The 72,089-nt window shown below is 40.8% G+C and overlaps 2 protein-coding genes across 3 annotated transcripts; both read right to left on the reverse strand.

Moving 5' to 3' along the window:
• Positions 1-12,054: 12,054 nt before the first annotated feature.
• Positions 12,055-28,647, reverse strand: cenpf (centromere protein F). 2 transcript variants are annotated; one of them, XM_076299663.1, is made up of 20 exons: positions 28,614-28,647; positions 27,717-27,915; positions 27,054-27,250; positions 26,703-26,815; positions 26,489-26,580; positions 26,153-26,387; positions 24,939-25,141; positions 24,600-24,725; positions 24,356-24,484; positions 24,140-24,262; positions 23,838-23,973; positions 19,449-22,819; positions 17,131-19,233; positions 16,878-17,021; positions 16,586-16,717; positions 16,131-16,292; positions 15,635-15,809; positions 14,963-15,409; positions 14,561-14,715; positions 12,055-12,659 (listed from the first exon to the last, which is right to left on the reverse strand). In XM_076299663.1, exons 2-20 carry the CDS (start codon positions 27,876-27,878, stop codon positions 12,465-12,467), a joined length of 8,400 nt encoding a protein of 2,799 aa, XP_076155778.1. In that variant the 5' UTR covers positions 27,879-27,915; positions 28,614-28,647; the 3' UTR covers positions 12,055-12,464. The 2 variants fall into 2 exon arrangements, with proteins under 2 accessions (XP_076155778.1, XP_076155777.1); XM_076299662.1 differs by having other exon boundaries at positions 12,056-12,659; positions 14,963-15,412.
• A 1,010-nt stretch (positions 28,648-29,657) lies between these two features.
• On the reverse strand, positions 29,658-50,092 carry smyd2a (SET and MYND domain containing 2a). The gene is made up of 12 exons (XM_076299664.1): positions 49,626-50,092; positions 48,561-48,624; positions 47,015-47,125; positions 37,577-37,637; positions 36,903-37,027; positions 35,870-35,937; positions 33,290-33,392; positions 32,238-32,348; positions 31,751-31,874; positions 31,297-31,471; positions 31,010-31,118; positions 29,658-30,604 (listed from the first exon to the last, which is right to left on the reverse strand). The coding sequence occupies exons 1-12, from the start codon at positions 49,796-49,798 to the stop codon at positions 30,527-30,529; spliced, it is 1,302 nt and encodes a 433-aa protein (XP_076155779.1). The 5' UTR covers positions 49,799-50,092; the 3' UTR covers positions 29,658-30,526.
• Positions 50,093-72,089: the final 21,997 nt, after the last annotated feature.

Raw genomic sequence — 72,089 nt, forward strand, 5'->3', positions numbered from 1 at the left:
AGGGGGACCCGAGGTGAACACGGTTCTGCTGTTCTCTAAGCCAGCCAAACGAAAAGCACAGACAGAGAGGCACACACAGATCTGAACTGGAGTCTGCCGATCCGGTCGGATACGGTACACTGAAGGGGACAAACAAAACAAGCTGACAGACAGTCCTTTCCAAAATGCTCTCAAGCACACACAGGAGGAAAGAGATCAATCGTAACCCATCCTCCTCTGTTGCTTTAAAGAAACAGCCACAGTTTTGAAGGAGACCAGGCACATGCCGGTGACATCTGTCACGTGTGGCGCAGGTGACCTCTGTCTGGTCACGCTAGTCACACTCACACACACACACACACTCACACACACAGGTGAAGTTCGGCACTCTTACCCTGACATTTTGACAACCTTGCCTCGCTATCTGTCCGAGTCCATGCCCTCTTAAACCCCCCCCCCCCCCCCCCCCTTGCAGTGCCCCATCGTAATCTCTGCCATCTCTCCCATGTTTGACCGGGACACTGTTCTTTTTCTCGCGGACATGGCTAGGGAGTTATCAGCCTTCCTCAGCTGTGCAGTGGCCAGACCCAGCTTTATCTCATGGGCACACAGTCCTGACGGCCACAGAGGGTTCCGCCATGCTGTCAGGACAAGAGCTGACCGCCGAGGCAGACCATCACATGTCCGAACTGACGGGCAGTGGGGTGGGCACATGCTGGCTGTCATGCGACTCGGCCGGAGCCTATCCCGGTCGAACTGCAGGGGTGATCCCAGGGGCGGACTGGGACCAAAAATCGGCCCTGGCATATTTGGCCCAAGCGGCCCTCAAATCGGTCGGGCACACCTAATTAAATACAAAATCTTTGCATTACCCTTAAATATGCATATATTTTCAACTGCACTGAAAGTGATGTAGGCCTCATTGGCTATCACTCTGACTGATCAGAGGTAGCCATGGAGCACATGATCTCCATATTCAAGTAGGCTATACAAGCAATTATTAAAAAGTTTCTGCTTGAATTCACATCATTTCAAATTATTCAATAGGCTAAATTTAAACTATACAATGCTCAACTGACAGCAGCACCAAACAGTTACTGAAGCCTATGTGTAAGGAGATAAATTTCCTAGATTGTCGTAGACATTAATCACTGTAGGACAACTGAAATAAACAGGGCTGTTGCTGGAAATATTTTATTCCTTTAGGCTATATACCTACCTACATTGCTGGTACATTTTGGAACAGTATTTCTACATTAACTAATTATCTTTAATGTCTTCCAGTAGCCTATCGTATAGGTCACTGTATATATAGCTTAGTTGGCTTGTGCATGAATATGACTTGATGTTTTGTAGCCTACATTTCCGTCAGTCTACAGTCTTTTAGCCCATCTTTATCATGATAGTCTAGTCGTGATCCCCATAGGCCCAATAGTAAACCCAGAAATGTTGAGTACCCTAAAGTTTTATTGCATCATCTATAGGCCTAGTGGGTGGAATTGAACTTGGTTGCCTAAAGTTGCACTTTGGGCAATTTGCATAATTAGCATAAATAGGCAATTAAGGCGAGGCAGTACAGGTGAATAGGGTAAGTGAGTAGGGTACCAGATTTACAGTCGCAGCAAAAAGCCTCCTAAGCTTAAAAAGCTTCCTCCAACAAATGACAACCTGATGCTGCACATACTGCATGCTCATCTTCAGGTCATGTTGTGGAAGGCTGCAGGTCAGAGAGAGCCTCCTGCAGAGGCCAGAGACATCACACAGTTTGGGTGGGAGGTTGCTAGTGAAGGGGCTGTCATGCCCGCTCTTGCCATTCAGGCAGTGGCTCCAGTAAATTTGCTTGATGTCACCAGCTGTAGCTGCAGGACATTGAAAGCCTGCAGCAAAGGAAACTGCAGCTGCCATGCTGCAAGTCTCAGTTGCACTGACTATTGCAAGTGTGAAGGGGGTGAGGTCCACTGCTTTAACCCATTCACAATACATTCAGATAAAGATCAAGAAGATGATGAGACTGAAGGGAATGAGGAAAGAAATGATGAAGATGGTGAAGGCTATTGAGTGGGATTGTGTGGTTGTTGTTAAATATGTGTGTGTGAGTGTGTGTGTGCATACTGTATATAGTTATATAGTTTACAGTGTGTGTGTGTGTGTGTGTGTGCGTGCATGCGCGTTGCATGTTGTATATAGTTCTTGTATATAGTTCTTGTGCATTTGTGTACGTGTGCATGCTGGATATAGTTATTTTGCATATTGTATAGTTCTTGTGGGTTTGTGTGTGTGCATGCTGTTATATAGTTATTACCTCCGCTAAGGAGGTTATGTTTTCATCAGGGTTTGTTTGTCTGTTTGTTTCTTTGTTTGTCTGTGTGTCTGTTCATCTGTTTGTTCGCAAGATAACTCAAAAAGTTTGGGAGTGATCCGGATCACCGTCTGGATCCAGGAGGCGGTTATGTTTTCGCTTGGCAGAGGTCTGCACTCTCGGAGTGCTTTTCTAGTTTTGCATGGCACACTTAATTTCTTAATCTGTCTGTCCATAGGTCAACACTGCCTCCTTACCAAGTTTCTTAAAGGTTTTCACCAACTCACCCAACCAAGTACTCGTGTTTACCTTGGAAAAACAATTTTGAGCCTGGCTTTATCACACTATCTGCTTTTGTGTGTATGCAAATTAGAGCATTTTTAATGAGATAGGGCCTCATTTGCATATGTAAACATTAAATTATAAAAAACCTGCAATACATTTTTTTCTCATCTTAACATAAGTAATCAACTCAGAAAGTTTCATGGTGATATCTATTATTTAAAAATGTTTACCCTATTCACCTGTACTGCCTCGCCTTAATTGCCTAATTATGCTAATTATGCAAATTGCCCAAAGTGCAACTTTAGGCAACCAAGTTGAATTCCACCCACTAGGCCTATAGATGACATTTCTGCAATAAAACTTTAAGGTACTCAACATTTCTGGGTTCATGAAATCACGACTAGACTATGATAACCCTTTCAAGATAGAACCCTTTCGATGCTCTACTTTGAGAGACCAACCATGCCATCGATGTTGAATTTTGGGCGTCTGACGGAAACTGATCAATCTGACCAACAATTAATATTGATTTGACACTCTTTTGCTGTCCGGGTTTGCAAATCGTTCATTTAGAACATTTAAGTTGCGCTATTTGTTATTATAATCACAGCACGGCCTTACTATGTTATCATTACCATTACATTATCGCAATTAATAAGTCATCATAATCATCATCGTCAGCATGGCATGTCACACTTAGCCTACCTGCTCCAACACTGAGTTCTTATCATGTAGCCTCAACTAGGCTCCACCACTTGCTCACTGTCCCTCTGCTCTGTATGCTTGCTTACATCCTCGTTCAAACTCAACGAACTTCAACATGTTGCTGACATATGCTAGCCTACTTGCAATATTGAATTTTTGAATTTCTACATTGGTGTTACTTTTTCACTATTGTCACAAGGCTCCCGCCACAATTTCGTGTAGGCAACTTCGATTAACTTTTGATGGCTCACAGAATCCTGGCTCTGAGCCAAAATGCGAGGGGTGGGGCCTGACGTGAGCTGTTATTGGATCAGTCGAGTGTCAATATGGAAATGTAACCAATGCGGCCCGCTGATTGTCCTTCCTTTGGGCCGGTCGTTGGCCAAAATTATTTAAATATATAGGCCTATAGCCTATTCTATCGGCCCAAAAGGTGCGTCGGCCCACCGGGAAAATGCCCGGTATGCCAGATGGCCAGTCCGCCAATGGGTGATCCTCACAAGGCTGTCAGTCAGCTAAAGGATGACCGGATGAAGGACCCAGGAGCCAGAACACAAGTGGTCCAACACACGTGGCGAGTCTTCATAAACAAATCAAATACTGGATTATTCAACTCATACAGTTGGTTAATCTTACCATTCATCGGGTGTAAACACTATTTGGGTTTAACGATGAAGTGGTGCATGTAGAGCATGATGATGATGATGATGATGATAATGATGATGATGATGATGGTGGTGATGATGATGGTGGTGGTGATAAAGAAGATAAGATAAGTGAAAACCGGTGGTTTAGTGAACCGTTTAGAAAACCGGTGGCCTAGTGGTTTCATTCCCATCGGAGAGCAGTTTATGTGTCAAATCCAGACAGAGTTTTCAAAAAAAAAAATGAAACCATATCAGTAAACTTATCAACAACATCAGACAACCCTATTCATTGCGTTGGGAACAAAACCATTAGGGCGTGATGAGATTACTTTCCCTCCCTATGTAGCAAGGATGATGATGAAGATGGTGATGAAGATGACAGTGATAATGTTGAGAATGATGAAGATGACCAAGATTTTTTAAAAAATTGTAAAGCGACCTTAGGTGTCTTGAAAGGTGCTTTATAAATAAAATGCATCATCACTAATGTATTATCACAATCACTAAAGGAAAATGTTGCTGATCAAGGGGAGAATCTAAAAGACACACACACACACACACGAAAACACACACGCACACGCACGAAAACACACACACACACGCACACGCACACGCACACACACACACACACACACATTATACACACACACACACACACACACGGCTCATCTTAAATACACAACCTACTTTTCTCCCACTTACTGTATGCACACACTGTGCCATTATTCAGTGCTGTCTTGGGAGCTGCTGCTGGTTCAGTTGGCAGCCGTCCCAGCCAGGCAAGGTAAGATGTTGCCCAGTGTTTAAATTAATTGAATATTTCACAGCTTCATTACTATGGTGAGGTGACTTCTATTTTTAGACTGGATTGATGCCTTGGCTCAGCATCACTCACATCTCTGCAGATCCTGCTGACTCTCAGCGCAGCGCAGGGAAGGCATAATAAGGAGTCCTGAAATAAAATATCAATGAGGAGACCCACAGAAAACAGAGAGAGAGAGTGAGGGAGGGAGAGAGAGAGTGAAAGAGAGCTAAGCAGGAGAAAGGTGCAGCTGTGGCTGTCGCCGCTGTTCCCTTTCTGTGAATGGAATGTAAATAGGCTGTTTAAGGAATATACCTACTCAGCCAAACCCACACTCTCAGGCACACACGTTCACAACACACACACATCCTTGAGCTCAGCTCTTCCATATGCCCCAGGGCACGTGAGGAAGGGGATGCTTCAGAAGCCAGTAAGCTAAGAGGCAGCAGACTTCAACCGAATGCCTGAGACACCAAAGGAATGAAAATAAACCGTGAAGACAGAAAAGAAAAGAGAAAAAACATGTTAGTGTAGACAGAGTGAGGTTGAGTGTTAGAAAGCCAGTTCAACATTGTTGATAAATTACACTTAAAAGACTTCTTAAGATGATGAGTGGAATAGACCTTGTGTTGACACCCCAATCCAAACAAGCTTTTGTTATCACGTCTAGCTTTGAGGCCAGAGGTCAACCAAACATCATCCCTAAGTTTTTTCGCTGTGCTGAGTGAAGTATGGCGTCCAACTGCTCTCGTTTTGTGATTAAAAATACACGTCGATGCACCCAGGTAACATGGAAGTGGAAAGCTTTTTAGAAAACTCACCAGGCGCCGATTCAACCAACGATGAGAACATTAATTTCTCCTGACATCTCCAGCTCATACGGACATTTCAAAAGTGACAGCCATGTCAGCCAGCTTCCTGCCTTCCCCCATGCCCCCAACGTGCTCTTTTCAGCCTCTCATATCAGAGTCAACAGGAAGCCTTCATTAAATCACTCCTAAATGAAACCCTCGCTAACATGGAAGTGCATGAGTGAGGATGCTGGAACGGTAAACCGGAGTCATGGCTGAGTGGAGATGGGTGTGTGAGATAAGCAGTTTGAGCTACTGTGCTGGTTCTCCAAAAACGCTACTCTGTGAGCCACTTCAAAAAGGTCATTTTGAAGTGGTCCGTCCTGGTGAAACCACTATGCATAGATGTGTGTGGATATCAAACCTAGCTGAACATAACGATTTATATGTTCTTTCTGTCTTGACAGTCGAATTAAAGACATTCAAACATACTTATTAGCTTCTTCTTTCTGTATTCTGTTTTTTCTTCCTCTAACAATCCAGTGAGACACTATAATCACTGTGCAAATACTGATTTTCTATGTGCATCTATTTTGAACAAACCTATATTGAAGAGATAGTTTATTTGATTTGTGAGGCTTGCAGTTACAGTGAGATGTGGTTTTGATGCTTACAGCTTTATGAGTTCCAGCTGGCCTGAGGTATCTTATCGTAGGCCAAGCAGACTGGTCTGACAATGTCTGCTCACCACAGACAAACAACAAACAGAAAGAACAAGCCACCATAAAAAGCAAATAAATATTTAACTGTTCTTTAAAACTTTTGTTTGGCTGGATTCTCGTAAGTGATGTCTAGACCAGCACCTTAAAGGTATCAGCTCTGTTTGATATCCACACAATTGTGTTAATCAAGGGATGCCCAACACCTTTATTGCTTTTAGTATTAGGCCTACTAGTGGAATAATACAGAAGTCTAGCCTGACGTAGCCATACTTCGTATTTTATTCAGAATTTGAGTCTGGAACTGAAGCATTGGGGCGTAATTATGGGTTGTGTGTTTCAACCATTACAGGGGGTAAAATGCCTCTGCACACAATTGGACAGACCTAACCAATCAGAGCAACAAAATAGCTTACCTGTGAATCCTGCAGAACACTGTCAGAACATCCTTCTTCTCGACAAATGCCTTGTCTCTGTTTTCTGTTCATTTTTTAAAGTTATGGTGCCAGCAATATCTTGTACAACAGACACGTTAGCGATATAAACATGTAGCTTCTCTAAGGACAAGCTTTTTGCTGTAAACAAATTTGTCACACCGTACAACCCCTCTTCTCTCCCTCCCTCTCTCTCTCTCAACTCTCCCTCCTACCTCTTCTCTGTCTTGACGTTCAGCTCCCTCTTCTTTCCCTTTTTCTCTCAACTCTCCCTCTCTTGCCTTTTCTCTCTAGTATAACACTATAGTACCATTGATATACTTATTAATACTAACCATCATGACAATAATACTAACCAACTCTAACGTTACAGTATATCTCTCTTTCTTCCCCCTTACCTCACTTGTGAGGTAAACCATTACCAGTCATCAGCCATCCTTGTGTTTGGCCCTCATCGCACCTGAAGTCCCATCCCTATGACTGCCCTACCATCGCCTGTTGCTGTCCCCTTGCCCGGACTCCTGGCCCGCGCAGTCTAGTAACCCACTACTTGCCCTACGACAACTCCTAATCCCTATGAGCAATTAATTCCCTACACTGGACTATTTGAACTTTCTGACACTAAATAGGATTCATGCATTATCATACTGGATATGTAACCATCATTCCTCTTTGTAACATACCTCAGTTGGCTTTAAACACCATGTTCTATTCTCTACACCTATAACTAAACTTTCATTTATCATGTATACAGACCTTACTGCCCTGTAACTGACCCTAGGCAGATGGGTCAGGCCCTTGAGTCGTGGATCTGCTTGAGGTTTCTTCCTATACTGTATGTATCTCCAGTTTTTCCTCACCCCTGTTACTTATGGGCTCTCTCTGAATGTTTTAACACTGTAAAGCGCCTTGTAAGACATGTAATGATTTGGCGCTCTATAAGTGAAATAAAATAAAATTCAAATGAAATTCAAATTCAATCAATAGGCACATTGCTCATCTGTCCATCATTGTATAAAGCCCGCCCGGACAATTCTATTGGTCTCCACAGTTCTCAAGCTTTCATAGAGGCTTGTCAATGGAACAAGTCCAGACTGAACTTCCCAACCTCAAATGTTGTGAGCGGGGCTAAGTTCGGGCTGGCTTTCCAGGCCAACAAAAGTCATGAAAAGAAGCACAACATTGGGAAGGTTTATTCAAAGTCAGGGAAACTTAGTGTTATAGACTGACTGTTAGTTAGACTGAAGTGGGGTGAGCAGGGAGAGATGGAGGACATGCAGAGCAAAGGTGACCCAGCGGTAGGTATGAGAACCCCTTACTTAATGTTAATGTGAAGGCACAGACTTGTGTTGTATTGGACTGGTGTTAACATGCCTGTTTGAGAGGCTTTTTGTAACAAACACCAGAGGTGGTCCTTTCGATGGTGCTTTGAGAAGGTGGCGTCAAGGAGTTCTCCTCTGTTCATGCCCGGTCATCAAAGTGAATAAGTTGTGTGCGGTATTGATTCCCCCAGCCCTGGCATGTCATACGCTGGCACAGACACAGGGCGCATGAACCAGCTCTGCACTCCAGTGTAAGTGATCGTCTCTCTCCCGGGACGCTTTGGGTGGGCTTCAAGGAGACGTCCCACTGAGTTTTTCTGTCTTAATTTAGCTCATCCTCTCCCTATCCCCCAATCTGAACAGCGGGGCCCACATCTCTGCATGATAAAAATAGCAGGCAAAAGGAAAGTCAGGACAAGGAAAAAGTTCCAGCTTCTAAGCAAAACAAAGAAGTGTGGTTGTTTGTGGGCTTTGTTATGATGGGAACTGTGACCGCTTGTACCCAAATAAACCAGAACAGCATGAATACAGGAGTTGTTGTCATGCTGAAGTAAACAAGTGCTACATCTGTGCTTTTTTGCCTCTTGATTACTCAACCTGGTTGCCTTGGGGAACAGAGATTTCTCTTACCAGCTCTATAGCCAGATCCTAGCTGCACCAATTCAATTACAATACAATTCAATAAAGTGGTAGTGCAAGGGAAAAAAAAACAAAGAAAGCGTGAGCTCCCATGGGATATGGAAACTACTGTTTACATTGGGACTGTCGTTTTGCAGCAAGCACTACTAAGCGAGGTGCCCTGGCAACCATATTACCAAGGATGGAAAGCTGGTCTTATCTAATGTGGTCGTGCCAATAACAGCAGGCTGGATTTGATATAGTGCCGTGATTGCATTTCGTAACGTCCCTGTGTGAAGTCAAAGTGGAGGACCCTCTTATTTTTTGAAACAATTGACAGCCAATTGTGCAGCTGCTGCGGAGCAGAAAGGCCATTCATCAAAGCCATGCTTCATCCACTGCCCAACAAACCTCAGTTTGGGTCTGTGGTTGTAAGACAGGATTATGAAGTATGTGTTCTTGATTGTTATTCTGAACCATCTCAGCTGTATTTACAGTGCAGTATACAGTATACAGTACACTCTGGGTACATTGCCCCCTCAGCAGAAACAAAATGGCAGTTTTGAGAGGTATATTTCTAATCCCCATTTAATTTCCTGAATGTAAGAATGCAAAATGCTTTTTTTGCACAAGAGTTGGCATTTTTTAAAGCATTAGACAACATTGTGAAATGCATTGCAAAGTCATCAACATTTAATGGAAGTCTAGACACTCAGTGTGCTTCGCTCGATGGTGTTTAACCCCACCGTCGACTTCAAGGCAAGCGCTGCGACCATCGACTTCAAGGCACCAAACTCTAACCTTTGCCTATCCCTAGTGCCTTCCATGCAGCGCTGCCTGGAAGATGACATTGGGGGCTTAAAACACCATCGTGTGAGTGGCTCCAGGTTTACACATGACTCAGCAGTCTTGTCACTTTATTGCAGAGTGCTGGGTTAGATTTCAAAAAATTTAGTATGCTACAAAAAAAATAGAGTAGGTCAAGTGCATATCTCAATTGGACAGTAATGTTTGGCACACAAGAAACAACCCCTGACTCAAATGTTGACACAAATCTACTCATAATGTGGTAAGGGTACTGTATTTCTAATTAACAAAACATCCATCATCTTACATAATGGAAAAATATGTAATTACCAATCTAAGAGATTTAAGTGAAATATGACAAGAAAATGGCATCTGCTGGTTTTGGCACTTCCCATCTTGTGTGCAAACGTTTAGGTTAATTTATTATTTAAGATCTAAAATTTCACCTTAGCTCTTTAAAACAACACTTTGACTTAGACTGACTACAAGAATAGCAGCTTAACTGCCTTTTGTGTGATGGTTCTAACAGCACTGGTTTGTAATATAAAATAAAATGAAATAAGCACCGCTGCACTCAGACAACAGGGACATGGAGTTGAGTTGCCCTCTCAGCCTGAGGTCTTGTTACAGTCCCTCAGACTCATAGTTTAAAGCCCAGGATCCTCTGAAGAAGAGGATGGTTGTTAGGCTCTTCATGGAAAAACTAGAGGACATGTCACAATGGCACAATACCATATTGGTAATGCGATACATTGTTATGTTGCCGTTTTCTTCATCTTTGCCTTAACCCCTATTGCTATTTCTGTAGACTTTCTTTTCATAAGACTTCTGGTCTTATGAAAAGAATGCATAGTCCCCCACCCAGCAAAATGCACAGGAAAACCTTCCTAACTGATTTCACCTTAATAAACATTATACACAATACATAAAGTATGCTTCAATACCATACACTTTCTGTACAAATTGACAAATACTATTAAGAGCTCATACTGGATCCAGTGGCCCTGTAGCAAATGCCTTATGTGTGTGTCTGGCTGCCTGAACTCTAAACAGGAGATATGGATGAATTCATGAGTCTCCTACAAGCTGTAATTAAGTACAGATATGATCGCTTCCTCCTTTCAAGAGTTTACTTGAAAGCTGAAGTTTACTCAGTAAAGTGAATCTGTAATTATACAAGCTGAGATATAAAACTCCTCGTTAAAGTTGATATTCAATTTAGAATCGGGTTATGAACAAACCTAAGAAAATACTGTCCATAGAAGTTTACCAATGACAGTCCATTCATTCAGCAATGACTAAACTTTGTTTGTAATGACTATAATGAATCCCTTAGAGAACGTGTATGTGTTTTGGGAGGTCACTCAGTCACATAGCGGATCACATAGACTTCCTTGTCACCTTGTCAGCCCAATCACATAAGCCCCAGTGCGTTCTGACCGGTCATATTTTATTTCTCGGTGGGTCCGAATGAAAGCCCACCAAGTCGACATGAAGGATTGCCCACCAGGAGGACAGAAAATTGGATTTCGGCGTGGCCTACACAGGGGAGCAGTGAGAAAGCCAGCTGCTCGCATGTTCTGCAGAGTGCAGTGTGTGTGTGTGTGTGTGTGAAATTATGGCTACCTTGGTCGGCAGGGTACTTGGGGACATGAGTCCTCCCATCACAGATCTAGAGGTGAAAAAGATTGACTTTGTAAATGGGTAGGCGGACGCTCACACCATTTCGGCACTCCTCACAACACGCCCGCTTTCGGTTCTCACTTTGGAGTGAATGTAATCCAGAAAGTTCTCCCAGAATGTGGTGGACACACAAGGTCTGTAAATGCCCACCAAAAAAAATCCAAATACTAGTAATATGACCATTCAAGTTACCAAGAATAATGAAATACACTGAACTGCATTAACATAAAAAAATGAGAGCATTTTGCTACAGGGGAATAAAGACACAACATCTGCCTCATAATGATAAAAAAGAGAGCAGAGGGAATTACTTTGCTCTTCTCCAAAACCAACATGGAGGCAACAAGATTACAGCTGGGAGGAGGCCAACATTGGAGCCGGGCAGCAGGGATATTGATTCCCAAAATCTGCGGGATAGAATCGTAAGTAGGACCCAGAGTGAAGTTGACGCTGGCAAATAAAAATCTATCAGAACTGTGAACAAGACGAGAGAGAGCAGGCGTGCGTGTGTGTGAATGAGAGAGAGAATAGGGGAGATGGGACACTCATGTATGTTAAAGGGACACCAGGCAACGTTTTCGTGTTAATTACTCATCTTCGTAAGTCAGTATATGGTTAAATGACTCATTACAGGGCGAATGAAGACTCTCTCGCCCGCCCCTACTGCCTGTAGGAAGAATATCCCGCTTGCAAGTTCAGTGTATCGTACCCGTTGACCGAAGCAGGATCAGTTTACATCCTGCATCCACAGCACAGAGCCAGGCTAACGAAACGCTAGCGATTGTTGCAAACGTGTGTATAATGGCAGAGCCGGCGAAGAAGCAGTGAAAACCCTTGACGGAAAACGCAAAGAAAAGGAAAACAGCTTCAGACCAAGCGAGGGGGATTTTCGTAGAGAAAAAGCATCAGGCTTGCCTGGTGTCCCTTTAAGGGAGATAGACCAGCTCATGAGATACCACTATGAGAGGGCAGGGTTGGAACGGACTAGTGCTTTATGCACTATAAGTGCCTGTGACATTAACCATTAAAACCCTAAAGACAACAGGAAACTATTTTGATGAAAATCATTAACATGTTTACTTAAAAAAAGATGTACAAAATTGAACAAATCTACAAAATTTAATTAGAGCATCATCTATCTGTACAAAGCAGTGTCTAATAATTATGTTCATCTAGTCAATGTTTGTAACATCAACAGGTTTAGAAAGTACGGACAAACACATACATTTTTACTGAAAGGTGAAAGATCAACAAGGGTGAGTAATTATAAACCTTATCATGGAGTGTAAAAACTTGAGTGAATGAGATGAGTTAAAGTATGATATGAATGTGACCAACACACACCCATGTACAAAAGATCAGCGATCAGCACATTACTGCACGTGGCAGTTCTCATCCTGCCTGGCAGGGGTGGCTGGTGGTCGGTGTTCGCCGTGCTGGCTGGAGGCTCTGCGGGAGCTGCTGGAGCGTCTGGTCTTCCTCTGGTCTGCGCTGACCACAGGGCTCTCCGGTCCCCTGGGCCTGGGACTGTTGGTCACTGAGGACAGGATGCTGGAGACGCCTCCAGTCTGAAGAGATGAAGAAAAAATTGTGAAGTTACCCTGTAAACCCATTTTTTTCCATTTAGCAGACATTTTATCCAAAGCCACTTACAGAATGAAGAAAAACATTCAAACTAGTGTGGTAGTAGGAAAAAGTGGTAGAAAGGAGGTAGAGGAGGGAAGTGTGTGTTAGCGATGTTTACATTGTGGCGATTCACCATTTTTCAAGTAGGAAAACGTAAAGTGTATGTACACTCTCTTGTAGTCTTGAGTCAATGTGCACAATCAGATACAATAATATTTCAATAACACATATTTTTTGCTCACTTCTTTATAACTTATATGTGTGTCAACTTTCCAGAAGCTATATTGAAACCATAACCATTCTGTAACCATCACCAATGACTCAGACTCGAATGAGCCAGATGAAGCAGGAAGTCATTTTATGAATGGAGTGCCACTCAGCGATGGGAAATTCACTTAGAGAAGAATGGGACTGGAGCTTAGCAACGCTTGAATGATTCCTGGAATTGGCACGTTCCGGGGTCGTCAGCAGAGAAGTCTGAAATTGGTTCTGACCCAAACAGCCAGGAGCCTCATCTGCCTGAATGAACCTGACCCACTGTGCCCTCACCGAACCTGATGGATAAGCCTGAACTTGGGCCGACACAGCACCCCTGGCTAACACACGGCCCTGGTGGACCCCGGTCAATTAAGGGGTGGGGATGGAGTGGGGGAGCAGAAAGGGTGAGAGCCAGAGACCCCATCTAATCTAAGCAGCCTCGTTGAGCAATGCTTTCCCAGAAAGCCATAAACCCCAAAGAGATTAAGTTATTCTCTGTGTCAACACGTGTGAAAGGGGGGAACTCGTACTGGTTTACTTTTCGATTTCCACCACACTGAAGCTCTACAATGGATGTTCCCTTGTACTCGGTCCCTTAAAATAAAAAAAAGAAAAGAAAAACAAAAACAAAACCACCAAAATGTTTGAGAAAAACAGCTTGGGTCAAGTGGGGAAGGTGTGAAAGAGACCTACAGAAAAGGGAGGGACAGAAATAACTTTCTCTCCAGAGTTAACCCCATCATGTTCCAAATTGCAGGTATTTCAAAAAGGCGTGTATGGTGTATGAGTATGAGTGTGTGTGAGAGTGTGTGTGAGTGAGTGAGTGAGAGAGAGAGAGAGAGAACAATACATTCTATTCAGACCTGAAGCCTCCCATCTAAGACACAACGTTTTCCCACATAATGAAAAAAAGAAAGAGCCTAATTTTCTTTCCATCCATCTCCTCTGATTCGGAAAAAAAGAAGAGAGATTTATAGGAGCGTGACTTCAATGAAAAACTCACACGTATAAAGAAATAAACCTAGGTCAGCCTGATACTGGCAAGCTTCTTATGAATGGACTTCAGCCTCCCTTAAGTCCATCTCCATCATGAGTCCCTGAGTCGGAGGGATAGCTAAAGGTAGAGTGACCCAGGTTAAGATGACCTAACGAGAGCCACGAAGGAGAAGCTAAGACTCACCCCCCTTTGGTCTCCCAAAGCAACACAGAAAATGCTCTCCTTAGCAATGACATCGTGCTAATGCCACCCCACGACTATCTAACACATCAAGAGGTGCTGCTCCTGGCACTGACAGGAATGCGAGTGTACGTGCGTGAGGATAGCTCAAATCGACAAATTATGCGCATCAAATGGATCTCATTGATCTGTAAATAAAAAGACACGCTCTTCTTACGGGAGTTAACAGTGTAGAATTAGAGGCTTTCACACAATTGTAAACGTGCTATGACTGCGATGCTGAGGCTTTAAAAGCCAGAGCAAAATGCAAAGCCGCGGTGGTCAGGCTCTTGTTGAGAGAGAGAGAGAGAGAGAGAGAGAGAGAGAGAGACTCTGTGTGTGTGTGCACGAGACACATGCAAGACTCACTTCTTGCGAACTGCTGTCCTCTGCTGGCGGTTTTGGGCCACATGTGGAGGGGTCGGCCGGAGACCTCCGGGCAGCCAGCCGCGGGCTGGACCTCTGCACTGCTGTCCGGCGCATGATGAAGGGACTCATCTCACCCCTGGGGATGTCAGCAAAGCCTGAGTAGTCACAACAGACAGTGAGCGAGAGGAACAGGAACAACAACAACAATATATATTTAAGACACACAACTGTTCAAAGAGCAACTTTTTTTCCCTGAATAAACAGCAGGATTCTTAAGTACTGATGCAATCTTTCATCCTTCACAATATCACAATAAAAGGAAGGTATTTTTGAGCCGCATTTCAAAAGAATGTGACCTGATGCCACAACAGTGTTGCTCCAGATCAGTTTAAATTCCAGCACCTTTCATTACACGGTCGGGCAGTCCCTCAGGGCTAAATGGCTCCTCCTCCAGGCGAGGCTGGGGTGTCGCTCCTGCCCTCAGTCTCTTGGCGAGATTCTCCAGTGCCTCCTGGGCCTTGATCGGGGTTTCGGCCAGCGCCCTGGGCCTCTTGGCCGAGGCTTGTCCATCCGGGTCCTTTCTGCCAGTGGGCATAGTGTTCTCTGTGTCGTTACTCTTACTGGCTTCTGATTGGGTGGCACTGGCTGATGTAGACTTCCTGGCCTTGCTGGTGAGCTGCTTGAGCTTGTTCTGGAGGCACTCATTGGCCTCCTCCAGCTTGTGCACTTTGACCATCAGGCTGCAGTAGCGGTCCATGCTCTCGTCTGCCTCCTTGGTCTTCTCCTCCAGAGCCTCCTTCAGCTCGTCCAGCTCAGCCTTCAGGTCTTCATCACTGCCGTCACTGTCAACTGCTAAAATAATCAGAAACAGATTGCAAACTGAAGCTTTCATTTAATTTACCATAATTTCCCAATTATAAATAACACTTTATACATACATTTTGCAAAATGTCTGCAGCCCTGAAGTTAATACTGGGGGTCAGTATATTTACAGGAATACATTTCTTCATTCATCTTTCTGATAAAAGCACGACCCATCTACTATAGCTGTCTTGATATTTCATTGGGCTCTACCTTGTTTCGGTGAGCCCTTCAGGCCTGTGATGACCTCTCCCTGTCTCTGGTTCTCCTCCACCAGGGCTTGCTTCTCGCTCTCAAGCTGCTTGCACGACTTCATCCACAGGTTCATCTTGCTGAGGATGCCGTCCCTCTCATTGGACAGCTTAGCTATTTTTGAGTTCAGCTCATCCTATCAAAAAGTAGCATAAATGCACTATGTGAACTTAATGACTGGCAGAAGGACAGGATAAATGCAAAACAATCTAACCACCCACACACTTTTATAAAAGCATCACTTGATTATTCTCTTCTATTCACATATAGAATGCAGTATTTGAAGATATGGAGATGTTTAATTGAATAATTACAATTCATAGTTGTACTCTGCTAATCAAATCAGCTAAAAGTGCAACTTAAGGATAGCCACACACACACACACACACACACACACACACACACACACACACTATAGGTCACCAGGCTTTCTCTGGTATGAGGTGGCTGGGCTCACCTGGGTGGGTTTGCACAGGTCATGTTGACTCTGCAGCGCTGCTAGGGCAGATGTCAGCTCCTGCTCCCTGGCCCGCAGGCTGCTGGTGTCAGATAAGAGCTCTGTGGCCTTGCTCTCGGCCGCCGCCATCTCCTCCCTCGCGGCCCTCAGCTCCTCCACGTGCTGCACGAGACAGTTCAAGTTCAGATCAAATGGCATTGATCGAAACAGGAGTTTAGTCTTGTACATGGTAACAATTAATGGCAAATACATTTGACAATGGAAATGCAAAACACAGGCTAAACACATGAGGATGAAAAGTGAATCATACAGAATAAATATATTGCACATATTACATATATTGTACATGTATGTAGATTTTTTGTTGAAAAAAAAAAAAATGGAGGGAATTGCATGCCTAAAAACTGATGTGTAAAATGCAAAAAAACAAAAAGCAACAACACTTGGTCACTTGCCTGTTGCTGAGCCTGTTTCAGGGCATCTTCCTGTCTGATTTGCCTCTCCTTCATTTCAACAAGAGTTTCCTGTATTCCCACCAGGTTTTTTGCCAGTTCCTCCTTCTCCCCTGCCAATGTTTCTAAGGATAGCTGAACAAAGGCAAAACAAGTTCTATATAAATGGAGCAAGACAAACACTGCAGTAACACACAAATTACTTCTGAAAGGCAAATCAATTGGGAAAACCAACAACACAGAATAGATGTAAACACACAGCAAGACCCTAAAAAGAAAGCATTTAAATTCTTACTTTATAGTTCAGTGCTTCCTTCTGACTCTCTTGAAGTTGAATGTTGAGTGAGTTTAGGTTTTGCTGAAAAACATCTTTCGCTGCACTGCCTGCATTCTCAAGTTGGTTCTGAAGATTCAAGTTGCTTTCTTGTAATGCATTCATCTAAAAAGCAACATACAAATAAGCACTTTAAAAATTATGAAGCATATGAAAACTTATGACAAGTAAAGTGAATTTTGAGAAGTACTTGTACATTTTCTGTCATACACACCTTTTCAGTGAGCTCTGTATTCATCACCTTTGCAGCTTCTAGTTGGGTTTCCAGTTGCTCAACATTGCTTTGGAGGGAAGTAGCATTGATCCGCAGCGTTTCGTTTTTAACGGACTCCGCCTGTACCTTCTCCTCCCACTCTACGGCGACAGCCTTCAGATGCTCCCTTGCTTCTTCCCACTGTAGCCGCTCATCCACCAGCCCCCGCAACTCTGCAAGTTGAGAGCTCAGCTTTTCTTTCTCCTCTTCCCTCTCGCTAATCTCCTGTTGTCTGAATGCCAAGTCATTCTGGAGAGATTGGTTCACTGACTGTAGGCTGGCCTGTAGCTCTTCAGCATTCTGAAGTCTCTGCTCAAGTTCCTTGTTTGCTGTTTGTAAAGACAAAAGTTGACGGGTTGCATCTTGTTCTTTGAGCTGTGTGGTTTCAAGCTCATTTCTGCAGGTCTGAAGTTCGCCCTCAGTGGCACCAAGTCTGGACTGGAGCTCACCAACAACAGTCTCCTGGTTGACCTCTGCATCTTTATTGGCTTGTTCAGCACTAACAAGCTTCTGGGACACTTCCTGCATGGAAGCCTTCATTTCTTCAATTCTTTGGAGGAGCTCCTTTTCAAGTCTGTCCTTCTCTTCTTGAAGGTTGCTCAGTTCCTTGGCCATTTCATCGATTTTCGCAGAAAGAGCTGCCTTCTCAGCTTCAAGCTCTTCAAGTTCTGCTTTAGCAGTTTCTGCCTGCAGGACTGCTTCCTCAAGGTTCTGTTCAGAAATCTCACTTTCTCTCTCAAGCTTTTCAATGTTGTCCTGCAGTGTGTCAGCCTTCCTCTGGGCAGCTTTCAGGAGCTGACTCATGTGGTTCTTCTTCCGTTCATCCGACTCGATGCGAACCTTCAGTTTCTCAATTCCAGTTCTCATTTGGGCCACCTCTTCTTGAGTGGAGTTCAATCGTGAGGCAATCTCCCCTTTCTCCAGGAGGGAAGACTCGAGTGACTGAGAAAGTTTGGCGTTCTCTTCCTGCAAGGAATCAATTTTTGATACCATGCTCTCAGTTTCTCTAAGAACAGTGTTCTCTCCATCTTTTAGCTGCCTAAATTCTGTAACCATTTCAGTTTTCTCTTCTTTGAGGGTTGCAATATTTTGCTCTATTAACTGCACTTCTTCTAACAATTGTTCTTTTTCTTTGACAAGGATATCAATTTTGTTGGAAGCCTCCTCTAACTGTTTCTTTCCTGTATGAATGTCCTCTTCAAGTATTTTTATCAATTCTCTTGCATCAAGATTGTTCTTTTCCAAAATGTCAGCCTTTTCCTTCAACTTCATGAGGGACTGACTTTCACTCTCCCTCTCCTCTGAACATGAAAAGAGCTCTTGCTTCAGCTGCCCTCTTTCAGTCACTGCTTTATTCAGTTCTTGTTCAAGAGAAATGTTAGCTTTTCTGCTCAACTCAAGTTCAGTCTCTAACTTCTGCATCTGCTCCTGCATGCTCTCAAGATCAACCTCCATGGACAAAATGTGTTTCTCCAAGTTGGCCTTCTCTGATCTGGTTCTTTTCAGTTCACTCTCAATCTGGAGGAATTTCTCATCCCAGCCACCTTTAGAGTGTTCTAAGTTCTCCAGCATCTCAAGTACATCTGAGAGTTGAGAATTTGAGGTTTGTAGCTGCAGCGTCAACGAGCTGATCTCTTCAGTCATTGCCTCAACCTGAGACTTAAGCACCTGTTTCTCCCCAATGACAGAGGCCAACTTATCAAGGGATTCTGAATTCTCCTTAGCCAATTCATGGACTTTGTTCTCCATCTCCTTACACAAATCTTTTCGCATAGCCATCTCAGTGGTTAAAAGTTCATATTGAGCGTGCAGCTCCTGCAGATTGCCCTCTTGCCTTTTAATTGTGTCCTGATTTGCCTGTAGTTCCATCGGTGAGATTTCTTGTTCTTTAGGGTTATCTGAAACGTAGTCAGTCAAGGGTTTTCCAGCATTATTATTCACTGTCTCTGGAGTGGTGGATTCATCCAGAGAACCTGGGGCATCAAAGAATTCACCATCATCAAACTCTTCCTCCTTAGGACATTCCTCTTTCATCTCTGCTGGAGAGGAATCTGCTGTGGCTGTCTGTAATGAAAGGATTTAACAGATAAAATTGATTAAAAAAACAAATTGATGAATGCATACAAATTCCATGTAGAATTTACAGACCAACATATCTAACTCAGTGTTTAACAAACTTTTTTCTCTTACGGTACACCATTTACTATGACAAAAGTCTCACGGCACACCACTATGATATTTAGCATAACCATAGTGGAAAAGGGCCACATGTGGCTTACCTGTGAGACATTGCCCTGGTGGTCATCTGGAAGCAGAGACTGTGAGGCGAGGTTTAGTTCTTCCATTTGTTGTCTGGCCACCTCTAGCTGTGAGGACAACATCTCAGTGTGCTGCCTTTCGTCTACAAGTTTTGCCTCCAGGTCAAGCTTGACACTGTCCATTTTTTGTTCCAAGTTCTTTAGTTCAGCAGTATGCCGACATCTGAGCTGTTCCAGCTGAACCTCTCTTTGTTCCTCAAGGGTTCGGACAGCCTCTTCAAAGGCATTGGAGAGTTCCTCTAGCTCTCGTGACTTTAGCTGCAACTGTTCTTCAACTGTGCTATGACCATCCTCTTCATTCCCTGACTCAGATCTTTCAAGAGCTTTAGATTCAGTTTCTGAATTCTCATGAGTTGAACTGAACAGTGTGGGGAAACTGTCCTCAATAGGAATGCTGGTCTCCAAATTCTCAGATTGCTGGGCCACATCGTTTTCTTCCTCAGCATACTCCTGTTGGATTGCATCGTCAGAATTCAATGACCGATCTTGGTTCTTATTCTCTCTAAGCTGTTCAATAAGTGACTGCTGTTCTACCACTTGAGACTGCAGCTGGTTGTACTGGTCACTGAAAAGAGATTGCTCCTTCTGCAAAATGACAAGCTGTTGGGAGAGTTTTGTGTGCTCTTCTTGAAACTCTTTATTTTTCACCACTGTGTTCTCCATCTGTTGTCTTGCTTGCTCTTGGGCTGTTTTGAGGGTCTGTGATTCATCTGTAAGATTTTGGATAACTTCTTGAAGACAGTCATTCTTCTGCTTTAATGAATCTAACTCCTCAAGAGCATTCTGGTAGTCCTTTTGAAGTTCCAGCAGATCTTTTTCTACTTTGTGTTTTTGTTCAGTCAGACTGTTATGGATTGTCTCAATATTTGTGTGTTTACATACTTCTGCCTCCAAGGCCATTTTGAGATTTTCATTTGCGATTTGCAAAGACTGTAATTCAGAGGTCAAGACTGAATTATTGTGTTGCTGTTTGTGGATATCTTCCAAGCTTGCAGTCAATTGTAAGATCTCAGTGGTTTTTGTTGATAGCTGCTCTTGAGCACTGTCCAGTGCCACTTCCAGGTTGGATCTTTGAGCTTCACTTTTGTCAAGCTTTTCCTCAAGAACACTAACACTGCCTTTAAGCTCCTCAATCTGGGAGTCAAAGGAAGTAATGCAGGCCTCGTTATCTTCCAAGTCCATCTGGAGCATTTCAAGCTGGACTTTGATTTTGTTCATACTTATGTTCTTCTCTTTCAGTGCATCAGATGCCTTAGACCTTTCCATATCTGCCTCGCGCAACTGGTCTTTAAGTTTCTGAATCTCAAAATGCTTGCTTTCTTCGTTGCTCTTAGCTGTATCCAAAGACACTCTCAATGTCTCCAGTTCTTGTGAATGTGACTGGAGCAGTTCCTGTGCAGACTGTTTACAACTTGACATCTCCTGACTGATCTGAACATTGGCCTCACTGACTTCCTTGAGCTTGGAGTTACTTACTGCAAGATCCTCCTTCAGCCTGGACATCTCAGATAGCAAACTGGTAATTTTGTTCTCAACTTCTGCAGCCTCCTGGCATTTTTCCTGGAGCTGAGTCTTAACAACATGCAGTTGTTCCTTCAAATTCTTGTGTTTTTGAAGATGTTTTTCCAATTCAGCAACATGAGCTTCAGCTGCTTCTGTGAACTTTTCAGAGCGTTCTTTAATTTCTGCCTCCAGTGATCCAATCCTGTCAATTTTCTCTTCCAAACTCTTCTCCAAATTTGAATTTAGATCTACAACAGTATCATGCTGTTTTTGAATGGATTCAACATTGCTCTTCAGCTCAACACAGAACAAATTTGAAGCCTGAAGGTCAATTTTTAGAGTCTCAAGCACTCCTACTTTCTCTGTAAGCTCAGCTAATATTTCTGAAATACGATTTTGTAGATCTGCTTTTTCCTTGCAAACAGCATTGTGAACTTCTGACATGGTCTGATACATTGCGGACAGATCATCCTTTTCTGTTTCTGCTCTTTTGAAGTTCTCGATCAACTCAGCCTTTTCTCGCTCTAGATTGGATATGTCATTTTCCACCACACTGATTTGAATGTCAAATTTCTCCATTGTTGTCTTTTGAGTCTGTAATTCCTCTACAGTTTGTTTGTGGGTTTCTTGTAGATTCTCTAATGCTAGTTTGCTTTCTTCTGCAGCAGCAGCAAATTCAGTGCATTGATCTTGGAGGGCACTAAGGGACTTTATCTGCTCAGTCAGGGCTTTCACCTCATTCAAAAGCTCTTCCTCCCTCTTTTCAGCTTCAGAAATCTTCTGTGTAAGATCTTCGTTTACTTTAAGAAGATCTGCATGTTTTGACTGCAATTCTGTGCTCAACCCTTTCTGGAATTTCAGTGCAGATTCAAGTGAGGTGACTTGATCCTGCAACAACAGAATGTCCTGTTCACATTTCAGCAAGTTCAGGTTTGCTTGCTCGGCTTCATTGACTTTTGCAACCAGGTTCTCCTCACACTCCTTCATCAGAGTGCTCTTTTCCTCCTCAAACCTTGCTAATAGCTGCTCCTGCTCAGCATTTGAATGCGATGCATTCTCCTGGAGGTGGGCAATTTCATTTTGATTAAGCTCGATAATGGAGTCTTTAGATTTGGCCAAATCACAGGCACTTTCATACTGTGCCAGCAGTTCACTATGAGACTGTTCCATCCTCTCAGTCTTGTTATTCTCCACTTGAAGTTTCATTTCCAGATCCTTCACTTGGTCCTGGAGCATTTTTATCTGCACCATAGTATTCTCAGCTTCCTTGGTATGCTTCTGACCGGCCTCGTTGTATTTCTGAACCATTTCATCATACTTGCAACTCTTCTCTTCAAGTTCCATGCACTTGTTGAGAAGCTCACCTTTGAGGGAGTCAATCTGATTCTGCTTCTCTCTGTCTAGATCTTGGAGTTTCTGCTGGAGACATTTGTTTGCACCATCCAATGTCATTGAGGTTTTTTCCAATTCATCAATTTTGCTCTGCATCGTATTACGATCTGATTCTACATTTTCAATCAAATTACCCTTTTCATTTTTCCACTCTACGATCTTTTCATATTCCCGCTTGACCTCCTCAATTTCATTTTGCTTTGCTTCTGTGGTCATTTGAAGATCATGCTTCTCTCTCTCTAGTCCCTGAAGTTTATTCTGTAGCTGCTCAACTTCTAACTTTTGTTTGTTTAAGTCTTCTTGACATGACTTTTCCTTTGCCTCCAGAGCACTGAGAGATTTTTTAAGGTTGTCAAGGTCTTGAGAACTGGACTGGCTTTGACACTCTAGTTTTTTGTTAAGGGCTTTCAGTTCTTCAGTCTGAGCTTCAGTTTTGGCTGTGGAACAAAAAGTTGGGGTTGGACAGGTTAATTTCAATACATTTAGTAACTATTCATCTCAACATTTTCTGTACAATTTATTTATTTACATATATATATATACATACATACATACATACATACATACATCAGGGTTCCTACACATTTTGCATTTCAAAATTCCATACTTTTTCCATACTCAAATTTCCAAACTTCTCGGTAGATTTTTCTGACCATATTCTCGACATTGCGGCCACTTCTGGTTTGGGATAACTCGGTGAAAACAAAGGTATGGACAACTGAAGTGAATTAAAAAATGACACTTAATATTCGTCCATTTAGCTGGGTCATTTTTAGTTGTATCTTAGTTGTATCATAGTTGTAACTTGACGATGGGGACTGACAGTTAAGCTACACAACAGTAGGAATGGTTCATTATGACCTGAGTGAAGTGATTAGTACTGCAAATGCAATAGTCTGGAAACACAAATATTTCTCCATACCCTTGTTTCTTTTTTCCATACTTATCCAGACCTGGAAATTACTAAAATCAAATTCCATACTTTTCCAGGTTTTCCATACTGCGTAGGAACCCTGATACATACATACATACACACACACACACACACACAGCTGGTGGAATTAAAGTAGACTGGGACCAGGTGAACTTATGAAAAGGTTCAGTGACAAAGTGTGAATCTACCTCAAGTAATACAACAAAATGCAAGGGAGAGAGAGAAAAGAAAGGTCCATCATATTACCATAACTAAATATCAAGTTCATTTGGGGGAAAACAAGTGCCATTTCAGCTGCTGTGATTTATTTTTACTTAATCAAAAGTTTGGTTTGATTAGATTACCTGGAATATACATTAAAAATACTTTTTTCTTGTTTTTGTAAAAATGAGAGTTGGAGCTTGTTTTTGCAAATTAACTCTTCTTATCTTCACCATTACCAGCTCTACAATGACAATTTAATTTGTACAATCTGATTATGAACATTAACAGACCCACCCACCCATCCAGACACACCCTACCTTTTAAGTCTTCCACCATGTTACGGCTCTGCTTAAGGCTCTGTTCACTACTTTTACATTCTTCTTCAAGTTGATTCAGTCTTTTGGTTCCTTGTTGCAGTTGACTGCTAAGGTTGTTGTGCTCTCTTTGCATCTCCTATGAAGGAAAGATAGATGAATAGATAGATAGATAGATAGAGATAGAAGTAAGATAAAGAATTAGACACCACAACCATGGGTATTTGCCTTCATCCATCCAAAGAAGATGCATTGGATAAACAATAATGGATGAAAATAATTGAACAAGCGGGATAAATACGTACATCACATTTCTTCTTAAGCTCCATTTCCTTTGTTTGACTAGCCTGGAGTCCCTGCTCAGATTTGAAGAGCCTCTGTTTTAGTTCTTCCAGATCTTTCTCCAAGCGATTCTTCAGTGCAGTTACCTTTAGAAAAGAAACATGTTAAGTTTGAGCTTGGATGTCAGAGCATAAACAATTCACTGTGAGGATATGTCAGGATCAAAGTTAGTTTAGTACCTTATCAACTTCCGATTGCAACATGTTGCATTCTTTCTTCGCTTGCTGGATCTCCTGGCTCATTTTAGTTTTTGTTTGATTGAACTGCTGATCCAAAGCTTGATGGGAGTTTTGCAGGTGAGCAAGTTCCTGTAAAAGGGAAATGAGAAGAGAAACCACTTAAAATATGCATAATCCAAGACATTTCACATCCAAGAAAACCAAAAACCATTACCAATAATTTTGTAATGATTAAGCTATTTACTTTTTGCGACTCTTTCTCCTGGTCTTTGATCTTCTGCTCCAGGGTCCGCCGTGTGCTATCAGAGTTGTGCCTTTGGCAGTTCATCTCTTCAGTCACATGCTTCAATTTCTGTTCCACTGATGTACACTAAAATGAACATACACAACACAGAGTGAATTTCTTTAAATCATTCAGTGTTATTTAGACCATGTACAGGCCTATACAATAATATTCAGTGCAATAATAAGCATTCATTTTGAATAGTCAAGTCAATGTACATTTGGAACAATGGTCAAATGAAAAATAATATAATACAAATATTAATTACATTTACAGTGAAGATGTATTTGCTACTCTTACCTTTGCCACAGCCTGCTCATGTTGTGTTGTCATTTTAGCCAAGTCATCCTTTGACTTAGTCAGGGCCCTCTCCTTCTCGGCAAGGTCCTTTTTAGCCTTGTCCAGCTGACTTTGGGTCTCATTAAACTTATTCATCTGATTCTTGATGTCCTTCTCCTGTGCCTGAAGACGGTGCTCCAGCTCCGTGACCTTAATTTTAAGATCTATGAAAAAATTATATAAACATGTTTACATAAACATGAACATTTCTAGTCATACAATGAACATGCACAATATCATATTTAAAGGGACACCAGGCAAGCCTGATGCTTTTTCTCTGCGAAAGTCCCCCTCGCTCGGTCTGAAGCTGTTTTCCTTTTCTTTGCATCTTCAGTCAAGGGTTTTCGCTGCTTCTTCGCCGGCTCTGCCATTATACACACGTTTGCAACAATCGCTAGCGTTTCTTTAGCCTGCCTCTGTGCTGTGGATGAAGGATGTAAACTGATCCTGCTTCGGTCGGCGGGTACGATACACTGAACTTGCAAGCGGGATATTCTTCCTACAGGCAGTAGGGGCGGGCGAGAGAGTCTTCATTCGCCCTGTAATGAGTCATTTAACCATATACCGACTCACGAAGATGAGTAACACGAAAACGTTGCCTGGTGTCCCTTTAAGTTATCAAAAGGAGAGGCCATGGAAGTTACAGCACTCTCTATATAAAGTGTCACTAGGATAAAACGTTTAATACTCAGATCAAGGCACAAGTAGGGCAAAAGGGATTTACAAACTCCATGTTCACCAATCGAGAAAACCATGCAGGCACACAGTATATGTACACATAAATGTTAATATGATGTACTCTCCCATTCAACTAGGCAAAATATGAAGTACTGTGTTCTGGCTTTGACTACTTCAATTTACTCCCCTTGCTGCAAACTGTTTCTTTCTGTTTTGTTAACTTTTACTTATTTTTACCTTTTTGCACATGTTTAACCTACATGCACAGGGCAGTGTGTTTATGACACTCAAATGTTCTTTGGTATTAGTAAAGTATTTTATTTATCTTATCTTACATTTCCAAAGCCCTCTGTAAATAAAATCACTTATGAGAGCAGCTGTGATTGCAGAGCTTCAGGATTATTTGTTTGGAAACACTTTGATCAAATGTTTGGGCATACTACACATGTATTACACTCTTGGCAACATTATAAAATACTTTTAGGAGACATACAAACCTTGATTCAGTGCCTTGAACTGCTCCGCTTGCTGGACGTTTCCGGTGCTGTCTCCCTGTGCCCTAAACGAGCTCTGCTGGCTCTGCCGCAGTGGGGTTTCCTCTGCGTTCCACATCGTGCTGGCCACGGCGTTTCTCCTTTTGGAGGGTGTCTGCTCCTGTTGCCATGGGAATATGGAGGAACCAGTCTGCTGCCGTGCAATGTCCTTGTGACTGACGGACGACTGGTTCAGCAGCTTCAAGATGCACAAACAAAAGAAACAATTCAAGATGAGTCATGGTAACAATAGAGACCATTGCTTACCCCTTCAGAATGAAAATACGCTCTGGGGCTTACTTTGACTTGTAGGACTTTGAGCTCAGCTTCTAGTCTTTTCCTTTCCTCAACTTCATGGCTGTATTTTTCCTGAAGCTCCTCCAACCTTGACTCTGTAAGGCAAATACAAACACAAAAGGACCAATTTTTCAAATCAATTTCATGTTGCGACTCTCATTAGTAATGTGATCATGCACCTAAGCAAGGCATCATGAAGTAGGATATAGAACTGTACCATGTTGCCTATAGCTTGGAGTAGCAGGGGCAACAAAGGTCTTCTGCGGAGTACTGTATGGCTGTAGCTCACTGCTGTTGGAGCTCTGAGACCTATCCAGTTCATTTTTGTACCTGTAAAGCAAACACACATATACATATGTTCAGGAAAATAGTACATTGACAAATATGAAACAAAGTACATTTTAGTAATTATTATAAAAATTAGTATTTAGTAAAAAATGCAGAGGTGACATTTTAGTCATTATTTGCCTCAAATCCATATTGGAGTCCAAATCCATACAGAGTATCATTGTTTTGAAATAAACACATTATTGTAAAACACTAACACAACACTTGCATGCTCACTCACTTTTTGAGCTCTTGTTCCAGTCTTTCAATTTGTTTCTTGCTGGTGTTCAGCTGACCTTCCAGGAAATTCACCTGCTGCTCCTTGACTTGGAAATCATGGCTAAGTTTCAGCCTGGCCTTCTCCAGGTTGTCACATGACTCAACTAATGACTGATTCTCCCTCTTGATAGCAGCGGCTTCACTTTTTTCAGAGTCAAACTAATGTACACAAAAGAAAACAGGGACTCAGACATCTTGCAAAGGTATCAAGCTGGGGCAACTTTTTGAGCAATGCTGCTGTGGAATGATACCTCACACTCCTAATATTCTGATGGGACAATTGTTTATTTCTGATTATTCAAAATTCTCCAGATAAAATTGTGTTGCTAAATATCAGTGAGAAATTCCCCAACGACATTGTTATTGTAGTCAGGCAAGTTTACCATTGTATCACCACCTTTACGGTGGCAACAGTTTGTTATGTTTTTATGGTCTATGTTTGCCCAGGTTGTTTTTGTTGCCGTTTTTGGCTGGGCTGTCCACAGAGATCGCGGTTTTTTACAGTGTTGTTTACAGCGGTTGGTTAGGTGATATTTGCAGTAAGTGACATAAAACGTTTTAGCCTAAAAAAACGCATGGTATCGCTTAGAGCACCTTATCCGTAATGACAAGAGAGTGGACCAACCTTCTGCTTCTGTTTCTGAAGGGCTGCTTCCAATGATTCCAACTGGAACTGTTTCTGTTGTCGTTCCTTCTTTAGTTTGTCCAACTGGCTCTCAAATTCTTGTATCTTCTGAAGGGCTTTTCCAGAAAGACCATCCTTCCACTCTTCCACAGCCCAGCTCATTTTGATTAAAATTATACTCTACTTACACCAGCATAGTCTTCAGACGAACAAGTAAAACATCACACCAATTCAAGCTATGTAAACACAAATGAACATTTGATTAGTTTGTATTAAGTTCTAACATTACTATCAACAAATATGATTTCCCAATGGACGTTTTACTGTCAACAAAGTAAAATACCATTAACAATGAGGTCTTTTCGGCACTGGACCGTACAACAAATTTAACGTTAGCTACCCCTCTTGTAAAGCTATGCACACAAAGAACCTTCTACCCTCTCTGTACAAAGATCAGCTAGACACAAACGAACAGTTAATTGGCTGCTAAACGAAAACTGATTAACTGAACTTATGGCAATACGACATCGATTGACATAACCTTAGCCGAAAGCGATTTGATACAAGGATATCAACACGACTAGCATGGTTTAAGTTTAAGAGCAATTTGCAACGTTAACTTATGGTTGTCTTAACGTTAACTGATCAAAGTAGTTGCACATAATTGAAGGCAAAGCAAGTTATCTTTATGTAGCTGCTAGCGACAGCTTGCTAACGTTAGCGATAGCAATCCTACAGCTACTTTTAAATATACTATTTGTATCATAGCAGACATCCACCACCACAAACAGAAAACAACACAACAAGCTCGCTAGCAAGAATAATGTATTCATAAAATATACGTATTTGCTTGCGTTGGCCTCACGCTAGGATTTCAAAAAGCGCACAACATCCTACCTTGTTTGAAAGCAGTCTAAATCCATGTGTGACTGAAATAAACGATTCAGTACACAAATTTCAAAAAATGTTCTTTTTGTCGTGATCCACAATCCAGTCCTGTGATTGGTGCTTATTTTTTAAAAGAACTGTTCTTATTGGATGTGTCAATGACGTCATCAAAATCTCTATTTTGATTGGACAAAACATTTAAATCTCACCCCACCCATCGCGGTCTTTCTAAACTTTTGGACTCCTCCATAGTCCGCAACGGTTTGTGCGCATTTACAGTGTGCGCCTGTTTTAAGTAATCTCAATGGTAAGTATTATTAGTGCAACTCTATAATGCAAATGTACAATTTACGTAATGAGGACATGGAAGTGCTATGGATGGAAGATCTTCAAGTTAAGCAGTTGACATGGTTTGCATTTTTTTTGTTTCCTGGACCCTTGCTTAAAATGTTATGCTGAGGCACATTACATGTTTCTTGAGTTTGCTCGCTTTTAAACACAAAATAATGTTTTCAAAAAGGTTACCTTTAGCAGTCATGCTTTCAACATTGCACGCACGCTGTGTCTTGTTGCATTACTGTAAACAAACAGCAGATGGAGTAATGTTGTCCACAGCAATCCCAGTCAACATGCCACACCATGCAGTGTGTAGGCTAGACCTATTCTTACACCTGCTAGCGTTATCTTAAACAATATTTACCCTTATAGTTTACTATATCAAAATAAAGTCACTATTATTATGTGGTTATTTTACTGAGACAACTCTCAAATGGAGATGCATTACAGCAGTTTTGATGTCTGTGGAGACCAGTCAAATACCCATAACCACTGCAGTTACATGTGGGAAAGGGAAACTGGCCAGACACAAAGTGCAGATAAGTTGAAGCAACTGACAACGATGGAGTACCATTGCCATAGTTACAGTCACAAAGCACATACACCTCTTCATATACTTTTACAAGCTAAATAAATAGGCACAACCATAAATTTGCACAGGACCAGGGACAATAACCTTCAGATAAACCTAAAAAGAATAAACAAAACAAACAACAGTGGTGGTTGAAATTGCATTTGGAGTTTATTTTTGCAAGTTTGATGCAATAACAGTATACGTTTTTTTCTGTCGCATTCCAGTATGGCCCATGCCACATATCAGGAAACAACAGAACAACAAACCAGAGACAACATTTCTGAAAATGAAACTTAAGAGAGTGGGCTTCCAAAGTGTGCTCTAGTTCTGATGACAGTCAATTGGAGAAAAAAAAAAATTATCACAGATAATCAAGACATTTCCACTGAATTTGATGCATTACCGTAATGCATGTGGTCTGTGCAAAATGAATCATGCAAAATCTTTGATTTTATCAACTGCAAATACTGAAAACAATATACATTCTTATCTTGTTCTGATTCACAATAGTGTTTTGCGTTTCCCTTCCATTGCTACAATAGGCAAGAGGACAGACGGATCCATTAAACAGTATGTTTAAAAATGTGGTGAATTTTATGTTTTGTTGTCTTTTTAAAAAAAAAAAAAGAAAAGTAAAGAAAAAGCCCTTGTTGTCTTAGGCCTAGTGCAGAATATTCTTCTGACAAGGTGCTGTAGCAAACACTTAACAAATCCACAAAAAGATGTGAGACACAGGTGTGTAACTTGCAATGCTGAAAGGTGTGCACCACCACAATTGTCCACATGTAACATTTATTAGAAAGAGTTGAATATTGTTCTGACATCGCTTGGTTGTAAGGACTGAAGTAGAGGTATAAGATGCATGCCATGCAGCTTTGTTGGTGCAAAACGTCAGGGTGGTCAGGCTCATAGATATATATATATAGGTAAATACCGCATTGGACTCTAGAACGTATGTCAATGCGCTATCCATGTATGTCTATGGTCAGGCTCTCCTCCGCTCCTCTCTTTTCTATTCCTCCATCTCTCGCTTGACCTCGGCTACGTAATGGTGATCTTTGCCATGAGCAATTTCCATTATGGCCAGTGCCTTGAGGATAGGGAAGAGACATAGTGAAAGATATGAACATGCATTAAAATAACATCAGATATATTGATCCAACATTGTAAGGAAGGGTGCACTTCCTAAGAGAAAAGACCAAGGTCCTAAATATGTTTGTCATAACAACATCAACATCAAAAAATAGGAAGGGGCATCCTGACAGCTTTTACTGAGATGTAGTGACTGTATTTCACTTCACTTGTGAATTAAAGCATTTTTGATTAGCAAACTATAATAGATGAGCAAATCCCATGACAATTTTCTGAACCTAGAAGTTGTTCATCTATACTGTAGACACCCAGAACAATCCCAAGGGCCTACACAATAACTCTAGGCAGCAGCACCAACGTCTTTATACAACTACATTTTTTGGGTAAAATTAGGACACTTTACCTTTTTTAAAGCCTTGACTCCAAGTGACTTCTTTTCCAGTCCTAAATATAGTCTACCTAGCTTCAGGTACATTGAGGCTGTGTTCAGAGAATAAAGAGGATAGTGCACGCTGCAATAACAAGGACAAGAAGCAAGAAAAAGAAATCAGCTCACAAACTTCAACACAATGCACAAATCAGTAACATCCAATATCACAACTGCATTACCTGTATGGCATTGTGATTTTCTTCTTATATTTCATGCACAAATCAGTAATATCCAATATCACAATTGCACAACTGCATTACCTGTATGGCTTTGTGATTTTCTCCCCATATTTCATGGCTCCGTCCCAGTCTTGCAGGTAGAGGCACACTCCCATGGCTTGGTACATCATGTGAAGCATGTACACATTTGTGTCTGCAAAGATGGTGCCCATCTTCTCCAGACTCAATTCACAGATTTCCAACAGTTCATTTGGGGGTGCAACAGAGTCAAGGGCTAAAAATAAGGGTGTGTCTACTGACTTTATGTATTGATCACTGTGTCAAAATGCTTGTCATACTACTTATATATTGTGCAAATTAAGTTTTGAAGTTGTTAAGTTTATAACAAGTTACTGTGGCCCCATAGTTCTCATGAAACAACATATGTTCACATATTCTGACATTTGAACTGAGAAACCTACAGTAGGAATCATATTGACAAGGTTATGCCACACAAGTGTGCTCTAGAGGAAAGCAAGGGAGCAAGAAAGGATATTCTTGTAATGCTTTGCCTTCCGGAACTCCTCGATGACGTTCTTGGCATACCTCACCATTTGTCTGATTTCCTCTGGCTCTGGGGGCGAGCTCAAGTTCTTCCGGAGCTCCATCTTGGCCTTATCCTGAGGAGGCAGAACATTGAGTCAGGGACAAAGGAGATCCCCTTTTAGTTATGCATTGTGACTAAGTAATTTGCAGTAAAATGCTGGAACTTGATATCTGATACTTGAAAATCTGAATGAGATTGAGGCTAGCTAGTAAAAGGTTAACTGCTGTGGTGTCTTGTTTATTTTAGTTTCAGTCAGTGCTTGCACAGTAGTCAAAAAGCCAAAATAGGGTTTTCCCCGTCTTTGAGAAAATGTAAATGAAGTCCTTCAGCTAAAAATGGGGCTCAGACATTCAAATAATTGGATGTTTCCGATAATTTAGTCGTACATGTGGCAGTGGCACTGAATGATTCAACTTCCTTGGATTGAAGTGCTGACCTTAGACTTTGTGGTGCACTCCTTACAGTCACACTCGAAGAAGTAGGAATCAATCAACCTCTCATTCCGATCTTCCGTGGGATAAAGCAGGTCGATATAGCTGTTGAAAATCTAAAGCAAGTACAAAACAGGGATAAAACACATTTGCTACTAATATTAGGCTCAAACATTAATGGAATGTTTTAGAAACCCATGTGTCCGCAAGGAAATAAAAAAGTGCATGCTCATATGTTTATACATGTACTGGAGTAGGTGTAGGAGTAATAATAATAATAATAATAATAATAATAATAATAAGCTTTATTTGTATAGCACCTTTCATACACAGAATGCAGCTCAAAGTGCTTTACATTTGAAGCATGTAACACAATAATAGTCAGTCAGTCATTATCAATCACTTTTGAGTATCTTTTTAATGTAGGGGAATGTGAACTGTGTATTTACATGCACAAGCAAATGTGGGAGTATGTGTTGGTACAAGCCAGAAACCCTGTAAAACGTTGCAATGTGTTTTTTTTATTTATTGCCAAGACAGAAAAATGTGGCTAAACATAAGAAATGTGACATTTTGAAGGCAGGATAAAGTGTTTCTTTGTTTTAAGTCTTTTGACACACTGCAAATTTCTCAAGCAATGACAAATGTAAATGAATGCATAAAAACACCTGAAACAAAGAATGAAGATGCTAATTGGAATACAATTAGCATGGTAATGTTCACTTCTCCTGTCCTGTTACAAATGCAAAATTATGTTGGGTCCGGAAATTTATGTTTTTGATACCAACCTCCACATTGCACTTTTAAAGTAACACAATGTAGGAAATTCCCCTTTTCTGAGAATTCTCAATGTACAGTACTGGATAACTATTTAGTGTTAAGTTGTTAGCGGCTATCCAACCCATTTAAAACCCATGAAAAGGGTCATGTTTCTTCCTGTGACAACAACACAATACCAGGCGTTCCAGGTGCGCATGGGCAAGATTAGAGACTTCACAATCACAATCATTGTTGATTTCTTCTCAGTTGAGAAGATGCTAATGCTGCAGAGCCTCACCTCTTCCCCAGGACTAATGTCCTGCACTGCCCTCACTTCTGCTGTTGTCCCTTTGTAGGTCACAATGACATTGGGGCTACAGCTGTGGTTCATCAGAGCAACACTGCAGGAAGGAGAGATGGAAGATTTAACCGAGCGCAGCCTCAAAATAGAGAGTGATGCAGAGGCTCTGTGCAAGGTGAGCTAAAATAAAATGTCCTCAAAATGCCAAAACACAAACAAGCAACACTAAAAAAAAGAGCACAGTCATCTTTTCAAAGAAGCCAGTTCAGTGCGGACCACCATAACATCAATGTACTGCATGCCTAGACCAAAAAACATTCTCCTCATGTAACATTCATAAACACATTATTACAAAGCCATAGCTTTCAAGAGAGAATCTGTAACAGTCACCTCACTAGTCATCCATTTCTCCTGATGGACTCAATCAACACTTTGTAGCAGGGGCAGCGTTTAAAAGCTTACACACATCCCAGTGTCAGTCAGATTGAAGGATGTCTTATGCCAGTGTAACAAGGCTTTATGGTTTGAAAACCTACTGTATTAAAATATTTCTAAGCCTTAACATTTTACCCTATTCATATGTACAAAAACTAGGCCTGTCAAACGATTTGAATTGATGCATTTCGCGATTGAATTTCGCGATTAATTGCATATTTTATTTCCAGAAGTCCATATTAACAGTGTAAAGCAATTCTTACCCAGGGCTTAAAATTCATTTTTCAAAATGGGGGGGAATTCCCCCCTTAGGTTATTCATGTAGGGGGGATTTACACAATTTGGGGGGAGGGGGGGGGGGGGGGGGTCAATTCTGATACCAAGTCAAGAATTGCGATTTCGATACTTCTTCGATACTTTTTTTAAAAAGTGTTTGATTTTGGTGCCCACACCACCCTGACGTCATCAGTAATATATACTGTAGTGGGATCATTCACAACAGTGGACATCCTAGATTCTGCTTGACTCTCTCCACACACACAAAAACACACACTGAAAATGATGGCTTATGTGATATGTTTCTATTTCATATATTTTTAAATTCATATAGAGTGTATTTAGTTAATAATGTATTTTTTAATGTATAGCATTTTACTAGTAACTAAACATATTTAGTAATATGAATGCTTCATTTTGACGTTTAACGTATAACACTTAGGCATATCTTTAATGTGGTGTGTAGGTCTAATTGAGTGCACATTGGTGATGAGTAGGTGTAATTGAGTGCCTGTCACTTTAAGAAAATATGTGAGAGTAATTAGCCTCCCTTCAGCCTGACAGTTTTAGGCTAGTCGCTAGTGAATAAAAGTTGTGCATAGTGCATAAGGATATGTGGATGCAAATCATTATGTTTTCTATGTCATTAGATACAATAAATGTTCAAAAAATGAACAAGTCGAAGACAATCTTTCTGGGATCAAGTGTTGACGTGACCTGAGCTAGCAGGATAGTTACCAAGGAGCTCTTTCCAGATGTAAAAGTTTGCCATGGTTGCGCAGCCTATTTGCGTAAGCGCAAAGTGGTTCTCTCTCTCTCTCTCTCTCTCTCTCTCTCTCAGTGTGTGTGTGTGTGTGTGTGTGTGTGTGTGTGTGTGTGTGTGTCTGCGTCTGCATGAGGCTATGTTCAATTCAACTCGGTAGTTGATCCGTCCGGTCAATAGCACCGCATTCACGCCACTTCATGATTATATTAACGTCATCAGACAGGCTGTAAAAGTGTATGCGGGAATTTCTTGCATTATGATGGCTAGAGTTGCGGGACTTGAACAAATTATGCGCAATACCCGCAATCCCGCAGTGAAATTTAAGCCCTGCTTACCAGTGTATCTTGATCATGAATCAAATGAAAGCAAAGAAAGTTACTCTATGAACTTAACTTTAAAACGTATTTGATTATTTCAAATACAATTTCAAAAAATGTACAGTGGGCCTGAGGCAACACAATGTATTCTTCTATACACAGGCACATCTATTAACAGGCATAACAAACAAAAAATACTCCATATAGCCTATATTCCTTATGACCTGAGATCAGATGAAAATAAGGAACTTTTCATATTGAGAAATATGCACAAGTGCATGTGCAAAATGCAAAAATAACTGAATCTTAATTTACATGGTGGCGGTGGCAAAGTGTGATGCTGGTGTGCAGAGTTGTATTGAAAACAATGGAATCTAATGTAGGCCTAGGCTAATTGAATGTCGAAAACGCAGTGTGCCACACTCATTAAACGCCATTCAGCGTTTAATCGATTAATGCGATTAAAAAAAGGAACTTGTTATGCTTGGTCCTTAATCACATTACGATTAATGTGTTAACACTGACAGCCCTAATAAACAATTCACCAACTACGAATAATAATATAAGGGATGATGATGCAAGAGTAAAATTACTGTCTAAAATAGTTTACTTTGCAAGTGTGCACATCTTTCATTAAAGTCCTGTTGAAGTTATTGTTATTCTGGAAAAACTAGACACAGATTAAAACTGCACTCAAGAGGTTCAAAAGTTATGTGTGAACTGTAGACTATACTTGGGGACTGGGCAATGGAATTATTGCAGTAACTAAAACAGGAGACTTACTCTGGAAATACTGCGGAGCCTAAGTGAGACAACTCTTCATCTTCAATTGTGAACCCATTGTTGTTAACCTGTTGGCATAAAAAGACTTTCATTAAAATGTGACTATTAGTGGATTGCTCAGTGATTATGTAATCAACAGAATATGATTCCAGAATGTTGTAGAGTGTAGAACTACTGATTAGAGATCAATGTATTGACTGATTAGAGAGTGAAGCTGTCAATTCATTGGTTTTATTCAATGTAATACTGCGGGAAGATTGGCACTTGGGAGTTACCAGTTACCACAGTATAAGTGCAGTGTCAATTGACACTATCAGCACTGCATTAACAAACAGAGCAGCTGAGAGGTGAAGAGTGAATGGGAAAGGTTGGGGGTGATCCTAGGAGGGAGAGGGAGAGAGAGATGTTGGGAGTGGGGGTGGGTCCTAGAGCAAAACTCGAAACTAAATCCATTAAGACGCAGAGAGTGAATCTGTGTGTGTGTTTGTGTGTGTCTATCTGTCTGAGTGCATGCATGCTTGAGTGTCTGGTTGAGAAACAGAAGAAAGTGAAAGTGACTGAGAAAGCTGTAGTGGAAGCAGAGAGGAAGACCTAAAATGAGCGGTGTATATGTGGAAGTGAACGAGTACATGGGTATGTGGTGGCCTCTGTGGTATGTAGTAGTGGAAAGGCCTTTTAAGGTGGTGAGACCTCCCAGAGGAAGGGGGGGGGGGGGGGGAGAGACAGCTGGTAGTGAATGGGCGCAAGCAGCTGGGACACACAGGACATTGGGGGATACCACATGGGCAGCACCACATGGGCGAAGCCATCTTGGCATCAATCAGGCCTTAATGACTTGGCCAATGCTGACACATTAACATAACTCTGACTAGTGACTGCTGACATGCTGCCTCATTCAATAATAAGCCCCATTTTGTACTGTGAAGTATGCCCATCACCACAGGAATTAAAGAATGCCTTAAGATTTTAAAAATATAAATTCTCTCACAACTGCAAGGCTAGATGACTAATATTTACATATATGCTCCATTACCCCAGCAAAAAGCTCATTGAGAGTGGCCTTGTCGGGGAAGTCTAGGTGTCGTGAGTAAAAATGATGAAGTGCGGCGATGTCGGCTTCATTCATCTCGTTCTTCTCATTGTCAAGCTTGTCAAGGTCTGGGGAGAGATGACGGATTCCTTGAAAAATAACCTCAACCTCAATATACCACAGATTTCTTTAAGCCCAGCAGCAGTAGGCAATATTATTCTGACATTTATAAGCAATATCTAGCATGGATTTTTTTTTAATTATTATTGGACTAACTTTTGTTGAAATTGTGAAATTGAAATTGTATTACAATTGTACATTTATACATTTGATTATATTAATTATTAATGAAAATGGAATACTATCTATTAAAACATAGGAAACACATAGAATTGCAGCCTAAAGCTGCAACGGATGTCTGATGCACTGAACATCTCTGGCCGTCCTGACTACAACAGAAGGTGTCTTAGATACAGTTGTATGAATCTTATTACAGCTCAAAATCATCAAGTAAAAAGCAAAGAGTAAAAAGTATTCAAGTGAGCTCGTAACTCAACTTCTGACCATTTTCCATTTTATGAGTTTGTGAGGTCACCTAACACTGACAGTACATTCAGAAAATAAACACTTCCTGGTAATGTTCATTGAAAGCATCATGATTGTTCAGCTGTGCTTACGTGACTCAAACTCGCTCAGTGCTAACAACCGCTCAGACGGAGTCCTGTCTTTTTGCAGTTTCTGTTGAAAAGGAAAACACAAAATTATGATTTTCACAAATGCATTACAAGGGCTCCAGCTGAAAAAAGTACTATTGATTGATTCAATTTATTCCAGTTACGCCCTTATAGGTGACAACTCGCAGTGAATGCATCTGGCTAGGACTACTGTGACAGTTTTGCTAAGAATTTCGGTTCGCCATCTGGAAGTGTATGTTCTGTTCTTGCCCAGTTACATGTGATTGAATGAATGTCAATGCCTGTTGTACAAAGGTTAGGGTAACTGTTGTCAGATAGAGAAATCTATAGAGACAGCATGCAACAATATGCATTTGAACTTTTTCACACATTTGAACACTTTTTGAAACATGCTTTCATCTTTTTCAAATAAATGTTCATGATGTACTTTAATGAAATCATATGAAGGATAGATAAGCACAGCTGTTGTTCCAACTAACCGCCTAGTCAATGTTCAGTGTAGTTCTGTTTGGATTGGACCACCCTACAAAAATGTAAAGACCTTGCCAACTAAAATGCCTGCAAAGACTTTTTCAGGGGCAGCTGTGCAGTTGTTGGTGTTTGTAAAGCTTTTTTCCAGGCTTTTTCAGTAGTTAAATTGGTAGTTTTTGACCCAAAACAATTTACTGTGGTTTTAATCCCAAGATCATTATGATATAGCATAACAAGCTCGCACTCCCTGACAACATGTAAAAGTGTGCTTCAGCAGCACTAACTTGCCAACTCCAACACCTGTAATTGTATTTCAGAGGAAAAACACAGAAGGTTCTCTTTCCTATGCTACATAGAGCTAGTCTTCTGGTGATCAACCACTAGTTACAGTTACACAGGTAGCCAGCTCTGCAGTTACAGTTCATGACAAGATATAGCCAAAATATGCCCACAGTGATGCAATGTGATTTGTGTGAGAGACTTCATCTATCGCTACAAAACCTGACCAGACATTCCACTCCTGTCGACATAGGCCAAGTGAGGCTACTTTGTATTGCCTTGTCAAGTCAACATCTTGTGGACCTCAGTGGACGACTATTATGGATGAATGAAACGAGAGCACTAGACCTCTTCCCTGTTGTCTCTTTCCCCAGCGACTAAGCACAAGTGTTCACGAGCACCTCTCCCACACATACACTCAAACAAACGGCAGCCAGTCATTTCACACACTAAAAATCATACCTTCAGTTTGAAAGAAAAAAAGACTCATATACAGCGGGGAAAATAAGTATTGAACACGTCAACATTTTTTTCAGTAAGTATACTTCCAATGAGGCTACTTGCATGAAATTTTCACCAGACATTAGTATTAACTCAGATAATCCACCCATGTAAAAAAATCCAAACATTAAAGTCCATAGGTAGATTTAGGTGTAATAAAGTGGAATGACACAGGAAAAAAGTATTGAACACGCCTGCTGAAATTTCTTGTGGAAAAGCCTTTATTCGTAATGACAGCTTCAAGGCATTTCCTGTATGACGAAACTAACCAGTTACAGTATTCTGGTGTGATTTTGGCCCATTCTTTTCAACAGATAGTCCTTTAATATTGAAGATTCCAGGGGTCCCTCTTGTGAATCCTGATCTTTAGTTAACTTTCAAAACTGTTCAATTGGATTGAAGTCAGGGCCTTGATTTCCTTTCTCTGAAACCAATTGAGAGTTTCCTTTGCTGAATGGTTTGGATCATTGTCCTGCTGGAAGGTCTAGCCATGTCTCATCCTCATCATCCTGGTGGATGGTCAAGATTCTCCCAGACCAAAATGACTCAATTCATCATTCCTTCAACTGTATGAAGTCTGCTAGTACCATGAGATGAAAAACAGCCCATACCATGATGCCACCACCTCCAAACCTCACTGTTGGTAGGGTATTTTTAGGGTGATGCACAGTGCCATTTCTCCTCCAAATATGGTGTGTAGTATGACATCCAAAAAGTTAAATTTTGCTCTCGCCTGACCAGAATACATTCTCTCAGTATTTCATAGGATTGTCCAAATGTTGTGTAGCAAACTTTCAACGAGCTTTGACATGTTTTTCTTCAGCAATAGAGTCATGCGGGATGAGTGTGCATAGAGGCCATGGCGGTGGAGTGCATTACCTATGATTTTCTCTGTAACAACTGTACCAAGTCTTTCTGGAGCTTTCTCCAAGTGGTCCTTGGCTCTTGGGCTACTCTTCTGACTATCCTTCTGACTTCCTGGTCAGAAATCTTGCAAGGAGATCCTGTGCATGGCCAGTGATGATGCAGTGATGTTCCTTCCACTTGCAGATAATGGCTCCAATACTGCTTGCTGGATGCTTCGGAGGTTTTGATGTGCATCTGTAACCAGTTCCATTGATATGTTTTGCAACAATAAGGTTGCAAAGGTCTTGGGAGAGTTCTTTGCTTTTACCCATTATGAAATGTTTCTTGTTTGACACCTTGGTAACAAAAAACCTTTTTATAGCCCACCAGTATGTACTAACCCAGCTTATATCAATTTGCACAGATAGGAGGGATAATTTCTCTAACTACTTATAGATTCCAGTTTGTTCCTTGCCATTTCTTGCCTTTGAGTACTGCTTTTTCTTAGCGTGTTCAATACTTTTTCCCTGTGCCATTCCACTTTTTTACTCATAACTCTACTTTTAGACATTAATGTTTGGGTTTTTATATATGTGTGGATTACCTAAGTTAATACTAATGTCCAGTGAAAATTTCATGCGAATAGCCTCACTGGAAGTATACTTACTGAAAACAATATTGACGTGTTCAATACTTATTTTCCCCGCTGTATATCTGGTTAAGAATATACCTTTATATATCAGTTATGGGGAACAGGAGGGATTTCTGTGTGCATTTCCAGGATATTTTTGAAACAGCTTATATTTAAACCCCCAGGCCAATGCTCTGATTAGTTACAGTGATTTGGTTTCACAGTGTTTTAGAGAACACTTGATCACAATCGAGTGGTAACAGTACATGGATCAAACGGAAATAGCCAGACTCAGAGCCAAGGTAGAGTTGCGACAATGGGTGTTCAAAATTCGTTAAGGTCACGTGGTTCATGTAAACTTCAAAAAGTTCCCGGAAGTGATTGACAATGGATTAGAATGCATTAAATAAGCTACTGTTCAATGAGAGACAGAGCCACAATTGTGGGTAATTGACAGACAATAAATGCATTGATATACAATATTTATAACACAGTGCAATTATTGTGTAAACTGTGTAGTTATCCTACCATTACAACAATATTAAATTAAATTCCAGACCACCTGCTAAATATCGGAAGGTGACCTTTTCTTCTCCCTTTTACGTATGCGTCACTTAATATTAGTTTCTGTACAAAACCAAGACGGGAGATTCTTTAGAAAACACAATAGCACCCACCCCATAAGTGTAGCCTAGTCTTATCCAAATTATCATTATAAAAAAATGACCTAGTACGTGACTCAAGAGCTGTAAACAGTCTTTTTGAGACTGCGTGTAGCCTACAAAAGCTCATGGATATTTTAATTTTGCAACGAGAATAAATAACCAGGCTATGAACTCATAAACAACAGCATTTTGTCACCGTTTGTCATTCATCGTGCTGTGAATACAGCATTAAGATGCTAGGCTAAAGAGCTTGAGATTCAGAGAACCTGCATAGTTGTGCTCATCCTGTCAGAAAATAGCAATTTGATCAGTGATCATGCATCATATCAGCACAAGCTTGGTTTGAAACTGGTTTCTGGGGATGGGGTTTACATGATCCTTCACTGGGCTAGTGCCTGCTGTGTTAATATGACCGTGCTAATGCTAACAGCTGCAGCTCCCTCAAATCTATATAGGTTCTCATGCATATTAGGCTAGCTTTTGCCAATGAAAATGAATGCAATATAAAAAAAAACAGTAGGCTACTGCTCCTAACTGAAGAAACGTTTACGTTACTGTAAGGAAATTATTATTATCCAGGGTTCTCAAGTTTTGAGCTCAGCTTGGAGTGAGATTGGGGGGGGGGGGGTTGATACCTTGAATTTGTCATTGTAATCTATACATCCTATATCTTGTTTTTGTTTATTTTTCAGGACAGTCAGGGATTTGTACCCATCTGGGAAAGTATAATGCATAGCCTATGTCTCTTATGTCAGCCTTATCAAGAGAAACCATTTGTGTTTTTATGCATGTCAGTAGATGACGGTGAAGATGGTGAAGGCTATTGAGTGGGATTGTGTGGTTGTTGTTAAATGTGTGTGTGTGTGTGTGCACGTGTGTGCATACTGTATATAGTTATATAGTTCACAGTGTGTGTGTGTGTGCGCACGTTGCATGTTCTATATAGTTCTTGTATATAGTTATTGTGCATTTGTGCACGTGTGCATGCTGGATATAGTTATTTTGCATATTGTATAGTTCTTGTGGGTTTGTGTGTATGTGCATGCTGTATATAGCTATTTTGCATGTTGTATATAGTTCTTGTATATAGTTATTGTGCATTTGTGTACGTGTGCATGCTGGAGATAGTTATTTTGCATATTGTATATAGTTCTTGTGTGTTTGTGTGTGTGCATGCTGTTATATAGCTATTACCTCCTCCAAGGAGGTTATGTTTTCATCGGGGTTTGTTTGTCTGTTCATCTGGAACTCTTCCTTACATTAGCAGGCTCTCCTCTTGGTACCAGAGTTTGTGGGCAAAGCCATACTACATGTTGTGGTTCTTGTATCTATATGTTGGGGTTAAATTCCCTGACAGTTACCAACAATGTTAACAACAAACTCAGCTTCACTGCTGCAAACAAAGTTGGCTATATGCTTCGCCATATAACGAACCAGCTAGCCTTGTGATAACAAAATCTTTACCTTTTGTTTAGTCCACTGAAAGTTATCCACATATCAAACGATTAAATACACAGTTATGGAGTAATTGTTTTGGGGAAGCAGTTGCACTATATATCCACTTTTGCTGCCTTTAAGCCATTTAAATCCATAGCCTAAATGAGCATTGCACATGCGTTACAACTTGACGTGATGGTGAAGCTAAATGCCCAAGAAACGTCACGTCATAAAAGTTGTAGGCCTATAATGCAAAAACGTATGACAGCTTGTTCGTGGTGGTGTAGTGCTGCTTAATTGAAATGGGATAGGCAAGGGTTATCTTATATTCGGCTATTACGTGTGGCACATTTATTGGGCTTTTAGCCTCTTTTAATTTATTTGATAAACTTGATAACTGATAAAGACTGAGCAGCAGAAAAGTCATAGTCGATACATAAATCGTTTATTATTATAATTAGGCTATTGATAGCCTACTATTACTTTACTACTATTACTGTTATTATTATTATTATTCGGATGAGGAAAAGGAATGTAAATCTGAGTCTGAAATGTTTGCTACAAACAGTCTATACTGCTGTAACTGCACTGCTGTTATTAATTGTTAACTTCCGGGAACTATTTGAGGCTTCCATTAGCTGCCATTGTTGGAAAAAAATGGTACATTAGCGTCAATGGAGTTGTCGCAACTCTACCTTTATATGGCTCTGGCCAAACTCATTGAACTCCCATTCTATGTTGTCAGCTCCCAGCACGGCTTTAACCAACATCTACAAATTAGATTTGTGAGCCTTTTATCACAGTCTCCAAAATAATCCTGAAGGCTGTGCTGCAGATTTATAAATCACCTGCATCTTGAAACAAATACCCAAACAGTCTATGCATTTTTTCAAGTATGGCAAAGATAGGTAGACTTTTTCCCGAGATTTGTTAATCACAAAATAGGTAATACACTAGTAAAAAACATCAGCAACAAAAACTCTTAGAAGCAAAGAAACACTTCAAAAGTTCAACAACTTTGAGAAACAGAGAACTTAACAAGACTCATCTTATGCGTTCATGCAGATGAGGGGCCATGAACTCTTTCTGAAGTTCAACAAGAAATGGGGATATACCGGTAGTATAAACTAAACTGTACTAAACAGTCGTTGCTAGGGACACCTTACCAGAAAGACCAGAAGCTATAGATATTACTCTTGATAATGTACCCTCAAAATAGCATTGTTGGTAACACAAATAACCGTCAGTTAACATTGCCGTTGTTTGAATTCTCGTGTGTGTGTAGAGATTTTAAACAACTGTTGTGTGGACAGAATTAACATTGTTTTATTCCACTGCTTGGTTGAATTTCCCATTGTCCTACGTAATTTAGAACGACCATTAACCGTATGTTATTTGCACACCTATGAAGTAGATACATTTTTTTGGCCATATCACACTTATATATTAATTCGCCGAACTCGTTGTGAAGTTTAAATGAACCGTCACGTTGCATCTGAGCTGTAAAATGCAGACGTTCAGAACATAGTAACATTGTAGCATATGACGGAGGTGGCTTTTAGCTAGATGGATGACAGCAGGCTAGGTAAAATAGCGATGTTTCAAATCTAAAGTTCATCAGAATCTTGGGATACGCCCGCTTGACAACAAGAGAGATAGAACTAACGACTGGCCTTTGGCCGTAGCAACCATCCATTTAGAACTAGTAACGGCAGTTTGTTAGCCTAGAAATCTAGACGCACCCTAGCGGCGGCAAATTAATTTGCTCAGCCTGTACGTCTAGTATCAAACCATAGGGATTTCTATTGGCTGACGCCGTGGACGTCATCCAATCACAGCGCTCTATTTTGTTAGAGAGTCTTAAGGCGGGCTTAACAGGATGACGACAGTCCTGCGACGGTGAACAACAAGGAAGGTGGCTATGGCGAACGAAGAGCGGTTGTTTGAATCGGCGTTGGCGTCAACTTTGGAGGAGTTGGACTTGTGTTGCTTAACTTTCAAAGAAAAGCACAATGCACTTAAGTCATTCCTTTCAAAGAAGGATGTATTTGCCGTTTTGCCGACCGGATACGGATATGGTCGTAGCGCTGGCCTATTGCATGCCTAGGCACTAGGCAGTTTGAAAGACAATTCTCTGCCCGCCCCTTGGATTAAGCGAGGTGAATGGCTCGATTCCAGACTATACATTTCAATGATATAGGATGGCCCGCCAGGCTAGCAGTTTGTCCTGCAAGTTGAGAAATTAATTGATATGTGTCGGATAGGGATCGACCGATATATCGGCCGGCCGATATATCGGGCCGATATTTACGTTTTTTACGTGTATCGGCCGATAAGCGGCTGCGTTCGCCAATAGTTTCCCCCCGCATTATTTACATACAGGCGTCCACAGGCAGCTCTGTGTTGCTGGAGAAGCTGCAATTCACGTGCAGACTGCCCCTCCCCCACAAGTGCTGAAAGCCGGCTCTTCAAGACAACAGTAAAATTTAAACTTTCAAAGCATCTTTTAACTGTTTGACTTAGCTAAATATTGCCATACACTTTGAAGGTGGAAGCAAGTTTGTGGGTCCAAATGGAAAACACGAATGATAGATAGATAGGTACTTTATTTAATGCTTAATGCCTCGTTTATAGAACTGCTTGCCATTGTATTTAGGGAGCTGCAAATAGCTAAGTTGTAGGCTAGGCTAGCGGTAGCTGTTACAAACACTGGTCATTAAGTAATGCCAACGTTGTTCCGTGGTATTTGTGGGAGTTTTATTCAGCGACCACCTGGCTGAGTTTTGGACGCGTGTGGTGTGTGTGTGTGTGTGTGTGTCTCCCTCCCTGAATGCCTCTTCTATAAAACTGCTTGCCATTGTATTTAGGGAGCTGTAAATAGCTAAGTTGTAGGCTATCCGTATGGTAGCGGTAGCTGTTACGAACACTGGTCAATCATATGATTAAGTAATGCCGACGTTGTTCCGTGATATTTGTGGTAGTTTTATTCAGCGACCACCTGGCTGAGTTTTGGACGCGTGTGGTGTGTGCGCGTCTCCCTCCCCTTCTCCCTTCGAGCTGGGCGGAGTTGCCATCACAGTGATAAAAGCTTTAATAATGAGAGACGTGTTATATGTAGTTAACCATTAATTCGTGTTAACGTTTACCATGTACCAGACATACCGTGTATGCCTTACTTGTTTAGAGCCGTTTGCTAACGTTATCATTATCAATCCAGTTCAATAGTTGTTCGTCAGCTACCAAACAGACGTTTGTGTGTGCATCTTTGAGACACACGCATCACAGCGATATGAGAGTGCTGCGCTACCGGAAAAAGAGATTTTAAAACTTTGAGAGATATGTTTTATACCTTTTGACGTTGATGCCGTTTAGAACAGAAACATCTGACACCACGTTATTTTCTTCGGCGGATTTATGTTCTGTGATTGACAAATCTTGCAGCTTTTTTTAGAAAAATATAGACATAGAAAAAATGAAACCATGCAGTCTTAAATTACAAATCAAGCACTTTATTTCAATAGCTTTTCAGGCTTATTGTTTTCTTAAAGTATTTAAATGTGTTGACAAAGGACATTTTGTGATGACCTGAATTATGTCTTATAGTCAGCAAGCAATGCATCATCAAGGCTGTAAGATGTTGATGAAAGCATTTTGCACAGTTAACCATATCCATTGCACCCATCCATAAGTTCAATAAATGTTCCTTTTTTAAATTGAGACTTATAACATTTGTTATCATAATTTGTGTAATTATGTGTCATTTTTATGATGTAAATTGAGGGAGCAAAATAAAAGCAGTATCGGCTCCAAATATCGGCTCAAGAAAATCGGCAGCCTGTATCGGTCATCGGCTAAGGCTGAGGGGAAAAAATCGGTATCGGTATCGGCACTAAAAAATCCATATCGGTCGAACCCTAGTGTCGGAAGAAAGTAGTTCTACAAACAAGACAGTTTTAGCGATTAAAACGTTTAAATTGTAACAGGAAATGAATACAACGCATAAGCGGGATAATGGAATAAGCGGGATAATGGACTCCACGGTGGTCTGTTCACAGAAGTTAATGCACTTACGAGGTTTAAACCTCGTTCGCTTCGCGTCGGGCCATTTTACAACCTTGACCGTGCATTAACTTCTGTGAAAAGACCACCGTGTCGTCCATTATCCCTTACTTGTTTTTCCCTGGAGAACTTTAACCATCTGTAGGTAAATTATCACAATGATCCAATCAGAGCACATGGAATGTGTCATGTGGTTGCCCAGCAACATTGTTTAGAAAGTTGCCCCATGTATCTTCAGCTTGATGTGTATTTGAATTATTTGTGCCCCCTCTGCAGTAAAAGCAACCCTGTTTTTATGTGGGTCATAAAATTACATTAGCTTTTTAACACCCACAAACCTTTGGGGATCCGTTGTTTCATGAGGGGTGTCCTAAACTAACCCCTTTTTTCAGGATTGTGCACCCTTGTTGCCCTCATTGGCATCCTCAGCTGTCTCCACACAACAACTTTATCCCTGCCTCGACACTCCCTCCCTCCCTCCCTCCCTTCTCTCCACCATTCCCCATCCCTTCTTTTACTCCTCCTCCTCACCTGTTTCACAATGATTCTGGCCACCAGCCTGACCGTCTCGGAGGGGCACCAGTTCTCACCGTAGGCGCACATGGCTGAGCACTCCAGCTTGTGCATGGGCCAATCGCCTTTCTGTGGGAGTGACATGGGTCAGTTTTTAAAAAGTACAACACCCAGTCAGGCACAAACCATCTAGCTGTTTACAGACAAATGCCTTGAAAACAAAAGACAAACACTCCCCTGCTGCTTTTTTTTTTCTCTTAACGAAAAGCTAAATAAATACTAAATTCACCCCCCCCCCCCCCCCCCCCCCCCGTCCCCTTTGTTGGTGAGTCACGCTTTACACAAGAAAAGGACAGAGTGGCCTAAGCGGGGGAATCTCGGGAGAGAAAAGACTGAATTAATCTTAACACTGCCTCTCTGGTGGCTGGGTAGAAAGGGATATACAAAATCCTGCATCTTGGCGAGTAAACAGCAAATTGATCCCTAATGCAAAGGGATGGATTGCCGTAGCAACGAGTTCAGATCAAATGAATCCTTTCCAATAATCAGGTGGTGTATGGAGCCGTGTTTTCAGGCCACTGTTTCCTATTTTCCTTCTCTGTATTATTTTTAAAACTCTGCAAACGTAAGCTTTTTGGGGCCTAATTATCTACTTTTCCTCTGATACACATTGGATTAGACTCTTCATTAGGGTAATATCATATCACCACTTGCGCAGTATATTATATCTTTCGCCACTGCTGCCAGTGGCGAAAGATATAATATTTTTAATTAAAGCATTAGGCAGTGCAAAAAGGTCTATACAGCTATTAACTAACAGCTATTACTAACTATTGCAGTATATTTTATTTGTCTGCTGAGTTATCAGTATAATGTGATCTACATATTATACTGCCCAGGTGGTACACAACAAATGGTATTTCCAGCTCTATTTACATTTTCGGTAAAAAGTATTGCAATATATCGCAATATGTATTGTATCGCAATATCCAAATATATTGGACAATACCTCCCATCCACTACACAACTTACTGGTCAAACAAAAACGTGTTTTCAGTTGGAGGCTACGCCAACTAAGCTGTAAGAAGGACAGATACAGAAAGACTTTTTTTACCCACTGCAATAGCACTTTATAACTGTATTGTATCCTGACCCATGTATTGTGATGCGATGATCGTATCATGAAGTCCTTGCCAATACACAGTCTTACTAAAGTAAACATAATTTGACTCCATAAAACATGTGACAATAAAACAGTCAAACATGGGGTTAAATTGTGATTCTGTAATGACAGAAATATGCAATTATGTATAATTCTCTGCATTTCATTTTTCCATTATGTCTTGAGTAAAGAGTCCTTGTTCAGTTTAGATTTGTAGTCATGTTGGTACTCAACCAATATTTATATTAGCTAATTTTAGCAGTCTGTGTGTCATGAAATGGCCTGGGCTTAGCTCAGGCGATAATGGTTTCTTGTATATGGACAATGATGGCTGATGATGTAACTGAGCATCTCTCTTTAGATGTATGAAAAGTGGACTTGTATGTATATGTCTCCCTTTACCTGGCAATCCACATTGCAGTAATACGCCTGTTTGCATTTTCCACACTTGGACAGGCCTTCTTGTCTGTATATCAAAACGAGAAGGAAAACCTAGGTTATCAAAAGAGCACTGCATTACTCTCTCTGTAAGAAACACATTTCAAGAGGGTCTTAAGTGACATACTGTCTTAGGACGTGCCAAGACATTTATAGGCACAACCTTCTCAGTGACCATTTGCCATTCAGAGCAACGCTGTTTCTAGAAAGAGCTCTGTCTCTACAAACTTTAGAGACATTGGGCATAGTAAACGGGAAGCCAATCAAAACAGGCTGTAGCATAAGTCTAAAATGTATAAGTTGAAATAGTAAACAATTGCATAAGATATTAAATGTTTTAAGTAACAGCTGGTTAAATACATGTACGCAATTATTTTTTTTTAACATAGACGTAGATCTGTTTAACAACCAATAAGCACAATGTAATTTTATTGATGAAATAACCAGTTACAAGTAATTTCCTTTCTTTAGAAATCAATCGATGTAATCAGCTGATTGTAACATGCTGGTGCCCATATTCATGACAGTATCACAATGTGAAAAGGCCCATAAACTGCCAAAAATAATTACGATCCGGTAGTTACACGTCCTAATACCAGCGACGAAGCACAGGCCAGTGTCAACAGGCCAACTCCCATAGCAATCTACTGACATTATGCACATTAAGATAGCGTTACCTAACAGTACTAGATAATACTACAGCCACAGTCCCCCCTGTCTGCTGTAGCCTTTCTGGCATTGCTCATGCCAGTGTTGCATTAAGTTTAGTGACTCTTTACTGCCTGCAGACTCGATACATATGTCATCATAGTCATGATACAATCAATTGTTTTTGCATGTTGCTCTGATAGACAAGCTAGTTGCTCCTTAGTTGAGTTATAAGTGCCTCAGATGGGCGTGACAGTATAGGTAAAATTAGTGTCGTGTTTGCCTTATCCTTTGTCTTCATCACAGACACATAAATCATTACAGATCTACACAGAGAGGTAACAGTAGCAGTAACACTAACCATGATTTTGAATGACATACCTCGTGAAGCAGAATTCACAGTGGGCACCTCTCTCATTCACTGTCAAGACGTATGCGTAAGCTGGACAGGAGAACACGAGGTCCCCTACTTTGAAATGTTTCAAGGCTTTTAGTCCTCGACCTTTGCCAGGGCTCAAAAACCTATCGGTGCCTTCTATTCCTTCACTTTTCATTTTGTCTTAAGCCCTTTCTGTTTTTAACTTATAGTGGACGACTCCAAGATCAGTTAGCTAACGCTCGTTTCTAAGCTACAAACAATGCAGTGAGCTAGCCAACAAGCACACTCAATGCGTGCGGCTTATAACGTGAACCCTCGCGGCCTGTAGCTACTTGAAGGATGATGATGTTCAGCCGATATATTGAGGCTTGCTAGTGTGACTAGCTAACTAGTTACTGCAGAAACCGTGCTTGATACCACCCCTTGCTAGCCTGCTAGCGTCGTCCTAGTAAGTGGTCAACCCTGTGAGCCAGCCCAGCTAACTCAGTGGGCTAAGCCAAGCTGATGCTTCATGATTATGGATTCCGAGCTGTCTTAAAGCCCGTTAGAAACTGCCGTATACAGTCAACGTGTTCACTGCTTATCAGAAGTTGGCTAGAACTATCGGGTTGCGGCTGCCAAACTCATATGACAGTTTTTCTCAGTCGCTTTGGTGCATTTCTCGAATCATCATTAACGCTTGCACAACATAGTGCACCTGCATCACAGGCCTACAGTGAGTGGATTACCCTCAATAGCGCGTATATGTTGCACAAAATGCTTAGTCTTAAAAGCAAGCAAAACTAGCATTTAATGCTAATGAAACTGTTAGAATGACAAATCCTTACGCGATTGTTTATAAGTAAGATTATGTAACTCTTAACGTCTTTTGTCATGTTATCATTATGACAGTTTAGCCTACTCTGTAAGTATTCTCTAATGAATAATGCATAACAGCTACATACAAATCAGTACTAACTGCAAAGTTACACACTATTGTATTGTGTGTGTGTGTGTGTTTTGGTCGAGAGGTTGATTGCTAGACACTGGATATGTTTCAAAGTTATTACAGTGCTGAAGGCCTGTTCATAATTTGTTTACAGAAATCAAAGGCCTTTACTGTACTTTACAGCAAAAGGAATACACATGACATCTAGTTATGACAAGTTTGTTTTATGGGGTAGGACTATTTAGCATGGTAAGTGCATTTTGACCAACATGCCATAGCAGTTGAAAATGTAGCAGACATTTGTACCAAATTAGTTGCATAGATGTACTGAAGCATTTGCTGTCTGTTCAAGGTCGGGAGAAATGTGCTTTTATGATGTGCACAAGTGACAGGATGATATGGAGTTTGAACAAGTAGTTTTGAAAATTTCAATTCTGATCTGAGAAATGCACCAAAGCAACTGAGAAAAACTATAAATTGATCATCTGATTTAAAAAAAAAAAAAAAAGTCCTCTGGTTTACAGCACAGAAGAAATGCACTCAGTGAAAAGCAATGAAAAGCAAGGCAATCAACTCAAAATGTGGAAGAAGTACACAGTCTTTAGCTCTACTTGTTTTATGCTGCCACCATGGGGCCATTCAGCTAATTTCCTCTCTGTGCTCCATGCAGCAATTTTTGTCATAATTTTATCATGTTATAAGTTATTAAAACGTTTTTATCTTGTAGGCCGACACATGAATTCATATGCCACGTGTTGTTTTGGATTAATCAATGCTTTGTTTACAATGTTATTGTTTTTGTCATGTTGTTCTCATTAAGGCTTATGTTAACCCTTGGCCGTTGCGCTCCTCCAAAGAAGGTCGTCTGGTACACATATGGCAATCCAGAATATTCTCATCTGTGGTCCCCCGATGGTGGAACGACCTGCCAAGTGCCACCAGAGCAGGGACGTCCCTCTCTGTCTTCTAGAAGCTCTTAAAGACCCAACTCTTCCAAGGTTACCTCCTCTCTTAATACTTCTAACAACCTAACACACTTACAATGCACTTCCCTCTCCCTTCCTCTACCCACTTCTTCTACCACTTTCTCCTCCTACCACACTTTGACAAGGACATAATGTCCGCACTCTTAGCCTCTAGTAATAGTATTGACTGCAGTAGTAATTCCTAGCTAAGGTCTCCTTTGCACTGTAGTTTCAATCTTGTTGTCTTTCTGTAAGTTGATTTGGATAAAAGTGTACTAAATTAATAAAATTAAATGTAATGTTTAAAGTTCACCTCTAATTTAGCACAACTATGAATATAGCTGCAAGCAGCAATGCGGGGGTTGTAGCAGTCTAGCTGGAGGACGTTGCCATGAAAGTATCATGGTGTTACGTCAAGGACAAATTGGTAAATACGCTCAGCAAGTTTAGCCGAAATATTAGAGCCCGACCGATATAGGATTTTGAAGGCCGATAGCGATACAAATATTTGTTGATTTAAAAATCCGATATTCCGATATATCGGCCGATATATTTTTCAGAAATATATTATATAATATATATATTTTTTCAGAAACGCGCAACAAAACATTAACAGATTTCCCTAACATTAGTTATTTGTAGTTATTTATGAGTATTGAAAAAAATAATATGATAATGCATTTTAAAAACACAAAAACCGACTCGGCTGGATCAGCAGTTGCAGGATGTGTGGGGCGTTATACACGAGTGTTGCCAGCAGGGACGGTGTAGAGTGCCCTCTGGTGGACAAACTATACAACGCCAACACTCATGACATGTTTGAAGGGTGTTTCGTCCGTTTTATGTGTGACAAACATGGATGCCACAACATATGCTCACTAATCCTAAATAAACAACTGTATTTGCTTAAAATGTAGTGTAAGACGCTTGTGAAAGCTTTCAAGTGAGAAAAACGGCAAATTTCGGCAAAGTTCACATTAAAACTGTTGGACATGGACTACAAACAAACTATAACGTGACGACAAAAGTGATGACGTGCCCCTAACTGGGCAACTCTGTTAGCAAAATCAAGCCCCAGTTTCCGACCTCTGACTCACACATGACGTGACGTGAATGATGCGGAATGATGACGTTTTCACTGGGAAAAAGGTTTTTCCGATGCCCATGAACGCTAGGGAAGACCATGCTTTGGGGGCTATGCCTCCAGTTTTGATTGGCTGTATTGGGTGAACACTATCCTAGAAATCTAGACGCACCCAAAATGTGATTTGCAGCCAGGGTAGTCTAGCAACTCTCCGTTGGCTTGCGAGCTGGAAAAAACAAACTTACTTCGGTCAGGCCAATCACATCGTGTATATGTAGCAGGGTTGATTGTGTTTCCCTGAATTTCCTCAGTGTAGTTAATTTCCCTAAGTTCTATGTGCACATTTTCCCACGACTCTGGGGTACAGTAGGTAGCAGGGGGTGTGGCGTGGGTGTGGCAGGAGTTGTTTCCCACGGTAGAGACCCCTTAAGTTTTCATGTAGCCCCCTCCTCTGCCTCTTTTGCGACTGTCCTGAGGCAAAGGGGTTATTCCACATTAATTCAACCAGAGCCCACGCACTTAGGTCTCAAACAAATCTCAAACAATTACAAGGTGTACCTATGTTACCCAGGAGACACACTCTTTGTACCTCTTTTTTTGTCAAAGTTCACAAGCCCTTTGAGCAAGAATTAAACCATGTAGGAGGCTCAAATTTTGCATGCTGGTACAAAAATAGGAATAGTATGTAGCATGTTTGGCATATAGTATGCATGTAGCATGTAATAGGAATAGTATGTAGCAAATCGTCTACATACGAAGATCCTGCATGGTCATAGCTGTCCCTCAAAGTTGATAAAAATGTTATTGGAGTTTTTGGCTGGGCTCTGTTTAGGCCTTCAGAAGACATTTGTACTCAACGTAGGCTTTTGATTTATGTTCCTGAGATAAGTAGAAACACTCTCACAAAAAGCAATGAACAGAAAATAAATTCCTTCAGGGTCTGAACAGCAGACCTCACAAGTCTGAAAAATAATTTTGGTTCTCATTTTCAGAGCACCCAAACACCTTGTGGGAATATACACGAATCCGGCGAAACTACCGGAAGTAAGCGGGCGCCATTACTGATGTGTTGCTGGGTAGCATTCAGCATTGCGCCTATGATTGCGCCAGTGCCTCCTATTGGATTCCTTGCGTCCACTGGGATAACAGCCCGATTGTCTCACTACTTCTTTTATAATGTCGAGTGGGAAAACATGTTCCGTTTTCAATTGTTCCAATAGCAGCAATAAAATTACCAGATGGAACAAAAATAAAGTGAGATACACAAAATACAGCGGGTTGACTGCCCCTGCCTGGTAGCCTAACGTTACCATCGATTTGCACAGATAGCGGTTAGCTGTACCATACCCTTTTGAAATGTGAAAATTAGATAAACAATGGTCACAAATGAAAAACATGAATTAGTTTATTTGATATCCATTCATTTATTGTTACCAAATGGAAAGATATTTTTATAGTTTCCTCATTAGCTAGCCTAGCTAGCATAGTTATTGCTGATGTTAGAGCTACAGTAGTTAAGTAGATTTAATATCAACCTAGTCCCAATTATGTCTTTATTTCCTCATTCTCTACTCTAAGCTATTTTCATAAATAATCTGTAAAATCGCTTGTACCTTCATCTGTGACCGGAGGCCACTGTCTAACGTCATCAACCCAACAAGCCATACTGCCTGGCTGTAGCTGTCATTGAGGGTGCGTTATCACGGAGGTTTGTTTACATACCAGTAACCATAGGCTAGACATAATATACTATGTCTATGCCAGTAACAGCTCAGTACAAGATGGCAGCCTCCACAGAACGCTCGTCGGATTGTATTCGGAAAATATTTTTTCTTTATTCTCCATGATCCCTTCTTTTTAAAAACACTAATTTGACTTGTGTTATGCAAATCTTTCTTCTTTACTTTCCACCCTGAACATGGGCAAAATGTACCATTGAGATCAATATGTATAGAGTTACCACAGGTTACTCTATATAACCACAGGTGGCACTGTGGGAACTATATATAAAACATATTAATCTCGTGCATTTTGCCCATGTTCAGGGTGGAAAATAAAAAAGTAACTGACAACTAATTTGGCCAATTTACCACAGAAAAAGAGAATTAAGAGAACAAATGAAAGTTAAATATGAAAACATCTAAAATAAGTCATAGTTATAGTAACAGCGCTCCACAATGGCATTGATGGCAGAGTTGAATGAAAAGAGATAAAAATGATCGTGACCCCACAATGAAAGCATGGGAAGCAAGGGAAGTCTTAGGGGCCTAAATTGACCCTGCTTCTTACTCCTAAATGACAAATCTCCTAGTGTGTCTCCAACATCAGGAAAAGTCAAAGACTTAGCTCATATTTCCATAAAAGTTCATCACCAGGGTACAAAGACTGCCGTATGGGTAATTTTTTACCTGCCAAATGACAACCCTAACCCTAACACATTTATAGACACACATTTCTGACATGTAGGACAAGGGTATAAATAATAGGAACACAACATGAGGGTTAAGTTGGAGAATACAAAGATTCCTAGGTCCTCTCTTTTGCACTCTCCTCTTTAGCTCTCCCCACTGGTTGTTGATCAGGACTGAGATGGCCATGGCGGAAGCTTGATTTACTGTTCAGCAAACCATATACAAACTATACATACAGCAGGGGAAATAAGTATTGAACGTGTCAAGTATACTTCCAGTGAGGCTATTCACATGGAATAGTATTTACTCAGGTAATCCACACATTCCAAACATTAAAGTCCATAAGTAGAGTTATGTGTATTAAAGTGGAATGACACAGGAAAAAAGTATAAGAAAAAGGCAAGGAACAAGCTTGAATCTATAAGTAGTTAGACAATAATTATCCCTCCTATCTGTGCAAATTAATATAAGCTGGGTTAGTACACATTGATGGGCTATAAAAAGGTTTTCGTTACCAAGGTGTCATACAAGAAACATTTCATGATGGGTAAAAGCAAAGGGTTCTCACAAGACCTTTGCAAAACATATTGAACTGGTTACAGATGCATTTAAAAACTTCAGAATCTTCTAGTTAGCAGCATTGGGGCCATTATTTGCAAGTGGAAGGAACATCATCAATCGGCCACGCACAGGATCTCCTCATAAGATTTCTGACTGGGGAATCAGAAGGATAGTCAGAAAAGTAGCCCGAGAGCCAAGGACCACTCGGAGAAAGCTCCAGAAAGACTTGGAGGCAGAAGGTATAATTGTTACAGAGAAAATTATAGGTTATGCACGCCACCGCCATGGCCTTTATGCACGCTCACCCTGCATGACTCCATTACTGAAGAAAAACATGTCGATGCTCGTTTAAAGTTTGCTACACAACATTTGGACAAGCCTATGAAATATGTTTAGAGAAAATTGCACTATACATCACCCTAAAAATACCATACCAACAGTGAGGTTTGGAGGTGGAGGCATCATTTTGCCTGTTTTTCATCTAATGGTACTGGCAGACTTCAGTTGAAGGAATGATGAATGGAGTAATTCTTTTCCGAGAGAATCTCGCCATCCACCACGATGATGAGGATGAGACATGGCTAGACCTTCCAGCAGTACAATGATCCAAAGCAAAGGAAATTCTCAATTGGTATCAGAGAAAGGAAATTAAGGACCTGACTTAAATCCATTTGAACAGTTCTTGAAGTTAACTAAAGATCAGAATTCACAAAAAGGGACCCCTGGAATCTTCAAAATTTAAAGAAAAAGAATGGGCCAAAATCACACCAGAATACTGCAACTGATTAGTTTCATCATACAGGAAATGTCTTGAAGCTGTCATTGCAAATAAAGGCTTTTCTACAAAGTATTTAAGAAATTTCAGTAGGCGTGTTCAATACTTTTTTCCTCTGTCATTCTACTAATACTTTTTTCCTCTGTCATTCTACTTTATTACACATTACTGTACTTATGGACTTTAATCTTTGGATTTTTGACTTTTTAAACTATTAAAGAAAAACTTTTTAAAAATCCCCATAGACTTAACATTGCCGATTGTGACATCATAATACGGCCGTTAAGCAATTAGAATCCTATGGCAGGTGTTCAGGCCACCTGCAGCCTCAGGCTTTAAGCATACAATCTGAGTCAATTAAGACTACACATCCTATTCAACTGTTTCCTCTGCCCAAAACTGTTTCAAAATAAAAGTCCTCACTACAATAATCCACTGTTAAACAATGTAACCCATTAAACTACTGAACTTTTTACATTCAACTTTTAAACGGTCTACTTTTAAACTATCATTAAACTATATCTATTAAACTAGCTGTCTATCAACAACTTTTAAACTATCTACATTCAACTTTTCAAACTTTTAAACTATATACATTCACTAGCTCTCTATCAACAACTTTTAACTCCTACCCACTGTAGCTAGTTAGCATGGTTAACAAAGTTAGCATGTTAGCATTGTTCACAAAACTGCTAAAAATGATAAGCTAGGTTAGCTAAGTCACATGGTTAACATAGTTAGCATGCTACCATGTTAGCATGCTAGTTAACATAGTTAGCATAACTGCTAAAAATGATTAGCTAAGTTAGCTAAGTAACATGGTTAACATAGTTAGCATGCTAGCATTGTTAGCATGCTAATTAGCATAGTTAGCATAACTACTAAAATGATAAGAAGCTTGGTTAGCTAAGTCACATGGTTAATATAGTTAGTATATTAGCATTGCTAGCATAGTTAGCATGTTTAACAAAACTGCTAGAAAATATTAGTTAAGTTAGCTAAGTAGCATGGTTAGCATGTTAGCATTGCTAGCACTGCTATAAAACATTAGCTAAGTAGCATGGTTAGAAGAATTAAAAATCTTAGCATAACTGCTAGTAAACATTAGAGCCATTCCAACTTTCAGTTATCGTCAAATATCTACCTATACACAGCCATTAAACTATTTGAATATCAACATTCATTAAACTGCTAGAAAACGTTAGCTAAGTAACATGGTTAGCAGGTTAGCATTGCTAGCACTGCTATAAAACATTAGCTAAGTAGCATGGTTAGCATAGTTAAAAATCTTAGCATAACTGCTAGCAAACATTAGAGCCATTCCAACTTTCAGTTATCGTCAAATATCTACCTATACACAGCCATTAAACTATTTGAATATCAACATTCATTAAACTTCCAGTCTGTCAACAACTTTTAAACTATTTACCTTCAACTTTTAAACGGTCTACTTTTAAACTATCATTAAACTATCTATTAAACTAGCTGTCTATCAACAACTTTTAAACTATCTACTGTCTATCAACAACTTTTAAACTATCTACATTCAGCTTTTAAACAGTCTACTTTTAAACTATCAACTTTTATTAAGCTATGCAACCACCATGTCTATCCTAGCATCACCGTAGTAACCATCTCTGTATTATCTGTTTTAACTATACATGATATTTTACATCACAACTTTAGCATTTTCATGCACTGGTAATTCCTTGGAATTGCATTTCTAGTTATTATTATTATTTTTCTTTTAACCTTTTTGTGCGCGCTATTCAGCCCAAACCGCTTAACGTACAAATTTGGTTCAAACACCGTTCCGTAGATCTTCCAAGGCTTTACCGTCCTATCCGTTTTTCATTTTTGAGAAGTTTATACTTTTTGAGATATTTGTAATTAAAAGTGTATTTTTCCCCATAGACTTGAATGGGGGCTGTGATGTCATAATAGAGCCAGCTGCGCTCATTAAGTAGTTCTCAGAGCAGTTCCCAGGCTAAGTAGAACACTGGCACAGGTGTCACCTGTGAGGAATTCAACTGTCTCAGCTTCTAAGCATACAATCTAGCTCTACCTGAACCTCATCCTGTTAAAGTGTTTCCTGTGTGTCAAAATAAAAATCCCAGCCATATCTCATGCATTCAGCATTATATCTCCAGAACGGCTTGACGTACATGCTTCAAATTTGGTACGAATGTTTTTATGGACTCAAAGATGAAGTGAGTTGAAGTTGGAGGTTGAAGGTCAAATGTCAAGGTCAAAAACACCTTGAGTATGATATCTCAAGAATGCCATGTCACACAAGATTCAAATTTGGTTACTCCAAAAGCACCTTTGCAGGTTATCACAATTACCCTACCAACCAGCTAGCAGCAAGCTCAACAGCCTCACCAACACCCTAACCAGCAGACCGCATCCCCTCGTGTAATTCCTCGGAATTGCATTTCTAGTATGCTTTTGTAACCTGTGTTGTGTTGAACCGTGCGGTTCAGCCCTGTACACGCCCGGACTCGAACCCGTAAACAGTAGCACCTCGGATTGGGAGTCGAGCGTGCTGACAATCAAGCTAAAAGCCCAGGCTGCTAGCTTTCATGCCAGCACTGCTCTTGAAGCATCGGGGAGTAAGGTTTACTAATGTTCCACAGGCACAGCTATGCTAACTAGCATCCCTTTCATAGAAGGATACACACATGCTTGAAGACAGTTTAATATGTATGTAAATGTATTTATTTGATGTAGAATCTGAGATATCAATGTAATACACCATAACAGTGGTAATGATAATAACGTAATAAGTAAGGGATAATGTATTATTGCAGGACGCGGAGGGGTCTTGCTTTATCCTGAAGGGACTTACTTTCCGAAAAATGACCGACGGACAATACACTATCCCGCTTTTAACACGGCTACTTGCCAAAACGAGTCAGGAAACTTCACACAATGGGTCTTTTAAAATTATTTTTGTTACCGTTTCATGGCTTCCGTTGACAAAACAAATAGTTTGCCACATAAATAGAACTTGACTGACATCACTGTTACCATTAACTGGCAGTGGAGGTCAAGTTAGCTGACTTGCTAACGTTAGATAGTTAGCTCACACACTATTTAAGACGTGTTTTCGGATTACAATAACAGCTTTTTTAGAATGTACAGTGTCTATATCTCCTACATGCAGAATGATATGAAAGACGTAGGGCCCTATTTTCGCGATGCAAAACCCTATTATCCCGACGCAAAGCATATTCCTATCGTACACTTGAGTTTTTCACCATGCTCTTCTCTTTTATTACACGATGCGCTCAGGGGTGTGGCAATTAACAACCTAAGGTGTGGTCTTGGTGCATACAGTTTCACGTGCAAACAGATTCCTTCAAATACACCGCTGACTATCAAAATACAGATGCGCTGTTTGAAGTTGCGCTGCCTGCTGTTAAAGAAGCAACAATTTTAGCAAAAATTACCTTAATTATGCAGGTTGAGAGTCGTTCTGATGGTTCTACAACACTTTCTGGGTCGTTTGGTGGGTGCTTCATCTCCCCCTATCGCTTCTCAGTGGAAAAAACAGATTTGCAATTTTCTGTTCCCGGTCCAAGGAAATCCGGATGTGACTCAGCGGAAGTATCCAATCGCGCCTAGAAAATGTAGTTTGTAGTTTCGAAGAAGACTGCAAAATGGACACCGACTTGGCTTTGTTGCTGTTAAAATTGTAAGTAGCCTTCCCTTGGGTGTACTTCGTTTTTGTAATGCGGTTTGATAGTCTCTTGAACAATGTGTTTGCTCGACTGTTTTATTGTGAGCCCTGTATGTGTTTAGCTTGGTTTTTTGATGGCTAGCTCGCTAGCTAGTGGGGGTTTAGCGTAGCAGTCACTTGCTACCGAAGCTGCAGGGGGAGCTGTGTTGTGAAAAATGCGAGCCCAAATCCCGCGAAAACCCAGAAACAGTGAAGGAATAATCAGACCTGCATAGTGCTTCTTTAAAGGGAATGACAGATGTCATTTTCATTGGTTTAAAGGATGTTACGCCCAAAACACACCCACGACTGATTAAGAAACATAAGACCAACCTTTTTGTGCCATGCACCGACATTTGATAACAAAACCACCCCCAATGTGGACTGGACAAACCCTGAAATTTGTTCAAGCTATTCGCCAGTGACCATGCGGTTTAGATCGCCAAAATATAGCCCGTAAATCAAAGGCACAAAACCCATTTTCCTTGACAGCGGTCTGTTATACATAGCAACGGTCTGTTATACAAAATGATCAGACCTCCGAACGTTGAGAAGGCCCATTCAGGTGAATGGAGCATTCTACAGCACTGTGAAGAGCCATATAATAATGATGTAATATAATGTAGGTCAGTTGAAGGGCATGTGAGCAGTAGATGTTGCTTGACAGTAGATGTTTCTTGGCTGTGCTCAATGATGTAAGGCCTGTCCTGCTCCCCATGCTCTACCCACCTGTCCACATTTATGAAGCCCAGCCACCTTGGATTATTCTAATTATAGTTATTTATCTAATTATAATTATTTTTCATATATGTATTGTATTCTTGGTACGGTGCCAATTGAATGCTGTGGTTGGTCACCCAACGATGATGACATTTGACAAAAATTATTTTAGGCTTACTATAATTAGAGGTGTTCCTATGATCATTTGTTAGGTGAAGCAATCAGGTGGTCAAGGCCCCATTCAGTTGGGAAATGGTAACTGGAGCCAGGGCCAGCTGGGACGACAACAACAACAACAACAACACTTGAGTCAAACAAGCAGCAACATATTTTCTCAATATCAGCATCCGTTTATGCAATTTAATACCATTTAATAACAATGGCAGATGACCAAAGTGCTGGTTTCCTGTCCATGGGTTGAGCCTAGTTCTACACTACAACATACATTGAAAATATAGTTGTACTTGGTATAACTAAAAACATTTGACTTACAGTATATAATGGGTCAAGGGCCCATTGAGCTGGGACATGGTAGCTGGTGACAACAACAACAACAACAACAACAACAACAACAACAACAACAACAACAACAGGTCAAACAGGCAGCAACATTTGATATTGACTAATTTTCTCAATATCAACATCAGTGTCAATTTCTGCAATTTAAGGACATTTAATAACAGTGGCAAATGAACAAGGTGCAGTTTCCTGTATATGGATTGAGCCTAGTCCTACACTACAAGACAACATCAATGAAGATCTCCATTGAAAATATAACTAATAACGGAATAACTAAAACCATTTACTTACAGTTTATGATGGGCATGTTTCTGCAAAGCACAGTCATTTCCCGCCATATCTGGCCATAGGCCACAACCCAGCCTGTTAGAAAAGGTTTGAAAAAGGTTATTGTAAACAATACAATATTTAAAATGAACAGTGAACGTTTTTTAAATGTTGGTAAGACTACATTAAGGAGAATATCAATAATAAACAATTATATTAATACAATCAACAGCCTAATGACATTAAACAATGAAAATAAACAAATACTATAATATACAAACTATAACTCATAAGTAATACTTAATTAACTAAGTGCATGGACTGATATGGAATTTCGGAGCCGGTAACAATAACCAATATTTATCTGTTTGTTGTGGCCGATACGATAACTGATTATGTTATTCTTGGAAAAAGAAATTGAAAAGTGATAATAAGCAGCATTTAATTTTACATACCACCAATGATGGACAGAACTCATAGGCCGGTCCTCAATGGTACAGCAGCAAAATGTCATTAAAATAGCAGTAGGCCTACGTATGGCTTCTTTAAGGTGAACGTGATGTCAGTTGGTGAGTGAGTGTCTGTGGCCAGCGAGATGGTGAACGGAGATAAATGAAAAAGCTAGAATAAGGCTGCAACTCCTCGGACTATGTAGTCTCAATTGCAAAATCATGTTGGTTTATCCTTTACACATTGAGAAGATCAGACCTTATCTGACAAGATTCCACACAACTTCTTGTACAGGCCATGGTTATCTCTATTGTAATTCACTGTTAGCTGGCCTACCTGCTTTTGTAGTAAGATCGTTACAACTGATTTAGAATATTGCAACGTTCCTGGTCTTCAATCAGCCAAAGAGACACATGTAACTCTCCTAGTTACTCCCCACTGACTCCCTATAGTGGCCAGAATGAAATTTAAATCTCTCACTTTGGCCACTGACTGGATCTGCTCCCTGCTATCTTAATTCAATGATCAAGATATATATCCCCAACCCACTGCGGTCTTCTGATGAGTGTCTGTTTGTGTTGGCCAGCCATAATCGCTAGGTCAAATTCAAGACTCTTTTCCTCAGTGGTTCCTTGTTGGTGGAATGAGTTGGCCAGTGCTCTCCGTTCCTGTGATAGTTTTGGGTCTTTCGAGAGGGGTCTAAAGGCATATCTGTTCAACTTGCACTTAATTTATTAAGCGTTTCTTATGCGTAATGGTTTGTATATTATGGTATTTATTTATTTGCATTAGGCTATTGATTGAATTGACATTGTTGTTTATTATTGCTACTCTCCTTAATGTAGTCCTACTTTTTAAAACTTTGTTGTTATTTGTATGTCGCTTTGGACAAAAGCTAACCATAACCATAAATTATCAATATTATGTAGGCCTATAAGCCTTTATATATTAAGCAACTGTATTTTCATCTGATTCTCCAATACTTCAATATCAATATGCAACACTACCAACATTTTTGTTCAGTCTGTTCATTTCAAAGTTTGCATGGGGAATCTAATGTATTTTTTTTAAACAAACAAACAAAAAAAACAACAACAATCTTTTTGTGCAATTAATTATTTAGGTTACAATTTTTAGCATCACCCACCATTAAGAAGTCAGAGGCTGTTTAATTTCTGATTTCAGTGGACAATTTGGTTTTAATATTACCATAGCAATCACCAACACCACCCTATCTTATGAATACACCTTTTATAATTATTGCTCATCTGAAATCTCTTCATGATCTGACAAAAAAGTTTTGTTTTTCGCTAGGTAATGCACAGTCCTATTGCATGGCATGCATGCCTCAAGATTTTCAGCGCTATTGCTACACCAGTACAGCCGTGGCCTACTGGTTAGCGCTTCGGACCTGTAACCGGAGGGTTGCCGGTTCTAACCCCGACCAGTAGGAACGGCTGAAGTGCCCTTGAGCAAGGCACCTAACCCCTCACTGCTCCCCGAGCGCCGCTGTTGTAGCAGGCAGCTCACTGCGCCGGGATTAGTGTGTGCTTCACCTTACTGTGTGTTGACTGTGTGCTTTGTTTGTTATACTAATTCACGGATTGGGATAAATGCAGAGACTAAATTTCCCTCACGGGATCAAAAGAGTATATATACTTATACTAAAATACGTAGCCTATAAAAGTAACTGAAACTGTAAACTGGATAGGTAGGATAAGGGGGTATCAAGAGAACGCTTGCTTTTCATCATATCAGATCTTTTTAATTGCAATCAGATCCAGAATCAAGTTAAACCACATACAAATGTATAAATTAATAGACACAGGAATAGAAACAGGAATAGAAGGAAATCTAAGCTTGCCTTGCCCTGCACTGCTCTCTGCTGGTTACAATTGTCATGAGCATTTATTATGAGAGCCTCTGTGGAACCAACACCTCTATACTACCCCCTGGTGGATTTGTAGGGAATTTAAATATCAGCACAGATTTGCTGTGTTCTCTTTTCAGGTGTTTTTTTATGGGCCCTCTAGACTGGTTATATGCTTCCTGCTGGGGGGCTTCCAAATGGGATTTTGATTTGTGAAACTAGCAAATTAATCTAAATAATGATCAAATCTGGTAATGGCACGTTTGGCTATGTGAGAGGTGGTGCAATATTGACCTAATGCAAATGACGTTGATAATTAAAAACTGGATTTAGTTTCATCCACTTCCCTGTTGAGTATTTGTGAACCCAGATATGACAACCAAAATACAGATGGAAAAGATTAGTGAAACATTTATGTCACACAGTGTTTAATAGATAAGATAATCAATGCAGGGTGCACAGAAAGCAAATATCAACAACTTAGAAATATATTTATTAGAAAGACATCAAAATAGGAAGTCAGCATTTTACAAAATGTATACAGTATGTTCAAGCAGGGAGTGGGTTTTGCAAAGGATATAGCCACAGCTGTGGTTGGGCTAAAGGCTCTCTCGTGAATGGAATGATCGCCTCGGACAATTCAATGCAAAATGCAGAGTGATTATTGGCTTTAAAAAGTCAGAGTGTGGATGTCCTGAGATACCACTCATGTTGAGTCATGGAATGCGTCTCCTCAAACAGAAATTAACAAATAGTTTGACTGGACCTAACTGCTGTATATTTTCTATATGTTTTGGGTTGGAATAACTTAGCAATGCATGATGTGATTTCACATAACAGAACCTAACACGACATCCGTAAAAACGATTGACTTGGGTCACAATATTGTCAGGTAACAATTTGAATTTGCTAATATTAATCAAAAGAGGTAAAATTAAAACATGAATGCGTGAAACATGCCAGCAATTGAAATGTTGTCTTTCTTTGAACAATTGTGATGTTACCATTAGTAAAGCCTGACCTGACTTTGGGACTGCTTAGGGCAGTGTTATGTTTTGCTGGATTAGGATTTAAAGACAAGATTGATACGGGGAGCTGGGGACCTGTCCTCCTTCTCCTCCACTCCCGCCCCCACTCATCAGAACAACAGCCACATTTTTATAATATTCCTCCACATAAATACTAAGACTTCACCCACATCTGCGTCTGTAGGCTTTGGCCAACCGATTTGCCCTACTTGCCCAACCTAATTCAATTTTTTCAATAGTTCTAATCTAAAGATTTAGCCCTTGTTTGTAAATCCATCAAGGCAAAGGAGCATTTGTGAATATTACTGTCATTTTCATTTTTCTTGTCTTGATTAACAACGACCCGTGGTCTTTGAGACCCCACCCCTCTGTCCCCCTCCCAGCGGTTTGGCATTCCCCTTAAGTAGAAGTCCGAAATCATTTTATTCCCTAATTTTTTTCTCTACACGAGGACAGAGCGTATGGGAATATAATTCTTTTTAATAAAAAGTAAGATGGATTAGATGGTACAGATTGTCATTTCGAATTAAAGAAAATGATAAGGAATGAAAAAAAATGTATAAGTAGATTTAGTGCTCAAGGAGACTCGGTTATGATAAAATATTGCAATCTGTGCAGATGACAGAGCTGTCCTGTACCCTTAAATCTCTCCATGACAAACATGCACGGCTTAGTTGTGCCTTAAGCTCATTCACTTTGGATCTTCATGTGGGATGCTTTTGGCCAACTCTCTTGTTTTTTTCTTTTTGTGTGTGTGTCTTCTACTTTTTTCTTACTCTTGTAACCTGCACTGAAGATAGTATTCTTAGCATGTAGTTCTATAGTGAAGTTCTGCTGATTGATTTTAGTGTGTATGGAGAAGCACTAGACCTAGACCGACCTGCCTAAATAGTGGTTTTTGAAAGCAAATGTTGACTCAAAGACACCAACCATGCTTTAGGACTTGAGGACACGAAAGCGGCCATAAATGTCTTGCTGGGGAGTTTAAATTCAAACCATTCGCTCGTATATTGACCTGTATACTGGTCTTACACTGTGCAAGTAAAGAACCCATACTCCACTCCGAGGAGCATTTGTCTGTCTTGGATTAGTTTGAGAGGGATGGTTAATAAGTGGACCAGAGAGTGTGAAGTTTGATTAGTTTGAGAGGCATGGTTAATAAGTGGACCAGAGAGTGTGATTAGTTTGAGAGGCATGGTTAATAAGTGGACCAGAGAGTGTGAAGTTTGTGGTGCGTGGCACCCCAGTAATCTTTGCTTTCACTGTAGGCTTAGCTTTCAACTGTCAGTCTGATTACAACCAAACAGGTGCATTAGCCAGTGGTGAGGTGACTACTACTCCCCCCTCCCCCTGTCTCTACTCACAAATATTGGCATGTCTTTCAAGTTGGTTTATCTGAAAATCTGCAAAATGCCTTTATGTTATGCTATATTCTATCATTTAGTAATGTTTCACTAGATTGTATCTCTACAGTTGCCCTTCACAATACAGTGGATTAGCTGGCTCTGATGCAACCTCTGCTTACGTCTATTATAACTACTCAGGCCAAATTCTAACACTGCAGTTGACAGTCTATCATTTAAAGCGAATGTGAGAAACTTCAGGTTTACATTTTTTCTCTTTTTTTGTGTGTTAACATTCAAATGAATCCCTAAAGGAAGCTATAATTAACACAGCTTTTACATAAAATGTAGGAGGATTTTCTTCATATTAACTTTACCTAGCATTTCACCGCACCCTGAAACATCACACTGTCGAGAGCTGATGAGAGCAATTTTGTTTAATTTCCCTGTCACAATTATTTTATTAATATGGATAAAATGGGACATCTGGACATTTAAATGCGTGCCATTATGTGCTCTAAGCAGATGCTCTTTTATGGCCGTTTACAGATGTTGCCGTGACCTGTTTCATATGGATGAGGGCACTTATGGCTTTACAAGATCAACATTAGAAATAAATAAATATTATAGAAAAGTATCCTTTATTTTCCTTAATCTGGTTACTTTCCTCTTGTTTTATCATACCGAATGGCACATTTTCATTCAATGTCATAGATAATGCTGCTTCTGTAAACCACTACCCTTCAGTGATAGTTGCTCATTTTCTAACCTAGTAATGTTGTGGCCGAGTTGTAGTGGTGTTTTTAGTAATTGTGATATAGATATGGTACCATGGTGGATCTAATGCAGATCTACTCCAGGGAGGTATAGAGCTGACAAATTGTACATGTTCTTGTGTGCTTATCTCCTGATTTAGTGAAAGGAAAAAGAGATTGTTTGTCAAGTGTAAGTGGTGGGGAGAGAGAGGAGAAAGGGTCGGCGCGGCTTCTTTCAGGATTAAACACACGTGGGTGAAGGCCCACTCATCATGGGAGAAGGATTACATTTGCTGAACATCTTCATATTATTTCTGAGGTCTTACTGCATTTTGCTTATTGCTATTGCAGGGCACAATCTTTTCAATTCCTACTGGGCCTCTAAAGGCAATCTTTGTAATTCAAAGGCAAGTTATCTAATTTATTATGAAAGGAGAAAAAAAAGAGTGAGTAGCATTCAAGTTTTTCCTCCTGCAAATTAAATTGAACTGTGTCCTGCTTTACTGAATATGCTTAAAAGATAGTTTGCATGATATGTAGGGCCCAGTTGCAATATTGTACAGTGTTTGGTTAAAATGTATGGGCTTTACTGGGGTCCAATAAGCTTTCGTCATAATTATGAACATTCAGAAGGTATAACCTGTAAGCTCCACTGAAGTCAATAACTTAAAATTCGCCTCCCAATTCCAAGAGAAGCACTTTCGTGCTATCAGTGTAATTGTTTCTAAACCAGGGCCAAGGACCTTGAAGCATAATACTCCATCCATTTTAGAAATTCAACAGCAGAACCTCTAAATCACATCACCTCTGTCCCCGCAGCCTCGTCAGTATCTCAAGACTCGAAAGAGGCTTTCGAGAGCAAAATGCGGAGCGCGTCGTGGGAAGAGGCCGTCCTATTTTGATTAATGTGTCTGATCATCAACTCTGAAATCACTTTCGCTTGTTAAACCCATCACACAGTACCATAATCTAACAAGGCACATTTATTTTCTTCTCCAACAGACAGATTTGGTAATTCCCGCGGCTGACTCTAGAACAGCTCTGGCTGGAGTCTGGTGCCGGTACCGTGCCGGAGTTCTCCACTAGCCTGGGTGGGCTAATGCGCTCCATTCAGCGCAGGTTCTGAGACCTCGCTGCGGGGGGAGAAGGAAGTCGTTTAGCGTAATTCCCTCTCTCGAAAAAGAGCTCTTTCTCTCACTCCTCTCTCTCTCCGTCTCTCTCTCCCTCTCTCCCTCTCCCTCTCTCCTTCCATCCATTATCACAATGCCAATTAACCTCTTCAACACCGGCGGAGTGCCGTGGGCGGATTCCTGGCAGCATCCTGCGTGTAAAAAGCTGCTCTCACCAGGCAATATGTGCTCTCTGCCTCCATTAAGGGTCTTGGGAGGAGGAACAGAGGCTACTAGATAAAGCAAATAAGTGTGTGGGGACGCCGCAATTTCCTTTGTCATACGCTACCATTGTCCTCAGCCGCCAAGTATTAACCAGATGTCAGCCTCCTGGTTTTATACACCTGAGAAATGACTTTAATGCACCTAAACAGCATGCAAGCAAAGTCTTACTGCTCTTTTTTTCACACAGAGGACAGAGGGAAAAAAAGATGCCTGCCCTCGCAACAAAGGGAATAAAAGGTGATATATATCATGTCTAAACGTTTATGTAGATTGACAGTTGTGGTGAGGCATGGAAGCAACTGGCATGTCCTTGTGGTGTTTCCGTGTCTGCGTGGCTTTGGCAAAGGAGAGGATCCTTCAGCTGACCTCTTTGATGTCCCTAGACACTCATTCTTCATAAGGGGAGCCGTGTGTCATTGTCTTATTTATGGTGTGTGTGTGTGTGTGTGTGAGTTTCTGACAAGCAAGATCTTACTGGCATCCCAAGTAGCATACTGTTCTGAAAAGGAGAGAGAGAGCGAGGGAGAGAGAGAGAGGACGTGTTTGCGTGCGTCTGCATGTGTCTTTGTATGTGTGTGATAGAGAGAGGGATAAAGGGAAGAGAGAGAAAGAAAGATAGAGAGGGACAAAGAGAGAGAGAGAGAGATTCTCTGGTGAATTCTCTGTCTCCCTCAATAGCCATACTAAATTGGACTTGGTGAACGTAGCCCAGGCAACAACTGGTGCTTGGGGGTGGGGGGGGTGACTAAACGGCATATGCAGTAACTTCTTCCATGGATGCTTCTGCCCTTTCATTTATTGTTGGCCGACAGCTGTTGAGTACCTGGCCTGATACGCATTGTCTATTCCGACAATCTTGGCAAGGGCAGCCGAGGAACGAGCCGTGGATTCCAGAACGAGTCCCTTCTCAAAGATAACACTTGTGTCATCTGACTCATGCCTCCATGATCTGCTTCTCCAAAGCGCACTTTGATCCGCCGGTTTCCACACCGCCCGTGCGTTCGCCCGTGTCTCAAAACCCCCTGTTTGTATGCTGTTTTTTCTGCTTGACGTAATTGTTCCCCCACTCGATTCTCGCTGATTTGAGTTGAAACAGGACAGATGGCTGCCATCGCCTACCTGTGGGGCTTGCCATGCTTTAGTTCGGTGTTGCAGCAGCGCTACATTAATTTGCTTGTTAAAGCAGGCAGGCAGGGCAGGCAGACAGGGTGGACATATAGTGGACTTTGAAAAAACCCAATACAACACAAACAAACAGACAGAACAATGTAAAGCTCATCTGCTTACACCCAACGCCCTCCCACTACCCCCTTTTTCCAATCCCCCACCCCACCTCAACCTCTCCCTAACCCTCCCCAGACATTAGAGACAATAGCCGGGTGATATTGTCCTTCGCTACGCAGCGAGAAAGGGATGGTTATTTATAGTGAAGTACCGAGGAGGCGAGTTCTAGGAGCGGTATCCATTTCATGATAAATGAAATTCCTTGGCCCTGCTCGCAACAATGGCCTAGCAGTGCAGGAGTGGCTTAGAGAGCCCAGGCGAGGCCAGGCTAGGCGGCGTAGCCCCACACAGCTGTCGAGGCCGTCATGCCTCTTGTCTTGAGGCTTACGCACCCAGCGTCTCGCTCCCTTCACACTTCATTTAGGGAATGGAGGCGGCTCGCCGTGGCTGTGCCCACCGTCACTCAACAGGCTGCGAAACTACAAATTCCCCCTGGTCAAGCGCTGTGTCCCTGTGTAAATCTGCTGTGAATTTGATTCTGGTAGTTGCGAAGTAGTTGAACATCTGAAATGGGAAATTGTAGTTTTGGGCAATGCAAGGAAAGTGCATGCCAAGACTTGCCTTGATGAATGGCATTAATTATTTCATCATTATCTCCTAGTGGTGCTGTGAATGATAAAGAATCTTCTCACATCACGAATGGTATGCGGTCATGATAAGTAATAGAACCACTGTTGTTGTAAGCCTCATAAAACAGGAAGCTGCTGCCTTGGCCTCAAATTCCACTCTTTGGTTGTACATAGTGGAAGCAAATTCATCTCCAGATATAATACACTAAGAAGAAAGTAGGTCCGGCAGCTGTAATCCTTCCCACTGTAAGGTATTGTATGTAATATCCTGGAAGGTTAAAAAGAAATTAATCTTTTTAGCCCTGGAACTAAGAAGATTTCAGATATATTTGATTGAGGCATTGAAAATCCTGAAGGAGATTGTCAAAGTCACTGTCACAGCCTGAGTGGGCTCTGAGAGAGCCTGTAGGACATGGATTAGTATCTGCCATCTCAATTCACTGGCACCCACGCCCTCTCCACCCCCCACCCTCCCAGTGTCTACCCAGGTAGGGAAGATTTCCCAATACCCTCCATCAATAACCATCAAAATACAATGCTTAAAGTTTCTCAGGCACAGAAATGTGTGTTTATGTTTCACATGTGCCATGCATTGCTTAATAGACAATTAGACTGAGTTGCTATGCAATACTTGACCATTTGGTTGTATAATGTCAATTGGGGTCATTTTTGGGGTCAAGTTTCTCAAATCTCACTAAAATTGTCCATGTTCTTTGTTTCTTCATGGTTCATGCCTTGTATGCAGTCCCATTTTCGCTGGATGCCAGGACAATCCTGAGGTGGATGTGTGCACTAAAGCCAAATATCTGGGCACAAGTGCCCATGTTTCACTTGTGATACGCCACCCTACCTGGGCAGCCGGGTAATAGTCACTTACCCTCATAGCAGACTTAAGCTGAATATATCATAACTCTCTAATAACATTTTCCTACAAGAGTACTCTTCAACTGTTTAATCTTAAATATGTAAAGCCTCAATTTATTTGGAATTACAGAACGATGGTTGACATGTGAGCTCGGTAGATTATAAATCTCCTGCATTCTCTGGCTGATCCTCTTTGCTTCCAATTCTTTTCCGGGAAGATAAAACATTTTTTTTTTTTTAAAAGAGTCTGTTTGTGGACCCCAAGACTGTATTATTTTAAGGGAGCTGAAATTGATTTTTCTTGATGACAAAAATAAACCTCCTGAGGCCTTACCCTACCACTCTCTCCAAAAACGGTGTGGACAAATCAAAGGAATTGTGTGTGACATTTTACAAACCAGTTTGTTTTTAACTTTTCACTTCAGTCCTGCATAAGAGAGCAACATTGCTTTTTCAATCAGAATGTATTTTTAAATGGTGAAGTCACAGGGATTTCACTGTTGAGCACTGCAAGCAACCCCCCCCCCCCCCCCCATCCCCCTCCCACCACCAGACACGCCACAGCTTGTCTTGTTCAATAGTCCTTGCTTGGATCTTGTTTTACACGAGGAGCCGTAACTTAATGCTGAAGATGGTAATTGAAAGGATTGTTGGATGGGCACTCTTTACATCTCCACTCCTCACTTGATCCTCTTGCCATTTGCTACTGGCATGTACTTGTCTCCTTCCCCTCAGAGGCCTACTCAAGGCTCTGAGAAGAATCTCCAAATGAGATTGGATTCCTGGAGCACCGCTCAAGTCATCGAGCACAGCAGTGGTCTGCTTCAGTGTTCTACAGTGTTGAGAGATCTGGTAATGAGAACGAAATTAAAGTTGTATGAGTCTTGGATGAAAGTTGAAGCTGTCGCCAGTACCTTCTAAGAACATTCAGAAGTACTCTGAGAAAGCCTTGTCAATG

Source organism: Alosa pseudoharengus, unplaced genomic scaffold (assembly GCF_046254945.1).
Source record: "Alosa pseudoharengus isolate Yale_2024_CS ecotype anadromous, Long Island Sound unplaced genomic scaffold, YU_APseudo_1.1 YU_APseudo_1.1_scf_22, whole genome shotgun sequence".
In the NCBI taxonomy this organism is placed as follows: domain Eukaryota; kingdom Metazoa; phylum Chordata; class Actinopteri; order Clupeiformes; family Clupeidae; genus Alosa; species Alosa pseudoharengus.

What these genes read in the sequence shown, in the direction of transcription:
- cenpf (XM_076299662.1), bottom strand. Translation starts at nt 27,878, where the DNA reads ATGAGCTGGGCTGTGGAAGAGTGGAAGGATGGTCTTTCTGGAAAAGCC. An exon ending in CTGGAACAAGAGCTCAAAAA is followed by an intron (nt 26,816 to 27,053) that starts GTGAGTGAGCAT and finishes TTTGCTTTACAG; the next exon opens with GTACAAAAATGAACTGGATA. An exon ending in TCAAAGTCCTACAAGTCAAA is followed by an intron (nt 26,388 to 26,488) that starts GTAAGCCCCAGA and finishes TGCATCTTGAAG; the next exon opens with CTGCTGAACCAGTCGTCCGT.
- smyd2a (XM_076299664.1), bottom strand. Translation starts at nt 49,798, where the DNA reads ATGAAAAGTGAAGGAATAGAAGGCACCGATAGGTTTTTGAGCCCTGGC. An exon ending in CCAGAATCATTGTGAAACAG is followed by an intron (nt 37,638 to 47,014) that starts GTGAGGAGGAGG and finishes CCTTTTCAACAG; the next exon opens with AAACTGCAAAAAGACAGGAC. An exon ending in GAGTCAAGGCTTTAAAAAAG is followed by an intron (nt 30,605 to 31,009) that starts GTAAAGTGTCCT and finishes CCTATCCTCAAG; the next exon opens with GCACTGGCCATAATGGAAAT.